We start from the raw sequence: 72089 nt of genomic DNA, 5'->3' as shown, positions 1-72089 counted from the left end.
ATGGAAACTAAAACTCAAAATGAGTATGAGTCAGTACAGGACATAAAATCACAGAAAATTCTAAATTAGATCAACAAAACTATTGAGAGCTCAAGTCTCTTTGGAAATCCACTAAGAAAGAGGCAATTGTCATTAAATTGCCAAAGCAGAGAAGCAAAGCTGTGTAATATATTTGTCTTACTTTGTAGAGACTAACGTTTCTAGAGAGGGGGCCAGCCCCACTGGAGTGGATGAGAAAGAAGTTGAAGATTTAAAATGGTCTGGAATAGTGTTTCTCAAAATTTGTTCCAGAATCAACCAAGGATATTTGTTCAAAATACAGTTTGGACCATAATATAAAATAAATTAAAATATCCTAGAACTAAAGGGATATTTTAATATTTTCAATGATTTTTTAATTGAGTTCCCAGGTATTCTTAGAGTTAGTATCAAGTAACTGGAGAAGGCTATGGCAACCCACTCCAGTACCCTTGCCTGGAAAATCTCATGGACAGAGGAGCCTGGTAGGCTGTAGTCCCTGGGATTGCTGCGAGTTGGACACGACTGAGCAGCTTCACTTTCACTTTTCACTTTCATAAATTGGAGAAGGAAATGGCAACCCACTCCAGTGTTCTTGCCTGGAGAATCCCAGGGATGGGGGAGCCTGGTGGGCTCCCATCTATGGGGTCGCACAGAGTCGGACAGGACTGAAGCGACTCAGCAGCAGCAGCAGCAACTGAGAAGAGGTTGACCAGAGAAGACTAATCTGCTCTGAGGTTCTAGGAGGTTGTTAATCTTTACAGGGCTCTTAATAAGCTCTAAGAGCTGCGCTAGGTATTAGAGATACAGTGATGAACATGAACATTACAGTGAAAAGACCAGAAAATAAGTGAAGAATTTCAGTACAATATGCTAAACATCTCTACAGTAAAGCAGGTAGACGATGCTATGGAGCCCTGCCTAGGGTTAGAGGATAGCTTCACAGAGCAGATAACATTTGAGCAGGGCATTAAAAGATGAACAAAGACAGAAAAAGGCAAATATTGTATGATATCACATATGGGGGGATCTAAAAAATAATACAAATGAATCTATTTATAAAACAGAAATAGACTCATGGACATAGAAAATAAACTTATGGCTACTAAAGAGGAAAGGGATGAGGGGGCAGGATTAGTAGTATGTGACTAACAGATATAGGACTCTATATAAAATAGACAAGCAACAAGGATTTACTGTATAACACAGGGAACTATATTCAATACTTTATAATATAAGCTGTAAGGAAAAATAATCTGAAAATATATATATATTTACTTTGCTGAATCACTGTCATATATCTGAAACTAACATAATATTGTAAATTAAATATATGTCAATTAAAAAAGATAAACAAGAATTTTCCAAATAAAGAAGAGCCTTTCATAGCATGTGCTAGGTGGAGGAGGAAAGGTCAAAGATGTTTGTTTGAAAGAGAGGCCCTGGTGCCATTGAACCCAGGGAAGCCAGGTCTTGGAAATGGTTTCAAGAGTGACATATAGAATAATGAATTCATTTTTATTGTCTTGGGGTAATCTAGATTAGTCTTTTGAAAGTTTGGGAGGGTATCTGGTCTCTGTGGCCATACCTGCTTCTTCCCTGGGAGAGGACACAGTAGTGGAAAAGGCAAATGGGCCCTGTCATTCAAGAGTTTTCAGTCTGGTGCAGAGGGACAGAAAATAAACAAATGTGCAGACTTTTGGTGAAGTAGTAAGGGCTGCTAAGTCACGTAAGTCATGTCCGACTCTGTGTGACCCCATAGACAGCAGCCCACCAGGCTCCCCCATCCCTGGGATTCTCCAGGTAAGAACACTGGAGTGGGCTGCCATTTCCATCTCCAATGAATGAAAGTGAAAAGTGTAAGTGAAGTTGCTCAGTGGTGTCTGACTCTTTGCAACCCCATGGACTGCAGCCTACCAGGCTCCTCCATCCATGGGATTTTCCAGGCAAGAGTACTGGAGTGGGTTGCCATTGCCTTCTCTGGTAGTAAGGGCTAGGAAAAAAATACAGCAGGGATTTCTCTTTCTGAGAATATGGGCAGCTAGATTATTTGGACAGACCTTCCCACTGAAAAGTCTTAATTGTATGGAAGAACTGACAAGATGCTAAATCCAAGAGAAAGGGAGACCTAAGAGAGGCAGGTAGAACAATGGAACTGCTGATTCTGACAAACTCAAACTTGGGCCAGTAAATGGATATGGAAGTTCATGCCTTCGCAGGTGGAGATTCTAAGAGGAGGCACCAAAGCGCCGTGGCCTCAGAATAGCATTGAACCAAACCTCCCAGTACTGTTTGGTGCCTGTCCTCTCTGTGGCTTAGTTTTTACTCAAGTCTTCCCCCTGTCTATCCAGTCTCCTACTAGCAAAAACATTTCGTTAATTTTCATATATGTCACCACCAATTTCCTTGCTTTCAACCAAAGATCCATAATCAGCACATTTTATTTCTTATTTTTTCTCTTTTTATTTTGAAGTCATTTTGAACTTTCCAAAATCATGTAAGACTAGAAGAACACTTTTTTCCCTTTGGATCATTTGTGAGTTGCATATCGGATACCACTACCCTAGAATACTTTGGCATGCATTTGTTATATCCTAGAACGTTCTCTAATATAGTGATAGTACAATCATTAAAGTCAGGAAATGAACATTTATTCATTACTACTCTGTGATTATCAGACCCAGGTTTCACAAAATTATTGCAAAAACATCCTTCATAGCAAAGAATCCAATCTGAGATCCTGTCTGGTATTCACTGTCATGACTTTAAAAGACGCTTGCTCTTTGGAAGAAAAGTTATGACAAACCTAGATAGCATATTAAAAAGCAGAGACATTACTTTGCCAACAAAGGTCCGTCTAGTCAAAGCTATGATTTTTCCAGTAATCATGTATGGATGTGAGAGTTGGACCTTAAAGAAAGCTGAGTGCAGAAAAATTGATGCTTTTGAACTGTGGTGTTGTAGGAGACTCTTGAGAGTCCCTTGGATTTCAAGGAGATCCAACCTGTCCATCCTAAAGGAAATCAGTCCTGAATATTCATTGGAAGGACTGATGCTGAAGCTGAAACTCCAATACTTTGGCCACCTGATGCAAAGAACTGACTCATTGGAAAAGACCCTGATGCTGGGAAAGATTGAAGGCAGGAGGAGAAGGGGACAACAGAGGATGAGATGGTTGGATGGCATCACTGACTCTATGGACATGAGCTTGAGTAAGCTCTGGGGGTTGGTGATGGACAGGGAAGCCTGGTGTGCTGCAGTCTGTGGGATTGCAAAGAGTCAGACATGACTGTGTGACTGAACTGAACTGAACTGAACTGACTCTTTAATCTCCTTCAACTTGGAATAGTTTACCCTTGACAAGTATGACTTGACACTTTGGAAGATTATAGGGCAATTATACTGCAGAATGGCCCTCAAATTAGCTTTATCTGATGTTTCCTCCTGACTGGATTCAGATTATGCATCTGGAAAGTGTTGTGTGAGCAGGGAACCCATAGAAGTGATGCTACGCTCTCAATGCATCCCGTCAGGTGCTACCTGATATTGATATAACCCACTGAGCATTTGATGATATCTGCCAGATTTCCCCCCATAAGGCTATTGGTTTTAGTCTTTGTAATTAATAAGACTTTTGTGAAGAGGAACTTTGAAAATTATGTATATATTCTGTTTCTCATTAAACTTTCATCCACTGGTTTAAACATCCACTCATGTTTCTTAGCTCAGCTAATTATTACTGTGATAATTGTCATATGGTGGTTTTCTAATTTTGTCATTATTTCTACATTTATCTATCAGTTGGCATTCCATCATAAGGAATAACAGTTTCTTCTTCTTTTGTGTTTGTTTATTGATATCATGGATTCTTACTGTATTCAACGGGCTATCATCAAAATAAATGTCATTGTTTATTTGATTCTGAAATCATCCCAGATTTGGCCAGTGAGATCCTATTCAAAAATGTCCCTTTGACACGTATTCCATTATTCTTTGAGCTCTTCCTTACTTTCTAATGTAATGTGATGCTCCAGACCAATCTTATATTTTCTCTGACCCAGGCCTGGAACCCAAAATTTCCAAGATCCACTGGTTGTTTTTAAGGAGAGTGGCATTTGAAAACCAAGATCTGGTCACCAGGTCTTCTCATTGGTGGACACATATACACACATTCCTATTATCTCTTTATACTGAAATCTATGAATTCATGCTAACACTTCCAATTTTAATCTAACTAACCCCACAACTGTAACTCCCTTATCCAAGAACAAGAAACTTGGTTTCAGTTATCCTTAACATATTTGGTAATTGGATCAACACTCCCTATGTGTAATAGGTCTATAGCCATTATTTTATCTGCCCCTGCCCCAAATGGATGGTGTCCTGATCTTTCTTAAACTTTCTACCCCAACTCTGGACTGCCCGCCAAATTCTCTCCTTAACCCACTCAGTTTCCAGTGCTCCACATCAATCCTCCAACCTGTGTAGGAACGCTTGTCATCCCACTGAGGCTCCAGTGCCTGCCTTTCGCCATGACAGAACCATACCCTCAACACTGATGTCTGCCTTGCTTTGTCCACATAATGGCTTTTGACTATATTATTTACAAAGGAGCCAGGGACTCCTACATTATTTAGAGGGGAGCCAAGGAGTGTAATATTTAGAAATGCAACCAGGGAATGCAGGAATGTAGAAAGGCATGCAGTAAATGGATACATTCTTGTTGGGGATACTTAGAAAATGAGCAAACTAGGGGAATGGTCATAGAAAAAGTCAGTAAAGGTACCTAGCAAGGAAGAAGTGGGTGTTTAATGAAATCTCGGAAAAGATGATGGAGGCAGAGCTCAGAACTGTAGTGGTGCTGTTGTTGAGTTGCTAAGTCTTGTCCGACTCTTTGGACCACATGAACTGTAGCCCGCCAGGCTGCTCTGTTCATAAGGTTTTCCAGGCAAGAATATTGGAGTGGGTTACTATTTCCTTCTCTAGGGGATCTTCCCCAACCCAGGGATCTAACTCGCATTGCCTCTGTCTTCTGCACTGCAGGAGGATTCTTTACCATTGTACCATCTGGGAAGCCCTCAGAACTGTGTAGGGGGTGCATCAGAGGAAAGGGAGCTGAGTGGTGTGTACAGAAATGGAAAGGAGGATAGCAGTAGATGCTTTGACATGAGGCTGTTACAGACAAAATTGAATCTACATTGTTGAGGTGGGAATTGAGAGAGATCCAATAAGTATGTTGAATATAGGTTATTCAAAACTTTAAAAAAGCAAAGCAGGCAGATTATTCTGGGTCCTTGGAAACTAGGCAGTTTCCCAGAAGCAGGATGTAGGAACTCTGAGTCATAAGGCCCATTATTGCGCAAATACCTACAACAATGAGAATTCATAAATGTATCATTGAAACTCCAAGAAAAGTAAGCAAAAATGTTTTTAGTAAGTGAGGAATAGTTCATGGAAATTAGTAATATATAATACCTGCTATTACTAATTGGGTACATAAAGGGTCACTCATTTTTTTTCGATTTAGTGTATTTAAAAAATATTTTTTAGATTACTTTGAGATTCACAGCAAAATTGAGCAGAAGGTATAGAGATTCCCCACTTACCTTCTTCCCTTACACATGCATAGCTTCTCCCATTCTAATGGCTCCCCCCTAACAGGTACATTTGTTACAATTGATGAATTTACATTAATATATCATTATCACCCAAAGTGTGTAGTTTACCTGAGGGTTCATGCCAGTGTTATACATTCTATGGGTTTGGACAAATGTATAGTATATGTTTTCATTATTAGAGTATCATACAGAGTAGTCTCTCTGCCCTAACATCTATGCCCTGTTTATCTTTCTACTTTATTTTATGAACAGAAAGACCATTCATAAAAATTTCCATTGTGTCATTTCCAATTTATTGTTCCATTTCTATTTTGTTACAAATTTCTCAAATGTGCATTATCTTGCTAAGATATTCCTGAGGAATTTAATCCCATTACTGGGAAGTAAATACTATGATAACCTAGAGACCCATTTTCATTTGTCATGAAGTCCACAACCCACAATCCAACAAACTTATAAAGGCCACACCACTTGATCTTTCCCTGGTTCATGTACAAATCTTTACTTTATCAAGCTTCTTGAAGTTGCCTTGATGCCTCAAGTGAACGTCCAAGTCTTGAGCTATTTCTTTAAGGAGTTAGTTCTTAATAGTTTTAAGAACTGTAAGCTATGCAAAGTATCTGCTTCTAGAAAGTTCTGTAATACAGTAAGAGCCTATAAGAACATGTAATAGAAATATGATTAGTGAATAATTATCTGTTTTTATAACAGTTAACATTTTAAAGAATTGAGTTTATCACTTACATTTTAATGTTTGTTTCCATTTAAATATTTGACATTAAACACAACAAAAATTCTAACAGTTTAATTTTATGCCATTTTTCTGCCTTTAAAAGGGAGCAATGCTCTTTTTTATAAAAGAAAAAGATGAAGAAGAACAGTTTAGCTGCTTAACCATGCCCAAGACTGGCTAGGAATCAAAATGATATATTCTTAATTAGTAGCTGCTTTATAACCTTAATTTTTCTAGTGGACAAAAATGTAGAAATATTTTAGCACTTACAAAATAACTCTTTTAGCCAAAATTATGAGTATTTTGTATGTTTTACATGAATATTAAAAAAAAAACTTTTACATGTTTCAAAATACTTCAGAACCTGTAAGTCTAAAACTGTTCTTAAAATCAGGTTTATTTTATAAAATACTTCAGAGGACTCCAAAAGAAATATGAAAATGTAATGGCCAAAGGAAAATGTCACATCAGCAGGGTTAGAAAGAAATTGAGGCAATGAATTAAAAAAAATCACCTTGGGTATTGTGATAAGGGAAAAAAGGGAGAAAACAAAGTTTAGAGATGTGATACTTCCTTGACTGTGGGCCAACCGTATAACAGACCCCACTCCCCATCTCACTAAGAAGAATGAAATTGAAGGAAAGGAATTGAAAACTCATATTGCTCAACTCAACGATATGAAACCCAAGGTAGCTGCAGTTCAACTTGACCGAGATGTGGAGCAGTGAGGGCTGAGCTGGTCCTCGTGAGCTGGGCCATGGCTCCCTGGGCAGCCGTCTTTCCTCATACCCCTTGCCTAATTAGTGAGTATCTGCTGTTGTCCTTGTCACCTCAAACTGCTCTTGTTGCCTTTCTTTACTCCAAACAGGTCCAGGTATAATCCCTAAACTAACCTTGCTTAACTATAAAGGAGTGGCAGAAATGACTAGAGAGAGGAGAGGGTGGTAGGCACAGGGCAGAGAGGGAGGGGGGATGGAGGAAGGGGTGTGTGCTTGCATTGTAGCTGGGAGAGAATGTTCCAGAACACAGGACCTGATATGTGATGGAGGATGTACTCACGCAGCCACTGCATACCCTTTCTCTTAATTAGTTGACTTTTACTTAATAAAATAGTCTGGCCTTGGTGCATTAAATAATGATGATTTTAATCATAATAGTCAGCAATAAGCTTTATGTGCATTGCATATCAATTAAAATGCTTGTGCAGTAACATCTTACTTCCTTTCTTAGACTGTCCTTTTTTTCCCCTTAAATATGTGAGGATGGAAAAAAGCAATTTTACTGACAAATGAAGCCAGGGAAGATTAAAAGCTAAGCAGGATGCAGTATCTCTGAATTCCCTTCCAGCCTTTATATGGCAGCCACCTCTGCGTACACGTTTTGGATTTTGCATTTTTCTCTTTCGCTTAACTTCGTATCAGGTTCCCACAGCTGGACCACAGTCCGTGTGCTTATCATATTCATGCTACCTTGATAGATGCCCATTACACTTACATACTCTATCAACTGGCACTTGGACTGTTTCTAGTTTTCATTATCTCTGAATAGTTCTGCTATGATGTTCTTTACACAACTTACCTTTGGTCATCTTTTAGCCTAATTCCTTAGGATGTACCCTTCAAAGTGAAATTGTAAAGTATCAAATATAAATATCTTCTGGTTCTTTTTCTCACATTGCCAGATTTCTCTCCAGACTGAAACAACTTATAATATCTACAGTAATAGTTGTATTTTCCCACAGAATTGTGAAAATATTGGGATGTGTTACTTTTATTTATTTTAATAGGCATATATTACCACAAAGCCTGAATTGTTACTGAGGCAGTGGAATTTTTGCAATTTGTACTTTTTAGCAGGTCTTTCCCTTTTTCAATTATAGAATAAGGTCATGTATTTGTATGGATTATTTATGTATGTTGAATGCTAAGCTTTAGTAATGTTCATCACTTTTCCCTCATCCTGTTGCATTCCTACCTATTTGATAGATTTTTACTGTATTTTGCTTTCATTTTTATATTTATGAAGTTATCCATCTTTCCTCTGATGAAAATTTCAATATTTTCAGTACTTAGTGTAGTTTCTTTTCTTCACAGAGATTCCATATGCTTCCAGTTTTATTTTAGTTTTTAATTGCTGAAGTCTTTCAACCTGGCTGGAGTTTACTTTAGTACATTGTAATATTGAATAGTGGATCCATATTACTTTTTTGTTCCAACAAAAGATTTGCTGTGTCCCTTCTCTGTGCCTGGATCTGTGCTAGGCATTGGAGATATTAAAGAAGGGTAACATCTTAAGGGCAGTTCCTATCCTCTAGGCTTGCAAGTCTCTGGGCCACACAGGTGAGTATGCCTAACTACAGAGCAATATGTATAGTATTAGGATGTTAATAGGTAGAGGCTATACTTGAACACCAAGCAGAGTTATGTAACCCAGTCTTGGGGAGCCAAGGAAAGACTGGAGGAAAAGGATGTCTAATGCGAGACTTGAATACCAAGTAGGAGTTGCCAGGTAACAGCAGGGAGGAGGACTGTTCCTGACAGGGAAACAGCAAATACAAAGCACCAAGCCATCAACACCTGGTGCTTCTACAGGGAAACAAGGAAAGAGATCAAGGGCGGAGTGTGTTTCCTAAGTACTTTGAAAAGGAAACAAAAGCAACTTTGTACTCATCCACAATTGCCCATATGACTTAGTTTCTAGCATTGCTACATCTTGCTATTCTAGATAAATAGAGCCCTGGGTTCCTGGTGCATGTAGCCAGCCTTGGGCAGACATAAGGCCCTGGGGAAGTAAGGTTCCACTTCTGAGGCAACAAACTCAAAGAACACAGGAAAAGAACAGTCATTTGGAGCCCTGTTTTGACTTTTTAGCCTCTTCCAAATAAGCTACTGAATTTAGAGGCCTAGGCCATTGTCCAAGAAGAGTCCCTAATCCTCTGTATGCAGTTTCCATCCCAGAGAGAAAACCTGGACCCAAGTGTGGGAGTATAGGATGGACAGATGATTGGTGCCAATTTTTCCTAAGATGCTCTGAGAAACAGACCTCTTTCATAAGAACCTGGTGCTAAAAGTACTTAATTCAGTTGGCTTAAGTGAAAGGATTGAGAAGGAATTGGAATATTTGGAATAGAGTTTTTGAAACTGCAAGTATCTGAGCATACACTGTAAAATGAGGGGAAAGGGTGCATGTACTAATTGGGAGCTTTCCTACCCCTTTTCTAATGTTCACAGAGCTGGGCACATTTTAATGATTAAGAAATTAAGTGTTATGGCACTCTGATGGGAGACTATGGCAGGCTAAAATGTTGACTTTTGGTTTTTCTTAAATACATACTATATGCCAGAATATTTAGGGGAGGAAACACTTTTCCATCTACCCTCACAGATGCTCTGCCTGGGACCCTACAGATTAGACTGACAGAGGACTACGGGAGTGCACGCTCAGTCACGTTCAGTTCTTTGTGACCCCATGGACTGTATCCCCAGGCTCCTCTGTCCTTGGAATTTTCCAAGCAAGAATACTGGAGCTGGTTGCCATCTCCTTCTCCAGGGGATCTTCCCAACCCAAATAGACTGAACTCGCATCTCTTGTGTCTCCTGCATTGGCAGGCAGGTTCTTTACCAGCTTCTTCCCTGAGCCATGGGGGAAGCCCCAAAAGACAGATTAACAAGAGAAAAAACAAAAACAAAATCCTAGAAGTTTATTAACATGTGCAGAGTGTATACGTGGGATAAGCACAGTGACAAGTAACTCAAAGAAGGTGGTTAGAACTTCAGGCTTCTTTATAAGGACAGTAAATTTGTAGAGAAACAACAAGATAAGTTTAAGCTTTTAGAGGCAGCTAACCATGAAAACCCAGAGAAGGCGATGGCACCCCACTCCAGTACCCTTGCCTGGAAAATCCCATGGATGGAGGAGCCTGGTAGGCTGCAGTCCATGGGGTTGCTGAGGGTCAGGCACAACTGAGTGACTTCACTTTCACTTTTCACTTTCATGCATTGGAGAAGGCAATGGCAACCCACTCCAGTGTTCTTGCCTGGAGAATCCCAGGGATGAGGGAGCCTGGTGGGCTGCTGTCTATGGGGTCGCACAGAGTTGGACACGACTGAAGTGAATTAGCAGCAACCATGAAAATCACTGCAGAAGGTGACTGCAGCCATAAAATTAAAAGATGCTTGCTCCTTAGAAGGAAAGCTCTGACAAACCTAGACAGCATATTAAAAAGTAGAGACATTAATTTGCTGACAAAGGTCCATATAGTCAAAACTATGGTTTTTCCAGTGGTCATGTATGGATGTGAGAGTTGGACCATAAAGAAGGCTGAGCACTGAAGAATTGATGCTTTTGAAATGTGGTGTTAGAGAAGGCTCTTGAGAGTCCCTTGGACTGCAAGGAGATCAACTGTAAGAGAAATATTCTTCGGAAAGACTGATGCTGAAGCTCCAATAACTTTGGCCACCTGATGTGAAGAACTGAATCATCAGAAAAGAACCTCATGCTGGGAAAAAAATGAAGGCAGAAGGAGAAGGGGAAGACAGAGGGTGAGATGGTTGGATGGCATCACTGACTCAATGGACATGAGTTTGAGCAAGCTCTGGGAGTTGGTGATGGACAGGGAAGCCTGGTGTGCAGCAGTCCATGGCACAAGGAGTCAGACACGATGGAGGGACTGAACAACCACAAACTGTGAAAAGGTAAATAAATGGGGGAAACTATAATCAACTCAATGGACATGAGTCTGAGCAAACTCCAGGAGACAGTGAAGGACAGGGAAGGCTAGCATCCTCAGTCCTTGGGGTTGCAAAGAGTTGGACACGTCTGAGTGACTGAACAACAACAATTGAAACTAAAGGTTGTTTTAGTAAAGTGTGTTATGTAGTTTTCTCTGGTGCTATCTTTGAGATAATAAATTTTAAGTTGTCTCCAACAATTACAATTGTCCTCCCTTCTTAGTGGAAAGGGGAAAGGCAGAGTGTTTCTTGTGTCTGCTTCTTAATTGCCTTCAGCACAAAATAATCCTTATGTCAAAGTAGAATATCTGGGGGGGGGGGAGCATATTCTAATCTCCCACAATATATTTTGTGGGGGGTAAATTTCCACAGATATGCTTGAAAATCTTTTACTTACCATTAAAGTCTTCCAACATGCCTCTTACAGCATTACTTATTATGTTTTTCAGCTTCATAACCTTTATGAATTTCTTGTCTTCTTGATCTGCTTCACGTCATTAACCTTGCGTATGGTCAGCCCTCTGTGTAGTATATTTCTCCTCTGCGTGGCTTTCTTCTACTTTTCATTTTCCACTGTTTCTTATAGGTATCCTTGAAGATCAAGAATTTGTGCCAAATTCAGTCACTAGGTCCTGGAATATTCCCTTCTTTCCAAAGGAAGAGTCAGCTGGGCTGGTGTGTGTTGTGATCACCCCTGAATTTTGATCTGTAGATTTTCTACTCAATTCTGCTCCTCATCTCACTTGAGACAAAGTTAGATATTGATTTTCCTCTCTCTTCTTTAAACATTATCCCTCCTATCTTCTTTGTGATTTGTATGACTATTAATTTTTCTTTAACATCTAAAACTCATAAGGTTTTTTTGTTTGGAGGGAGTTTTGTTTGAGGATTACTCTTGAGTGGAACTCAGTGCTTCTCCCTGCTTACTAGTTGGGTTTAGCCTTCTTTCAAGTCAGCAAAATCCCCTTCACTTCTCCCTCTGTTGTCTCCACTTCTGGTCTTTTCAAACTCATCAGGCCCTTCAGTTATTCATACATGGGATTGTGTCTCTTTTCCAGGTGCATGGGTTTGTCTTTATTGTGATGTCTCATATGAGTAGTTTACCTTTGGTTTGGGTTTGCATATAATGACATCTCCAGGATTGCTCCCCCTTGGCTGTCTCCAAATCGAGAGCTTTTCCAGGTGCTGTCTGCTGCTGCTGCTAAATCGCTTCAGTCGTGTCCAACTCTGTGCGACACCATAGATGGCAGCCCACCAGGCTCTGCCATCCCTGGGATTCTCCAGGCAAGAGCACTGGAGTGGGTTGCCATTGCCTTCTCCAATGCATGAAAGTGAAAAGTGAAAGTGAAGTCACTCAGTCATGTCCGACTCTTCGCGACCCCGTGGACTGCAGCCCACCAGGCTCCTCCATCCATGGGATTTTCCAGGCAAGGGTACTGGAGTGGGGTGCCATCGCCTTCTCTAAGTTGCTGCCTAGGAGGTTGCTAAAGTTGTGAAGTTCATGTGATATGTAAAGAAGGTATTAGAAAGAGTAGCACAGGTTAGTGAAGTGCACCTTAGCCTATGTCTCAGGGGAGGGATATGAGAAAGAAAAGACATTGAAAGGTCAGTTAGAGGGGAAAGAGGACCACCAGTGTTTCACATTAGGACTGGGGTGCCCTCTATACTTTGGTATTGAGACTGCTGTGCTTTGTTTTTCCTCAGAGGAAAAATATTTGAGACTTTCTCCACATCTGTATTTTTTGAAAATAGAGGTCTCCTAAATCCTAAATCCTCCTTGTAAGGATTTATCCTTATCCTGTACTTGGGGTCCCTTAATGCTGACTCAATCCTACCTCATTTTTCTAACTGTGAGTGAGTAGAAGCTTATCTTGGAAAGCTATGTCTAAATAGCAGAAGCTGGCTGACGACCCAATTCCCACAGTGGCTCTAGGGTGAAAGCACTCAGTTCTTGATATCTCAGCAGAGGTTTGAGCCAAGGTGGATGAGAGTCCCAACTGGTTTAGAAACACTGGGGAGAGGGGTGTTAGGTTTCTTCAGTGGTTGAGATTCCCGGGGTAGAGTGGGGTCCTTGGCTAGACAGATTGGGGGGCGCACCCATCTCTACACATAAAGCTGCCCTGTAACCAGGGCTCAGATCTCACTGGTAGAGGCTGGTTCTCTCCTCCCATGGCTGGGGAGGAGAGAACTGGGGCACATCCTCTCCCAACAGTTCCTTGAGAAGAAGTTAGCTTCCAGGATTACGCCTTTGTAGGCACTTGAGTCCTGGAAGCCTGGGTGCTCTGTGCTCTCCCACCGGTGACAAGATTCTGTATGTTGAAAACTTGATGAAGCCAGAGCAGAAAGCAGAAGTCCCAGGCAGGATATGGCCAAAGCTCTATACCCCTTCTTGCCTCTCTTGTGATTAATATCTCTCCCAAGGTGGAGGCTCCTTTCCTGTGCCCCTTTAAGGGAGATCCCCTTTAGGGGTACTCAGGTGATTTCTTTTTCTTGCCTGGAATGTAGCTGGCAACTTTGCTAGTAAATGCAGGTTGCATCCATACAAGGTTCCCCTCTGATAGGTTCTTCACTATATATTACTGAACCTTAAGAAAGAAACCATCTCAGCAAGGAAGGGCAAAAAAAAGGAGGGTAGTCAGCAAAATTAAATGCTGGACAGAAGTAAAAAAGATAATGGTAAATGAGAAATTCAGTCCACATCATGTCACTGGTGACCTGGGAGAACACTATCAGTAAGTTGGATCAACAGAAGCTATACTGCAAGGAGTTTTTAAAATAATGAGAAAATGGAGGCGGTGCCTATATCCTTAAATGCTAGGAATTTAGAAGCAAGAAGAAATATGTCAGTTTTGGACACTCAGTGGTTGCTTCTGTTTGATTGAGTTTACCTCTGGTTTTAGCCTGTCTACTGTAAATCCCATGGTATTGGATACTCTACTATTAGAATTGTCTGCTTCCTCTGGAAATATGCTAACTGGTCTAAGTTGTGCAAATGTTTCAGCAAGGGTCTCAGCATACAGCTCAGCAGATTGTATATTACACAGTGCCATGGATACCATTCACAGGATCCTAATGTTGTCCCTGAGAATTGTGCAGCTTACAATCCACACAGCCATACACAGCAGCCCTGACTCTAGTGCTGTTCTGAAGCAAAGAACTGCGTATTTGCTACATTGTTTGATTCTGAGTATACGCCTGTTTTTTTTTTTTTTCTGCTAGGGTTGGGAAAATGATGGATCTGTCATCTCTCATTTATGTCCAGAGTATAACTATGATTAAGAAATAAATAATGACAAAAAGTAAATCTTATAAGCATATCCCTGACAATAATAACTACCTAGAGGAGAACATATGGTGATTTGCTGAATATGGGATGATAAACACACAAAGAGAAATTCAATAGACATTCAAGGTCATAAATGTAATGATTATCCACTGGATGGTGGTACATAGGTTTTTTTTTCCCCAAGCAATATTCTTTGCTTCACAGGAGTAAACAAGGCTGAAAACATAAAGCATCTTGCAAAATCACAGTCTGGTGGAAGCATTAAGTAGTCTTGAATTTAGTAACATTAAAGCTATGGGGGGAAAATGTGAAAATTATTTGTAGAAAATTCATTTTGATGTATATTAACATCCTGACATATGTTAACTGCAGAGGTTAAACCAATATATATAGAAATTCAGTGAATGAAAAATAACTTAATTCAGTCTTCTCACTTTACAGAAGAAACCAAGTCACAACAATAATTTGCTTAGTTATATACCTAGTTGGACTTGACTTCCCTGGTGGTTCAAATGGTAAAGTGTCTGCCCGTAATGTGGGAGACCCAGGTTCGGTCCCTGGGTTGGGAAGAGCCTCTGGAGAAGGAAATGGCAACCCATTCCAGTATTCTTGACTGGAAAATCCTATGGACCGAGGAAACTGGTAGGCTACAGTCCATGGGTTTGCAAAGAGTCGGACACGACTGAACGACTTCACTTTCACTTTCATACCTAGTTCATAATAGAAATGGAAATAGAAAAGTACATTTAGATTCTATACTTGGTACAACCACTAGCAGTTATTTATAAAGTCATTTTTTAACATATAAAAGGCCTCTAAATGACTTTAATTGTTCTGCAAACTAAATCCATATGTATCCCATTTCAAGGAAATATGACATGTAAAATTACAGATTTACACAAGGTATAAATTAAAAGATACTTGGTTTTATAAGGTGATTATTCTCCAGTTATAAAATATATCTATTACATTCTTTTAAATGGTAAACCCACTCTCTCTTTCTCATATCCTTTCATATAAATGCCACCTAACTGATAAAAGTGCAGTCAGCACACACATTTTTTGAAAAGGAATCTATTGTACAAAGCAAGGTTTATCTGCAAGCTAGAATCTAGTTTATGTTTTAAAAATCACACTGTCATATACTGGAAAGAGCAGCATAGCACTAATAAGGATGCATTAGTTTTTCTGAATATTTGCACTGTCTTTAAGATTAGTACTGGAGTTTTAGCTTTAGCATCATTCCTTCCAAAAAAATCCCAGGGCTGATCTCCTTCAGAATGGACTGGTTGGATCTCCTTGCAGTCCAAGGGACTCTCAAGAGTCTTCTCCAACACCACAGTTCAAAAGCATCAATTCTTCGGCGCTCAGCCTTCTTCACAGCCCAACTCTCACATCCATACATGACCACAGGAAAAACCATAGCCTTGACTAGACGGACCTTAGTTGGCAAAGTAATGTCTCTGCTTTTGAATATGCTATCTAGGTTGGTCATAACTTTTCTTCCAAGGAGTAAGCGTCTAATTTCATGGCTGCAATCACCACCTGCAGTGATGCTGGGAGGGATTGGGGGCAGGAGGAGAAGGGGACGACGGAGGATGAGATGGCTGGATGGCATCACTGACTTGATGGACGTGAATCTGAGTGAACTCCGGGAGATGGTGATGGACAGGGAGGCCTGGCGTGCTGTGATTCATGGGGTCGCAAAGACTTGGACACGACTGAGCGACTCAACTGAACTGAACTGAAAGATTAATACTTAGGTGCTGGCAAGTACAAGTTTCCTAGTTATGGCTTTAGCTGTAGTGAGCTCTGAAGACATTTTTCCACCTCTACTTCCTGAATCTCTTGCATCTGAGTTTTTCATGAGTAATAAATGAATGTATAGAATATAGATGCTTTTTCACGTCAGGTCTTTATCTAGGTATTATGTACATGGTGGTGCTAGAATAAGTTCCATTGTCCAAAGTTTCATGTCAGGATTCAGCCCCTGTTGAAGGGAATTCTGTTTGGCTGTCTAGAGAGAAGCTTGAGAGGATTGATGGAAATAGCTTCAAAAGGATTTGAATCCCATTAGTATTCACTGTGTTCTGATAATGAAATTTTGCTGAGGTTTCCTTCGATATTGAAGGATTGATGAACAGAGAGGGATTTTTATCAGAAAATTAATTCCTGCTGACCTCACAGGATTGTTGGGAGAATCCAGTGAGGTGATGGGAGTGAAAGTGCTTTGTAAATGGTAAAATACCACATTAAAATGCCATGCAACCAGATTAAGCTTTAGCTATGTGGTGAGTAAGCAGAAGCTTTAGTAAGGAAATCTCACAGGGCTGGGGAGTCTTTGTAAGTAGTGGTGAAATAACTTTAACCTCTTTGTTTTGACTTTTTGAAAGGGCAGGAAAGTACTCTTTATGGTGTGCAATCCAGGGGCTGTGATAGTGAGATGGGTGAGGCAGGGGAATTTTGCAATTAGAGGATCAAGCCTGAATGAGGAACAAAAATGGTGTTACAAAAAATTCTTTGCTTTGTTTGAATTGCCTCTCAGTCTACACTGAGCCTTTCTTGCCTGTTTCTTCTCTTTCCTCTTCAATCTTATCATTCATATATATATATATATATATATATATGTGTGTGGGGGGGGGGTATGTATATATATGTATCCAATATTTTATTATGAAATCTAGTAGCCTTTAGGACTAGAATTCATAATGGTTGTTCCTGAGATTGGACTCCTAGACCTGAATCCCCCAGAGCAGTGGAGAAGCTGCTGTGCTCACTGTGCTTCCTCTATCTTTAGTCTTCACATGATTTCCCAGAATGGGGAGAAAAGGGTCATTTTAAATTTTGACTCTCTTTCCTCCTTCAGTACCATTTTAAAAGGAGGTGCCGTGTTTCTTAACCCCTCTCAGCTCTCTCTCCCAGTCCATCAGTCTTCCTGCTGCATTTGGTTTTCCTCTCCAGGGGTTTGGAGGTGGAGAGGCTGTGCATTCTTAAGGAGGAGGGATGAGGCATGTGGCCCTTTCTGGTCTGGCCTGGGGAATGGTAACAGAACAAAGTGTTACAGGGGTACCTAGGATTTATTTTAATCAGGTGTGGTAAGACATGCATACACAGAAGTGACTGTCATGAAGGAAAAGGTTTACCCACAGTTTCCTAGAAATAGGAGGTATGGCAGGACACACAGGGCCATGGGGAAGCACCAGGGTTAGTCAGGAGGTAGGAGTGAGTGGAAAACCTTTATCATGGTTTGCATGGGAAGGAATGGGCAAGGCAGATAAGCAGGTTTAGGACGGGCTAGTTTGAATAATTTTGGAGGGCTCTGGAGCATAGAGGGCATCCCCGGTAGCTCAGCCATAAAGAAACCACTTGCAATGCAGGAGACATGGCGGGAGCCGCAGGTTTGATTCCTGTGTTGGGAAGATTCCCTGGAGAAGGAAATGCCTGGAAAATCCCATGGACAGTCCAAGGGGTCACAAAAGAGTAGGACTCAATCTAGCAACGAAACAACCACAGCAACTGGGGCATAAGGCCTGTCCCTAGTTTTCTGATACTTGGCCTGGAATGATTAGGGTTTGAAAGCCAATAGAGGAGGTAGCTGGAGGTGTGAACTTTGAATTGGTTGGTTTGCATATGAAAGACATACTCAGAGATAAGCTATTTACTTTCTTTAGGAACTGGCTAGCTCTGGGAAAGGCAGTCTGTCCAGGGTCAGTAAAGCCTTAGACGACAAAGCAGCAGAATACAGAAAACAGAAAACAGAAGAAACTGCTTAATACAAGAGAACACTTTAAATGAATGTTTCTACTGCTTAGACTGGTGGCCTCAATGTAGTCTCCATGTATATACTAAAGAACCTATGTCCTTTTGAGAACTTTCTTCTTAATGATCCTATCTTGGGAGGGGTTGGAGGCCTGGAAAGGGTAGTGGGTAAGTGTACATGGGAGGCAAGGGGAGATAAAAACCAACTAGTGACTGAAGAAGCTGTGGAAAGTGTGAAAAAGACTTCTTTAGGATACTTGATTTGGTTATTAAGTAATGTAACATACTTTTTCCTACCAAATTCACAAATAACCAAGAAGCTACTTTCTCTACCTGGCCAGATTTTAAAAAGCATTTTGATATGGGTACTTGGGTGCAGTATTCAGCGGGCGCAGCAATTATTGTCTGTGTTTTCTTACTAGAAAGATCTTTCTCCTGCTTCCCTTAACGTCCCATTGAGGAAATGTGGGACTTTGTTATTTGCTCAGGATGACTTAAGTATGTAGGGACAATAGTTCACAGAGAAAGATGACTTAACCATGCCCCAGAGAAAAGCAGTATCCTTTATTTCTTCTAAGTGTTCTGGGAACAAACCTGCCTTCTTTTCACCGAGGGTGGTGGCATGGCCAAAGACACTTAACTTTGCCATTTGAAGATACTTAGTCTTTTTTTTTAAATAAAAAAATGTCTCCTTTGATTAAATGATCTATATCAGTTTTTAAAATTTCCCTCCCCTGCCTTTTTCCAGTGAAAATGGTATCTGGAGACAGAGAGAGGCTGGAGATTCAGGTGCTGGGATCTGTGTGGTCCTCTGGGTTTCTCTTCCTCTGTGGGGATGTCCTTTATCTCCAGAGTTATGGGACATCCTGTTATCTGCTGTCAAAGTCCACCCAGCGGTAAGCTCCTGGTCTTTTCTGTTGACATGATCAGGGACAAATGGTTTCTTAACTCATTTCCTTCTCATTCTCCTCTGAAATGCTTTCTTTTTCAACTGCTGGGCTTCTCCTACCCTTCTTGTCTTTCCCCACCCTCCCCCCCTGCACCCTGGGATAGCCTTTCTTTCTGTCCTTAGTCCCTGGACTTCTCTGATTTGGGCAGTCCCTGTCCCATCTTCCTGGTGCACTAAACCTTATCACTCAGTTTTGCCGGTTGCTGGGACCACAGAGAAAAACCAGCTTCCTGATGAGAAAACATATTTTAAAATATTGTTATTAATACCCAAACATTTAAACTGAAAAAAAGAAAGGCTACCTTAACTTGAACAGAAACAAGTAGGCACCAATGAAGCTTCTCATTTTCTGTGCAGCCATCTCATACTTTCTAATCTAAGTGGAATGTGCCAGAGTTAATTACCTTAAAGCTCTTCAGCAGCGGTTCTCATGCCTGTCTGCTAAAAGGATTCTAGAGTGTTGGTGCCTACACCCAACGCCCACTCAGTTCAGTCAGTTCAGTCACTCAGTCGTATCCGGCCCTTCGTGATCCGATGGACCACAGCACGCCAGGCCTCCCTGTCTGTCATGAATTTCCAGAGTCTACTCAAACTCATCTCCATTGAGTCAGTGATGCCATCCAACAATCTCATCCTCTGTCATCCCCTTCCTCTCCTGCCTTCAATCTTTCCCAGCATCAGGGTCTTTTCAGATGAGTCAGCTCTTAGCATCAGCTGGCCAAAGTATTGGAGTTTCAGTTTCAACATCAATCCTTCCAATGAACACCCAGGACTGATCTCCTTTAGGATGGACAGGTTGGAACTCCTTGCAGTTCAAGGGACTCTCAAGAGTCTTCTCCAACACCACAGTTCAAAAACATCAATTCTTTGGTACTCAGCTTTCTTTATAGTCCAACTCTCACATCCATATGTGACTACTGGAAAAACCATAGCCTTGACGAGACAGACCTTTGTTGGTGAAGTAATGTCTCTGCTTTTTAATATGCTGTCTAGATTGGTCATAACTTTTCTTCTAAGAAGTAAGCGTCTTTTAATTTCATGGCTGCAGTCACCATCTGCAGTGATTTTGGAGCCTCAAAAAATAAAGTTGGCCACTGTTTCCACTGTTTCCCCATCTATCTGCCATGAAGTGATGGGACCGTATGCCATGATCTTAGGTCTCTGAATGTTGAGCTTTAAGCCAAACTTTTCACCCTCCTCTTTCACTTTCATCAAGAGGCTCCTTAGTTCTTCTTCACATTCTGCCATAAGGGTGGTGTCATCTGCATATCTGAGGTTATTGATATTTCTCCCAGCAATCTTGATTCCAGCTTGTGCTTCATCCAGTCCAGGATTTCTCATGATGTACTCTGCATAGAAGTTAAATAAGCAGGGTGACAATATACAGCCTTGACATACTCCTTTTCCTATTTGGAACCAGTCTGTTGTTCCATGTCCAGTTCTAACTGTTGCTTCCTGACTTGCATACAGATTTCTCAAGAGGCAGGTCAGGTGGTCTGGTATTTCCATCTCTTTCAGAATTTTCCAAATTTATTATGATCCACACAGGTAATTAAATCAGACATGTGGGCCTGGGGCCTGGGCTTTAGCAGTGTTTAAAAGGCTTCCAGGTGATTCTGATATGTGGCCAGGGTTGTGAATGATGACCTGATGCCGTCAACCTGCAGCATTGGTTTCACCTGGGCACTTCATCAGACATGCAAGATCTCAGTCTCAGTGCAGACCTATAGACTCAGAATTAGGGCTTTAAAAATATTTCCAGTTGAGTTCGACGAGGACTTCTGATTGTCTTGGGGAACATCCCTGGAGGAGTCCAGGTTCAGCCATCGCTATAGGGTTCTGAGTTGAACAAATCAAACCTTGTCCCATATCCCTTTGTCTTTTATCTCAGTATTGTGTCATAAGTGAAATCAAGTTCAAATGCACATCATGTGTAGCCTTGATAATGCAAACAGACAGTCCAAGGCATTGAGAGTCCAGGCCTATGTACTTGGTATTGGTAAGAGAAAATGCATGACTTGGGGGCAGACAGAGCTGGGTCCAAATTCCAGCTTCCCTGTGTGACTCTGGACAATCACTAGTCCCACTGAACTTCCTATTAATCTTCAATACTTTGAGAGTAACACTGCCCCCCGTGACAGGTATAAAAGAAAAACTAAGCCTAAGACTAAGCCTGAAAGATGATGCTGTGAAAGTGCTGCACTCAATATGCCAGCAAATTTGGAAAACTCAGCAGTGGCCACAGGACTGGAAAAGGTCAGTTTTCATTCCAATCCCAAAGAAAGGCAATGCCAAAGAATGTTCAAATTACCGCACAATTGCACTCATCTCACGTGCTACTAAAGTAATGCTCAAAATTCTCCAAGCCAGGCTTCAGCAATACGTGAACCATGAACTTCCTGATGTTCAAGCTGGTTTTAGAAAAGGCAGAGGAACCAGAGATCAAATTGCCAACATCCGCTGGATCATCGAAAAAGCAAGAGAGTTCCAGAAAAGCATCTATTTCTGCTTTATTGACTATGCCAAAGCCTTTGACTGTGTGGATCACAATAAACTGTGGGAAATTCTGAAAGAGATGGGAATACCAGACCACCTGACCTGCCTCTTGAGAAATCTGTATGCAGGTCAGGAAGCAACAGATAGAACTGGACATGGAACAACAGACTGGTTCCAAATAGGAAAAGGAGTACGTCAAGGCTGTATATTGTCACCCTGCTTATTTAACTTCTATGCAGAGTACATCATGAGAAACGCTGGACTGGAAGAAACACAAGCTGGAATCAAGATTGCCAGGAGAAATCTCAATAACCTCAGATATGCAGATGACACCACCCTTATGGCAGAAAGTGAAGAGGAACTAAAAAGCCTCTTGATGAAAGTGAAAGAGGAGAGTGAAAATGTTGGCTTAAAGCTCAACATTCAGAAAATGAAGATCATGGCATCTGGTCCCATCACTTCATGGGAAATAGATGGGGAAACAGTGGAAACAGTGTCAGACTTCATTTTTTGAGGCTCCAAAATCACTGCAGATGGTGATTGCAGCCATGAAATTAAAAGACACTTACTCCTTGTTAGAAAAGTTATGACCAACCTAGATAGCATATTCAAAAGTAGAGACATTACTTTGCCAACTAAGGTCCGCCTAGTCAAGGATATGGTTTTCCCAGTGGTCATGTATGGATGTGAGAGTTGGACTGTGAAGAAGGCTGAGTGCCAAAGAATTGATGCTTTTGAACTGTGGTGTTGGAGAAGACTCTTGAGAGTCCCCTGGACTGCAAGGAGATCCAACCAGTCCATTCTGAAGGAGATCAACCCTGGGATTTCTTTGGAAGGAATGATGCTAAAGCTGAAACTCCAGTACTTTGGCCACCTCATGCAACGAGTTGACTCATTGGAAAAGACTCTGATGCTGGGAGGGATTGGGGGCAGGAGGAGAAGGGGACGACAGAGGATGAGATGGCTGGATGCCATCACTGACTCGATGGACGTGAATCTGAGTGAACTCCAGGAGTTGGTGATGGACAGGGAGGCCTAGCATGCTGCGATTCATGGGGTCACAAAGAGTTGGACATGACTGAGTGACTGAACTGAACTGAAGCCTGAGACAAAATCAAAAACAAAAAAATCAAAGGCTGTATTTTCATAAATTTTTGGCAAGAGCATCCGTCTCCTGTCCTTTTATTTCCACAGGGGTTCAAGGATATTAGAAAGAAAAGTGAGTCTTAATGAATAAAAAGAGGAGACATTGAGACAACATCTGATTGGAAATGAAAGTTGGGGAAACTTTCTGTTTGATCTTTAAGTATATCCGATAGTCTTGGTTGGCTGCAAGAGGGCAAGCAAAAGTTAGGGGACATTTCAAAAGGGGAAGATTGTTCAGTGTTGGGGTAGAGGGTTTTCTGTGGCCAGGTATTTCCTGGGGCCAAGGGGGTGCTAAGGGTAAGGATCTTCAAGAGAAACGGATAGCCATGGAAGTTTTCTTTCTTATAGAATTGCAAGGAGTAAATTATTTGCATCTCATGTCCAGAAATTGTCGGTAAGCAATAAAAAATTCATCTTTCCATGGCTTCATCTCCTAGGGACAGTTTGGATCCAATTCTTTGTTTCACAGTCACAAGTCTCCTTTGGTCTTCTTACTGGAAGCATAGAGGCTTAACTCTGGCCAGATGTTTGAACCTAGGGTTCTGCCCACCATTGAAAAAAAAGTTTTAAAATTATTTTTTAAACAGATTTTTCTTCAAATGAAAATAAAATGGTGTGAAGTGAAATTCACCTAATGGCAGCAAAGCCTCACTTTTTTTTTTTTTTTTTTTTACATCTGGAGTATTAAATCACCATCCTTTTGTATAGATCTGTGTTAAATTTCATGTCATCCAAGTCATATAAATTATCCCTGAAGATGGATGAGCCACTTCTGGCTTTCTAAGTACTAGTAGTTATCCCTGCTGTTATGAAAGCACTGAATTGCCTTTTGATGGAAATTGTGTGGTACTGCCTGTCTTCATTATCCGCTTAATTGACATTGCTGGTTAAGAATTGGAAGAGAGTTTAAGGACTTCACAGATAGAAAATGCTCTAAAATAGGTCTTTGGAGCATGTGGAACACCACATGCTTGTATGTTTCCCAAACCTCTTTTTTTACTGTGGCTTCCAGGAAAACTAGACTTTTACAGAGTAATGTTTCTCTTTGCTAATCATAACTTTAAGAGAAAATAATTTTCTGAGTCTATTCATTTACAGATAGTGATGTTAACCCTGAGGATATCTCCCCAAAGAACCTAATAACTTCCCTTCCCACTTGGTCTCCAGCATCTCATGCCCCACCATCCTTAGCTTATTTTCCTGGAGGTATTCCATGGTGGCTCAGATGGTAAAGCATCTGCTTGCAATGCAGGAAACCTGGTTTCAATCCCTGGGTTGGAAAGTTCCCCTGGAGAAGGAAATGATGACCCACTCTAGTACTCTTGCCTTGAAAATTCCAGGGATGGAGGAGCCTTGTAGGTTACAGTCCATAGAGTCGCAAAGAGTTGGACACCACTGAGCAACTTCACTTCATCACCATGTTGGTTGCAAGGGGGCGAATTTTGGGTCAGAAGGGAGAGAAGGAGGTTCTAAAGTGAGAGAAGCAACACCCATCCTCCCAAGTAATGAGGACTTAATAAAAAACCTCTAGTATGTCTGGGGCAAAAATAAGCGACTTAGGTTCGTCCATGAGATTTCCTGGGCAAGAATACTAAACTGGACTGCCATTTCCTTCTTCAGGGGATCTTCCTGATCCAGGGATCAAACACACATCCCCTACATTGGCAGGTGGATTCTTTACCACTAGTGCCATCTGGGATTTTGCTGTTTATATCTCAGGGGAGGATAAAATGGATCATACATAAATGCTTGTATAGGTGAAGGGCAGGGAAGAAACATGTAGGAACACGGTCTAGGGAAAAGGCTACCTTCATGTAAGTCACTGTCCCCAGTATATTGATACAAGCAGATGTGTCTGTGAGCAACTTGGTGCTGAAACATATTGAAAAACGTATTGTGTAGCCATCATAAGTCATGAACAGTACTTTAAACCATTACTCAAGTCTCTAGAAGAAGTATTTTCTTTTTTCTTGAAGATTTCTTTGATGCAGACCATTTTAAAGTCTTTGTTGAATCTGTTATACTATTGCTTCTGTTTTGTGTTTTCATTTTTTGGCTGCAAGGCATGTGGGATCTTAACTCCTGACCAGGGATCGAACTCACAACCCCTGCATTGGAAGGTGAAATCTTAACCACTGGACTGCCAGGGAAGTATTTTCTTAATGCAGCAAACCCTTTATAAATTTTCTGTTTCTTATTCTCTCTCTCTCTTCCTCTCCATTCCTCTCTCTCTCAGCCATTCTCAATGAATTCTATCAGACTACTGCTAAACCCTAAAACTCTCTTTCCATTCCCTCAACTCTTAAACAAAAACTTCATAAAATCTACATGATTCTTCTTTCCTTTGTCGATACTACCTATCATTTTAAAACCTGTTTTTATTTTTTCTTCCATTTTCCTTTTCAGTGTGAATTTTCTACACAGCTTCCTCTGCTCATGACCCCAGGGTGCACAATAAAGTGGGGATGGGAAACGGAGAGAGCTTGGAGAATGTCACGATGGCAACAAGACTTTCATGTATTTGACAGGGAGGAAAAGGCAATGGATTTTCAGACATTCATAATTTTGTCCCTGTTGTGTTTGGTTGAAAGGAGGATGATGGATTACTCAATCTCAGAGTAACTGTGGGGTCCAAAAGGATGCAGAGGGAGGAGCAAGGGTAGGGGGATGAGAGCTGAGACACACGGCCTCTTTCTGCTGGCTTTATCCCCAAAGGAAGAATGACCTACCTAGGCAAGGCATTTTTGAAGGCAGGAGAGAATGTCTGGCAGCTGGGTGATTGTGAAGAGGGCAATTCCTCCTAAACAAGGATGCACTTGAGCATTAGGAAGCAAGATCATCGCTTTCCTGGTGACCAAGAGCTCTTAGAGAAGGGAGCTCTGGCTATGACACAGAAGTAAGAGGGGGGTCAGGAAGAGCAGAGCAGCCTGAGTTTGGGGGCTATGGGAAAGACTGTATGACCTGGATAGAGCAGAAAAGACTTGGATGAGTCATTAAACCTCATCACACTAACAGGGAAAGGAGGGGCTGTGTGCCCATCATAAACCCTGTAACTGATCCAAGATGCCTCTTCCTTCCCAGCTCACAACTCATTGAGGAGTTACTGTTCCCAGAGTCCCCCACTTCTCATGGGGGTTAAATTAGTATTTTGGGGCTTTAGAAAGTGAGTAGGGTGAGGGGTCATGTATTATTGTAACTTGAGTCTGCAGCAGTGCTTGAGAAGCCTGCCTTCCTTCCTTCCCTCAACAATTACTACTTAGGTGTCTATGATGTGACAGGCACTGTGCTGTTCTAGTGCTTCGTACTGGATAGGAAAACTGAGCCTCAGAGATGCCCAGTGACTGACCAGTTAGACAGGAGCAGAGTGAGAACTTGATCCCAGTCCCCAAACTCCTAGGTCAGGACCCTGGCTCTCACACAGGACCCTGGCTGCCTTAATAAAGCCAAGTGGTAAGCTTTGCATCATTTGCATATTTTTTCTCCTTGGTGAGCACAAAGGATCCTGGCCTAGAGTGGAATGTCTTATCCTTTACAGCCCAGTAACTTTCTAGTCCTAAACCCAGTGGTCCTTCCCAAGATGGCAATTGTTGAAAATCTCTTTTTTAATTAAAATGTTTTCCCTAGAATGAGCATAGCTCTCTGACCATTCCTCATAACGTTAGTCATTGGTCAAGTTCAGGGAGCACGTCTGTGGTATCTCGTAAGTTTTTGTACACAACTTCTACATGGATATTCCCCACTTCCTCAGTCATGGCTGTGTTCTGGATCCTCCGTGCATGTTAGTAGCTTCAAATTCTGATGTGGGCAATATTCCATTTGTTGAAAACAAAGGTGCAGTACAGCTGGAATGTGTACTCCTTGATAGAGATTCCTTGATAGGCAGGAAATAGTTCAGCCAAATGGTAGGAAAAGTAAAGCAATAATTTCACATTTGAACATCTCAAGACCCTTTCTGTTGCAGTGTGTTGGGGAAGCTTCTGGGTATGCAATAATGCCTCTTAGTTCTTCAGAAAACATGTCCATGAAATCACTGAGCCTTTTTATAATACTTGTTATAAAGAATTTAGGGTGCCCTGATGAAAAGAATCTGCCTGCAATTCAGGAGACAAAGGAGACTCGGGTTCAATCCCTGGGTTGGGAAGAGAAAATGGCAACCCGCTCCAGTATTCTTGTCCGAAAAATCCCATGGATAAAGAAGCCAAGTGGGCTACAGTCTAAAAGGGTCACAAAGAGTCAGGCATGACTGACTCAGCACAACGTAACGGATTTATATTTTACTTCTTCTTCTGGAAGAAAAAATAAACAAGACCAAGACAGTTGAAAAAAAAAGAAAGAAAGCATTTTCTTTTTTATAGAAAAGGGGGAAAACATATTGTTTGGGGTTTAATTGTGACTCACGTGTAAAAAACAAATCCTCGGATAAGGGTCTCAGTTACATCATATCTTCCCTTACCGGATGAGGCACAGGCAGGATGAGCAGCTGGGAGTGTGTGCAATTACAGGGCCATGGATGAAGAACCTCATGCCTTGCTTCCTCCTGTGAAACATGTAGGAAACCTTGAGGTTCAACCACACACTAATCCTTTGATTTTTTGCCCCATACATGCAGGATGTAAGACACGGTGGGGACAAAATCAGGAGATAAAGTCTTGAGGAGCTGATGTCTCTAGCAGAGCAGCCTGAGCAGACCCAGGACCTGTAGGAAGGGGGTCTGTGGCCCAGGAGGAGCCCCTCTCTCCGGTGTGAGACACTAGCAGTGAGAATCCCCAGTAGTACCAAGTAGCAGAGTGAAGTCACAGCTGTTCATTCATTCATCCTTTCCTTCACCAGGAAATACTAATTATGACTTCAGTGTTTCCGGCGGGGTAAAATTTAGATTAAGTGGTCAATTTCATTGGCCAAGTTCATATTTTTATTTTCCCCAGCAGAGGGATGGCCATGCCAGTAGCAGCAGAAGCAGCACTTCTCAGGAGAGCACCTCTTTCCCCAGAGTCCATCACGGGACACTCTGCTTGCAAAGACATGGGCTGCCAGAGTCTGGACTGACCTGGAAACCTCTGTTTTAGCCTCAACATGAAGAATTCACACTAGTAATCTGACTGCTTTCATTTAAGGGACTATTACAAATATTCCTCTTCCTGGTTCTTGTGTAGACTTGGTGTTAGTAAGGCTTCTTTCTCTTCTGGGAGGAGAAAGCAAAAGCAGTGTCCAGAAGCCCAAACCAAGCAATATCTCAGACCTGCAAGACCTCACCACAGTCAGGAATGGGTTTCTCAAGATCTTAATAAGCCACACTCAGGGTTACCACCCTAGCACAACTCACAGTCCAAAAAAAAAAAAAAAAAGTGCACACAACGAGGACACCCACTGGCCAAGGCTCAGTGATCAAAAGGAGTGATCTTATGTACAGTAGAGCCTGTACTCCGAGCCAGGCTTCACTCTCACTCTGCCACTTATTAGTATGTATACTTGGGAAAGTTACTAAAGTAGTCTGTGCCTCAGTTTCCTCATTTGTAAAATGGGCTTTTTCACAGCACTCACCTCATACATAGAACAGTTCTGAGGATTAAATGTCACTATGTGAAAAGTAGAACAGTGCCTGTTGCATAGTAAATACTGCCTTTTGGTATTATTATCTATATCTGCAAGAGTGTTGTGAAATTTTTCTCTTTTTTCCTGGCTCATTTTATGAAGACACTGTGATGTGAATAGCAATGTGGTGAATGTTTAGAAATAGCATCCCCCAAGCGCGAAATCAGTATGTGCACACAAAGGTCAAACTTCCCCGTGCGGCTCAAATCCTCCTCACATATGGCCCTGCAGCCCTACAGCGAAACAAGTGGGTCCCCCAGGGTCATGCTACGTTATCCTGAGACTCAAAAAGCACCATCCCCAGGCCTTCTGGACCCCAAAGTAACTCAGTCTTCAGTTTTGTGGTTCCTTCCCTGGATTATTTCAAAATACATTCTTCACACCACCTGGGTTTCTAATGTGAAGGAAAGGGCTGATTAACCCAGAGACCTTATTGAAGCCTGGTGCCTTGCTTGGTGGATGGATGGCATCTTGACTTTCATCTCCACACCCTACTCTGAGTCTCTCCTCTGCACGTCCATGTCGGTGGCTGGCTAGCACACTGCTTCCAGTCTTCCCAGGGTCTCCTCTCAGAGAATCTGAGCATCTTTCATCCCAGACTGTGGTCAGCAACTCCACTACATTTTCACAAGGTGCATTTCCAGTATATAAATCATATACTGGATTTACAAGATATAAATTGATTGATCTTAGGGAGCTTCCAATCGTGTATGTTTGAGAAGATGGGAAAGGAGATGATAGTCAGTTGTTAAAATGTCAGTAGCTTGAAATCAGCCTGGTGAGAGTATTAACACCATTGAACTTGGCAAACACAGGGCTCTCCCCACCCCCATTGGCCAGGAGCAAGCCAGAGGTGTGCTCTCTCAGTTGTCTTCTTCAAAGGTTGTCTAACTTCCATAGAATCCAAGCTTGTCCACTTCCTAAAACAATGCAACAACAATACCTTGAGATGGTGGTTTAGTCACTAAGTTGTGTCTCACTCTTGCGACCTCATAGACTGTAGCCCACCAGGCTCCTCTGTCCATGGGATTTCCCAGGCAAGAATACTGGAGTGGGTTGCCATTTCCTTCTCCAAGGGATCTTCCCAACCCAGGGATTGAACCCAGGTCTCCTGCATTGCCGGTGGATTCTTCACCAGTTGAGCCATCAGGGAGGCCTGTACCTGGGTACAGATATAGGTAGCTCAGATGAGAGCCAGTATCCTTGCCTGGAGAATCCCCATGGACAGAGGAGCCTGGTGGGCTATAGTACAGTCCATGGGGTTGCAAAGAGTTGGACATGACTAAGCGACTTTCACTTATCTTTCTTTCAAATATAACAAACAATTTTTCTGAGACAAATAATTATCTTTGATGCCCTATTTCTTAGGAAACTCCAGCCAGATAAGTGAGAACAAGAGAGGAGACATTTACTGGCACACTGTTGGTGATAAGCCACCACCCCCCATTCCCCACCCCAGAAGGCCTTGGGCAACTAGAAGGATCCTGCTCCTAAGACTGAGATTCCTGTTTTTCTCTGAGCCAAGAAATGTATACACAGTTCGTTTCCCCTTTCAGGGTGTTTCCTAGAGACGATGAGCTGGTGAGGGGCTGCTTCATCTAGCAGTTAGCTTCTCACTGACCCATACGTTGCTGCACAGGCAGGGGTCAGGGTACAGAATAGCCAAGAGGCTATCAGGTCCAGCATTAGGAGCCTGGTGAATGGAGTGGACTGTTAGTTCTGGCTCAAAGCAGTTGCTTTGGCTCGCATTGTGTTAACCTGTGACAGATGCTGGCCAAATCTGTAACTGTAGAGAGTCCCAGACTTGTGGACTCAGCTGGAAAGGCTGACCTCAGCTACCCATTAGAATCAGCTGGGCTCTTTTTAAACTCCTGATGCCTAAGATGCAGTTTGGACCAATTAATCAGAATCTCTAGAGGTGGTACTCAGCCATCAGGGGTTTGAAATCTCTGCACAGTTGAGAACAACTGCACCAGAGAGTGAGGACAAATACCCAACACAGAGCCAGCTATGGTTCTCATTCTGGGATGATACAAACACTGTGGGGGATACTGCAAAACCTAACAGAGTGTTTTGATTATTACAGCAACTGGGGCTGCCACTGGCATTTGGGGCGGGGGTGTGGGGCAGGGACATTAAATACCTCCTGCACTTTGTAGAACAGTTCTTCACAATGATCAATGACAAGTCTCCAAGGTACATGCAAGTGTGTGTGTGTGTGTGTTGAATTTGAGAGACACTGAGTACACGTATCCTTTGTGTGGAGGGAGATAGCTGGGTCAGTTTTGGCTTGAGATATTGCTAATGCAGAAGCAAGATGTGGAGGTTCTCCCAGGAAAATCAATAACTTGCTTGCTGACACCTCTCCATAGTGATTTGTCTCAAGTGAGAACACTGGCTGTGCATGTGTGTTCAAAGCAAATGGCAAAAATTTTTACTATTTTCTCCCAGAATCTTCTTGAATATTAAAGCAAATTATGGCTGGGGGTTGGTGCTAAGGAGCTAAGTGGGTGTGTAGAGGAAGAAGTATTTGTGGAAATAGCATTGGCCAGGATTGACTGAGGGCAGAGATTTCTTAATTTGGCAGATTCCACATGGTCCACTTGGTGTCTAAAAACAGATGACACAAACTAGAAGTTATCATGATGACTATGGGACATATATGTGACCTGATATTATAGGTAGGGAATCAGCTGTGAACTATAAAGGTCCAAATTTCATCGACCACCTGCCCTGCGTGCATGGATCTGCTGCTGTTTCTGTGATATTTCCAGCATCTCCCTCTCCTCTTCTCTCTCTCTCTCAATTTAATTTTAGTTTCTCTCAAGCTTCCAAATAGTGCTCACTGCTCTAAGGAAACACTGAAGGAAGGAAAGGGTAGGGAGAGAGGAAGAGGAGGGCAGGCAGAGGAGAAACACTGGAGAACAAAGCAGCCTGACAGTCCAGCTGTTTGCAAACTCATTGCACATCCTCCAGTTACATGGCAGAAGAGGGAGGGAGGGAGGACAGAAAAGGGGAGGAAGAAAAAAATAAATGATACACACACGAACATAAAAGAGAAGGAAACAACTGTGAGTTGGTGATCCAGGAGGCAGGGAGGGAGGGGTAACCCTTTCACCTGTGCTGAACTCGGGAGTGGGAGCAGGAGCAGGAGAGAAGGAAAGGAGGGAAGAAACGAAAGAAACACTAAAGGCGGAGGGAGAGCGGACACAGACACAACTTAATACAAGGCAGACAAGGCAGCCCCTGATGGCCTCCAGAGTCCTCAGTGCAGGATGGCGATGTGGCGGTGGGAGGCCTTGGCATTTCCGGGGTGGGGGCCGAGGGCAGGGCACAGCCTCTTCGTTGTTCCCCTCGCCCAGAGCACTGAGACCCCAGAGGGATGGGCAACAGGAGTCTGTGGTGAGGCAGGGGTTGAGGACTGCGGGCAGAGAGAGGGCTGGTACACTGGTGTCCCCCCCCAGTGGCAGGCTTGAGCGGGGCGCCTGTCATCTTCCAGTACTCCCCACACTCCCACCCACCCCCACACCCCTGGCCCCTTGAAGATGCAAGATGGGCACAGAGGAGCCTACAGACCATGCCCCCACCCCTCCTTCCCTCCTCCCCCAATCCCATCCCTTTGAAAGAAAAAATAAATGTGTGAGTAGAAAAAGTCCTTGTCCAGAGCTCCTGGTGGGAAAACAAAGGCAGGGAAAGTGGTTCTTCCTGCAGCCCATGCCTCACAAATTAATTTACAACCTAAGTCCATGGTTTAAAAACAAAATCTGCCAAGGCGGTGCTGGAGGCTGCAGACCTTCGCCCCGCCCCCTCACCTGGCCCCGCCCCCGCCCAGGTCCATCCGCTGACGCTCAGAAGGCGCACAGGTGCTGGGGCTGAGGTGCTGAGGCGGCGGTGGACGCTGGCCAGGGATTCTAGGAAGGTCCGGCAGGTAGGAGACTGGCAGCTACAGAAACAAAAGAAGAATGCAGTGAGGCGCGGTGAACAGGGAAGGCCTCACAGGCAGAGAGTTGGTGCCGCCCATTCGGGCAGCCAAAAAGTTACCTCAGCACATTACCTGTTGCCCCGTCCCCACCCAACCCCCCCCCCCCCCCCCCCCCCCACCCCGACACACACCTCGGCCTTTTCACCTCAGGGCCTGGGGAGATTGTGGTGGCCTCAACCCCAGCTGTGCCCCTCTCACGCTTTCTTACCTGTGCGGGGATTGGGGGTGGGCACCTGGACAAGAGGAGATAAGAGAGAAGGAAACCCAGACTGGTACCTCTGCTGGCTGGGGTCTGAGCAGACCCTCAGAAGAGGGCCCACTGTGAGGGAGTAGGGCTGAAGCCAGGTGGAGGGAACATGTCAATAGGTGGGGACAGGCATGGCATGACAGGGCTACCAGATACTCTGGGGGACCCGCCTCTCTCTCCAGCCTCTCTTCTTATTGTAGAACCTCACCTTGCCCATCACAGCAGAGGCACCTTATCATTGCTTGCTTCAGGTTTTCACCACATCCAGCATCCCCGAGGAGAGTGTAGCAAAAAGGATGCAGTATTGAGCTAGAAGGTCCTCTCTGTGCATGGTTACAAGCTCTGCCTCATAGGCTGGGATCACTGAGGCCTAGAGTTTCAGGGTTCCCTCAGGAGAGGAACCTGCTCTTGCTGAAATCCCCATCAACTGTTTTTTCAGGAGTGATTATGAATCATTCTGCCTAAGGTCACAGAATGCAAACGTCACCAGGTGTGGGAGTCTGGTGACTTGGGAGTGTAGGGCCAGACTAAGGGTCTCATCCTGGCTGTGTTAGAATCAGCTGAGGGAGCTTAAAAAATGTTATCAGTGCTGATTACCCACCCTAGACCATTTGAATCACAATCAGCAGTCACAATTGCTGCCAGGGTTCAAGTATTTATAAACTCTTCAGGTATGGTGTATATACTCTAGGGTGTTCCTTAAAAATCAGTGAGATACTGGTCAACTCCATCAGCCCTTTGACTTCCACAGTAGACAGTTTAGATATTTGCAAGGTTATTACAATCAGATAGCATCATTATGCGGAGACTATCCACAGACCAGCTGTCCACTCTGATCCTCTGAGTGAAAGAAAAAATATTCTTTCTACTAAGAGAAAGGCATTGCACTAGTTTATAGGGGACAGTCTGAACTCACCCAAAGAAACAACTATAATTAAATCCCAAGTTTTTTTGTTTTGTTTTTGTTTTTAAGGACAACATGGAGTATTTAAATAATTGAAGAGCAAAAAATACCTAAGAAAAACATAACATCTATATCTCAAATTCCCCTAGTTTTTCTGTGTCATCCATACATTCATCTCATCTAGAACAAAGTGCTCTTTTCTGCCAGAGTCAGATCTATGCATTCCTCTCCTGTGGGTAATATCATACTTCCTTTGGCTGTCTGAAAAAGATCTCTCTGGGTCATCAAAGAACATCACTTGGTTCCGGATGATTGAACCACGGTTCCAGAAGGTTCCAGAAACAGTTTGGGGCTATTTGGCATCCGTTCATATAATTCATGATTTTATGGACTTTCAGCTTTCTGTCGCTAAACTGAAGATTTCTTACTCTTTATAGGCAAAAGAGCTGAAGCATACAGCTGTGCTGTGCACAAGGGATCCCAGCTGAGGGCACAAATGGGATCTAAAATCCAGACCCCTCTAAACTGGCTGGTGGACCCCAGCTTGGGTTTTGTTTGTTTGTATTGTTATTCACCCACAGGAGCTACATGCGCAAACAGAGTTTCTGCTATAGCCTGTCCTCACATATAGCCAAAATGGAAAATTGCTCTTTAAAAAAAAAAAAATTTTTTTTTTAATTTTACTTATTTTTGGCTGTGCTGGGTGTTTGTTGCTGCATGAACTTTTCTCTAGCTGTGGCCAGCAGGGGCTACTCTCTAGTTGCAATATGTGGATTTCGGGTGGCTTCTCTTGTTGCAGAGCACAGGTTCTAGGGCACGTGGGCCTCAGTAGTTGTGGTACATGGGCTCAGTAATTGTGGCTCTGGACTCTACAGCACAGGCTCAATAGTTGTGTGCTCATGCTTAATTGCTCTGTGGCATGTGGTATCTTCCCGGACCAGGGATTGAACCCATGTCTCCCATGCTGGCATGCAGATTCTTTACCACTGAGCCACCAGGGAAGCCTGGAATATCACTCTTTTAAAATGATCAAGTCACAAATCAAAGAATGTTTAAATACTTAGCTTTCCGAAATAACTTTCTAGGTCCAAGACGGAGCCACTCCTGCCCCAGGGGTGCCACATCAGCAAACTGAAACTTAGATAACTTTCATGTCCCTGTAAACAATACTACTTGACCAGAAATAGAAGAGAGTATATTATACTATAGGCCTCCCTGGTGGCTTAGCAGTAAAGAATCCACCTGCAATGCAAGAGACCTTGGTTCAGTCCCTGGGTTGGGAAGATCCCCTGGAGAAGGAAATGGCAACCCACTTCAGTATTCTTGCCTGGGAAATCCTGTGGACAGAGGAGCCTGCAGGCTACAGTCCCTAGAATCGCAAAGAGTCAGACACCTCTTAGCAACTGCTAAGTCACTTCAGTCGTGTCCGACTCTGTGCAACCCCATAGACAGCAGCCCACCAGGCTCCCCCGTCCCTGGGATTCTCCAGGCAAGAACACTGGAGTGGGTTGCCATTTCCTGCTCCATCTTAGCAACTAAACAACAACAATATTATACTATGAAATAGTATATCCAGTCAGCCAATCTCCAAATGCCAAGCCAACTTTGGGCTCTATGTTATTTCCTTGTTCCTTCTCACCCTAAATAAGGTTGACTGTGTGACTCCAGCCAATCAGACATTTTCACTTTTCCTCATCTTTATTCTTTACCCTATAAAAGCTTTCTGCTTTCTGCTTCATTTTGCAGTTCTCTGAATAGAGACTACTTTTGTTTCATGAAGCGTTAAGTAAGATTTGTATTGCCTAAATTCTTCTTTAATAAATTATTGACAACCTATTTAAATAATCATCTTTAAGGAAGTCCCTCCAAATCTCTTTTTGCCTATGTTAGGAATACAGCATAGGAAGTCATGTCAGTATGCTTAATTTTCCATGGAAACAAAATTTCCTAGTTGATGTTTTCAGGTTAAAAACCATCATTTTTTTAAAAAGTTATTTATTTTTTAATTGAAGGATAATTGCTTTACAGAATTTTGTTTTCTGCCAAATAACGTGAATCAACCACAGTAAAAAGAAAAAACTATCATTTTATTTTTGCTAACTCCTTTGTATACCTGAATGAATTTTACTTTTATCTCAGCCATATGATCTGGCTGAGAAAAACTGTGATATGGAGCAGTTAGTGATGAATTATATCTAAGAAGCTCTATAGTATCCAAAACAACAAACCAGTACTTAGAAAATGATTCAGTATTATAGTGATTAAAATATTGGCTTGCTTATTTCTAAAAGAATTACCCACCGCCAAAAAAAGTAATGTTAGGAAAGATAATGTTTAATGACTGTTGTGAAGATGTTGTTTTAAAAAACATGGCTCCCTGAATTGATTCCCTTTTTAAGAAAGTAAATAAATTTGTGAATTGACCCCAGTACTAAAAATTTCTGTCTTTTTATCTTGTTTCCTAACAGATGTAAAGCCCCAGGTGCTATTTTTCCATGTCTCAATCCATGGCTTTTTTTTTTTAAAGGACAGGTTTGTTGAGGTATTTCATACAGTAAAGTTAAATATTTTAAGAGTGTAGTTCAGTAAGTTTTGGCAAACTCAGATCTCCTCTTCCTAGATATTTACCCAAGAGAAATGACACTTATGTTCACATAAAAACTTGCACATGAATGCTTATAGAAGTTTTATTCATAATTACCAGAAACAGGAAATGTTCCAAATGTCCTTTAACTGGTGAGTGGATAAACAAACTGTTCTTTAAGGGTGGCTGTATAATCTTCCATTCCCATCAGCAATGAAAAAGAGTTCCAGTGGCCCTGTATGTTCACTAACACTTGACATTGTCATTAAAAATAGTTTTAGTTCTTCTAATAGGTGTGTAGTAGTTTATTGTGGTTTTAATTTGCTTTTCTTTAATGACTAATGATGTGAGCATCTTTTCATATGTGTATTTAGCATCTGTGTTTTTTCTTTGCTTTATAACTGTTGATCCTTTTGAAAATTGAGTTATTTTCTTATTGTTATGTTTTGAGAGTTCTTTACATATCTGGATACAAGTATTTTATTATATATGTGATTTTCAAATATTTTCTCCAAGCATATGGTTTGTGTTTTCATTCTCTTAGTAGTGTCTTCTACAGAGTTGGAGGTTTTAATTTTGGTAAATTTCAGGTCTTTCTATTTTATATAATCTTTTTGTCAATACTACACTATCTTGTTACTGTAGCTTTATAATAAGTCTTTATTATAAGTGTGTAATTAATTGAACTGTGTGAATACTTTTAACTTTTTTCTTCATTTTAAGAATTGTTTTTAGCTAGTTTTTTTTTCAACTTTTAAAAATATTTTATTTTAATTTATTTGACTGCACTGGGCCTTAGTTGTGGCATGCAGGATCTTTAGCTGTGGCATGTGGGATCTGGTTCCATGATTAGAGATCAAATGGCTAGTCCAGTTTTGTTTTGTTGTTTTTTTTTATTTTTTGCCTTTCCATAAATTTTAGAATTAATTTGTTAATTTGTGTAAGAAATCTTGATTGATATTTCCTTGAATCAACTAGAGAGAATTAACATCTTAACAGAATTGACTCTGTTAGTACATGAACATGGTAGATCTTTCCACATTTTAGGTGGCTGATTTCTTTCATCATTGTCTTTCGGCAGTGTTCTCAGGATATAGATCTTATATTCATTTTGTTAGATTTGTATCGAAGTGCTTCATTTCTCTGTGTGCTATTATAAATAGTGTTTGAAAACATATATCAAATTCCAAATGTTCACTGCTGATACATGAAATATGATTGTCTGTTATATGTTGATTTGTATCCCTACTGATCTTATTCATAAGTTCTAGCGCTTTAGGGTAGATTAGTTCCAGAAACTTTTTCTGTAGATTACTTGGGATTTTCTACAAAGACATACATGTTGTCTGAGAACTCTTTCTTCTTCTGTATGCTTTTTATTTCCTTTTCATTTCTACTGCATGGACTCGGTCTATTTGCAGTATTGAATAGTAGTTGTGAGAATGAACAGCTCTATTTTGTCCCAGCTAGAAGGAAAGCATACAGTCTTTCACCATTAAGTATAATGTTACCTGTAGATTTTGCTGAGAATCTCTGTCATTAATGGATATTAAATTTTGTCAAATGATTTAATAGCTACTGATTTGATCATTTGATTTTTATCTTTAGTCTGTTATTATTGTAAATTGTATTTGATTTTTGAATCTTGAACCAGTTTTACATTCCTAGGTCGATGCCACTTGTTCCTGATGTATTACCCTTTTTATATATTGCTGAATTTAATTTGCTATCTTTTTTTGAGAATTTCTGCATCATTAATTAATAATTAATGAAGATGAATGGAAGATTTTAGTCTAGTTTTGGTGTTAAGGTAATGCTGGCCTTATAAAATGAGTTGGGAAGTATTTCCTTCTTTTCTGTTTTCTAAAAGTGTTTATATAAAATTGGTATTATTTCTTCCATAAAAGTTTGGGATAATTCACCAATGTAACAATCTGATTTGGATTGTTTTCAATTTTCAGAAAGTTTTAAAATACAAATTTCATTTCTTTAAAGGATACAGGATTGTGTCCTTGGGTCTCACAGATAGGGCTCCTCAGTAATCCTTCTCTCAGTGGTAGGAGCTCTCTAATATTCTGGCCTATTATTATTATGATAATGCTGTTACCTGTCAAGCTTGAAAGGTCACAGGTTGTTTCGTCTGAAGTACTAGCTCCAGAAATGGTATGAACCTAACTGAAGCAGAAGATATTAAGAAGAGGTGGCAAGAATACATGAAGAACTATACAAAAAAGATCCTCAAGACCCAGGTAATCATGATGGTGTGATCACTCACCAAGATTCAGACATCCTGGAATGTGAAGTCAAGTGGTCCTTAGGAAGCATCACTACGAACAAAGCTAGTGGAGGTGATGGAATTCCAGTTGAACTACTTCAAATAATAAAAGATGATCCTGTAAAAGTGCTGCACTCAATATATCAGCAAATTTGGAAACTCAGCAGTGGCCACAGGACTGACTGGAAGAGGTCATTTTTCATTCTAGTCCCAAAGAAAGGCGATGCCAAAGAATGCTCAAACTACCACACAATTGCACTCATCGCACATGCTAGCAAAGTAATGCTCAAAATTTTCCAACCCAAGCTTCAACAGTATGCTAGCCATGAAATTCCAGATGTTCAAGCTGGATTTAGAAAAGGCAGAGGAACCAGAGATCAAATTGCCAACGTCTGTTGGATCATTGAAAAAGCAAGAGAGTTCCAGAAAAACATCTACTTCTGCTTTATTGACTATGCCAAAGCCTTTGACTGTGTGGATCACAACAAACTGTGGAAAATTCTGAAAGAGATGGGAATACCAGACCACCTGACCTGCCTCTTGAGAAATCTGTATGCAGGTCAGGAAGCAATAGTTAGAAACTGGACAAGGAACAACAGACTGGTTCCAAATAGGGAAAGGAGTACGTCAAGGAGTATGTCAATAGGGAAAGGCTGTATATTGTCACCCTTCTTAGTTAAATTATGCACAGAGTATATCATAAGAAAAGCTGGGCTAAATGAAGCACAAGCTGGAATCAAGATTGTTAGGAGAAATATCAATAACCTCAGGTATGCAGATGACCCTTATGGCAGAAAGTGAAGAACTAAAGAGCCTCTTGATGAAAGTGAAAGAGGAGAGTGAAAAAGTTGGCTTAAAACTCAACATTTAGAAACTAAGATCATGCATGGCATCTGGTCCCAGCACTTCATGGCACAAAGGGGAAGCAGTGGAAACAGTGGCAGACTTAATTTTGGGGGGCTCCAAAATCACTGCAGATGGTGACTGCAGCCGTGAAATTGAAAGATGCTTGCTCCTTGGAAGAAAAGTTATGACCAACCTACACAGCATATTAAAAAGCAGAGACATTACTTTGCCAACAAAGGTCAATCTAATCAAAGCTTTGCTTTTTCCAGTAGTCATGTATGGATGTGAGAGTTGTACTGTAAAGAAAGCTGAGCACCAAAGAATTGATGGTTTTGAACTGTGGTGTTGGAGAAGACTCTTGAGAGTCCCTTGGACTGCAAGAAGATCCAACCTGTCCATCCTAAAGGAAATCAGTCCTGAATATTCATTGGAAGAACTAATGCTGAAGCAGAAATTCCAATACTTTGGCCACCTGATGTAAAGAACTGACTCATTTGAAAAGACCCTGATGCTGGGAGAGATTGAAGGTGGGGGGAAAAGGGGATGACAGAGGATGAGATGGTTGGATGAGATGGAATTACTGGATCAATGGACATGAGTTTGAGTAAGCTCTGGGAGTTGGTGATGGACATAGAGGCCTGGCATGCTGCAGTCCATGGGGTTGCAGAGTTGGACACAATTGAGTGAGTGAACTGAACTGAACTAGCTCTGTAAGTTATGCTGAAATATGGGAGTGTTACACTCAACCCAAGTCAGAAGAAGAAAGAAGGAAGGAAAGGAAAGCAAGATCAGATCTAGTTTGGAGAGGGGCAAACAAGCACAGAGAGTTTGTGCTCTAGAGATGGTAGGACTGCACACAGGGTGGAATGATGTTGCCCATTCTTTCAGCCATTCATTCATTTATTCTAGAATTCTTTTTTTTTTAATTGAAGGATAATTGTATTACAGAATTTTGTTGTTTTCTGTCAAACATGAATCAGCCATAGGTATACATATATCCCCTCCCTTCTGAACCTCTCTTCCATCTCCTTCCCCATCCCACCCCTCTAGGTTGATACAGAGTCCTTGTTTGAGTTTCCTGAGCCATACAGCAAATTCCCATTGGCGATCTGTTTTACATATGGTAATGTAAGTTTCCATGTTACTCTTTCCATACATCTCACCCTCTCCTCCCTTCTCCCCATGTCCATAAGTCTATTCTATATGTCTGTTTCTCCATTGCTGCCCTGTAAATGAGTTCTTCAGTACCATTCTTCTAAATTCGGTACATATGTGTTAGAATATATTTATCTTTCTCTTTCTGACTTACTTCGCTCTGTATAATAGGTTATAGGTTCATCCACCTCATCAGAACTGACTCAAATGCTTTCCTTTTTATGGCTGAGTAATATTCCATTGTGTATATGAACCACAACTTCTTTATCCATTCATCTGTCAGTGGACATCTAGGTTGCTTCCATGTTCTAGCTATTGTAAATAGTGCTGCAGTGAACATTGGGGTACATGTGTCTTTTCAATTTTGGTTTCCTTGGGGTATATGCCACGGAGTGGGATTGCTAGGCCATATGGTGGTTTTATTCCTTGTTTTTTAAGGAATCTCCATACCATCTTCCATAATGGCTGTATCAATTTACATTCCCACCAACAGTGCAAGAGCATTCCTTTTTCTCCACACCCTATCCATCATTTATTCTTTGAGACTTTTTGATAATAGCCATTCTGACCAGTGTGAGGTGATACCTCATTGTGGTTTTGATTTGCATTTCTCTAATAATGAGCAATGATGAGCATCTTTTCATGTATTTGTTAGCCATCTGTATGTCTTCTTTGGAGAAATGTCTGTTTAGGTCTTTTATTTGTTTTTCTAGCATTGAGTTGTATGAGTTGCTTGTTTATTTTGGAAATTAAGCCTTTGTCAGTTGTTTCATTTGCTATTATTTTCTCCCATTATGAAAGTTGTCTTTTCACCTTGCTTATAGTTTTTACTGTGCAAAAACATTTAATCAGGTCCCACTTATTTACTTTTGTTTTTATTTCTGTTACTCTAGGAGGTGGGTCATAGAGGGTCTTGCTTTGACTTATGTCATTGAGTGTTCTGCCTATGTTTTCTTCTAAGAGTTTTATAGTTTCTCATCTTACTTTTAAGTCTTTAATCCATTTTGAGTTTATCTTTGTGTATGGTGTTAGGAAGTGTTCTAATTTCATTCTTTTCTGTGCTGTCCAGTTTTCCCAGAACCATTTATTGAAGAGGCTGTCTTTGCCCCATTGTATATTCTTGCCTCCTTTGTCAAAATAAGGTACCCATAGGTGTATGGGTTTATTTCTGGGCTTTCTATCTTGTTCCATTGGTCTATATTTCTCTTTTTGTGCCAGTACCATACTGTCTTGATGACTGAAGCTTTCTAGTATAATCTGAAGTCAGGAAGGTTGATTCCTCCAACTCCATTCTTTTTTTCTCAAGACTGCTTTGTCTATTTGGGGTCTTTTGTGTTTCCATATGAATTCTGAATGTTTTTGTTTTAGTTCTGTGAAAATGCCATTGGTAATTTGATAGGGATCACATTGCATCTGTAGATTGCATTTGGTTAGTGTAGTCATTTGCACAATATTGATTCTTCTTACCCAGGAACATGGAATATCTCTCCATCTGTTTATGTAATCTTTGATTTCTTTCATCAGTATCATAATGTTCTGTGTACAGTTCTTTTGTCTCCTTAGGTAAGTTTATTCCTAGATACTTAATTCTTTTTGTTGGAATGGTGACTGGGATTGATTCCTTAATTTCTCTTTCTGATTTTTCATTGTTAGTATATCGGAATGCAAGTGATTTCTGTGTATGGATATTGTATCCTGCAACTTTGCTAAATTCACTGATTAGCTCTAGTAATTTTCTAGTACTATCTTTAGGGTTTTCTATATACAGTATCATGTCATCTGCAAGCAGTGAGAGCTTTACTTCTTCTTTACTCATCTGGATTCCTTTTCTTTTCTTCTCTGATTGATATAACTGGGACTTCCAGTAGGGTGAAAGTGGACACCCTTGTCTTGTTCCTAATCTTAGAGGGAATGCTTTCAGTTTTTCACCATTGAGAATAATGTTTGCTATAGATTTATCATATATGGCCTTTACTATCTTGAAGTAGGTTCCTGCTATGCCCTTTTTTGAAGAGTTTTAATCATAAATGGGTACTGAATTTTGTCAAAGGCTTTTTCTGCATCTATTGAGATGATCATATGGTTTTTAATCTTTCAATTTGTTAATATGATGTATCACATTGATTGGTTTGCGTATATTGACCAATCCTTGCATACCTGGAATAAGCCCAACTTGATCATGGTATATGAGCTTTTTGATGTGTTGCTGAATTCTGTTTGCTAAAATTTTGTTGAGGATTTTTGCATCTGTGTTTGTCAGTGATATTGGCATGTAGTTTCTTTTTGTGTGTTGTCTTTGTCTGATTTTGGTATCAGGGTGACGGTGGCCTTGTAGAATGAGTTTGGAAATGTTCCTTCCTCTGCAATTTTTTGAAAGAGTTTAAGAAGGATAAGCATTAGCTCTTCTTTAAATGTTTGACAGAATTCTCCTGTGAAGCTATCTGGTCCTGGGCTTTTGTTTTTTGGGGAGATTTTAGATCACAGCTTCAATTTCAGTGTTTGTTTCGGTTGTTCATAATTTCTATTTCTCCCTGGTTCAGTCTTGGAAGATTGAACTTTTCTAAGAATCTGTCCAATTCTTCCAGGTTATCCATTTTATTGCCATATAGGTGTTCATAACAGTCTCTTATAATCCTTTGTATTTCTGCATTGTCTGTTGTAACCTCTATTTTTTCATTTCTAATTTTGTTGATTTAATTCTTCTCTCTTTTATTCTTGATGAGTCTGGTTAAAGGCGTGTCGATTTTGTTTATCTTCTCAAAGAACCAGATTTTAGTTTTATTAATCTTTACTGTTGTTTCTTTCATTTCTTTTTCATTTATTTATGCTTGGATCTTTATGATTTCTTTCCTTCTACTAATTTGTTTTTTTTTTTTTTTTGTCTTCTTTTTTGTCTTCTTTTTCCAGTTGTTTCAGGTGTAAAGTTAGGTTGTCTACTCACCGTTTTTCATATTTCTTGAGGTAGGATTGTATTGCTATAAACTTCTCTTTTAGAATGCTTTTGCTGCATCCTGTAGGTTTTGAGTTGTTGCGTTTTCATTGTCATTTGTTTCTAGAATTTTTTAAATTTCCCTTTCAATTTCTTCAGTAGCCTGTTGGTTATTTATAAATGTGTTCTTTAATCCTCATGTGTTTGTGTTTCTTACAGTTTCTTTCTTGTAATTGATATCTAGTCTCATAGTGTTGTGGTCAGAGAAGATACCTGATATGATTTCAATTTTCTTAAATTAACTGAGGTTTGATTTGTGACAAGATGTTGTCTATCCTGGAGAATGTTCCATGTCCACTTGGAAGGTGTATTCTTCTGCATTTAGATGGAATGTCCTGAAGATATCAATGAGATCCATCTCATCTAATGTATCATTTATGACTTGTGTCCTTATTAACTTTCTGTTTTGATGATCTGTCCATTGGTGTCAGTGGAGTGTTAAAGTCTCCTACTATTACTGTACTACTGTCAATTTCTCCTTTTATGTCTGTTAGTGTTTGTCTTATGTATTCAGGTGCTCCTATGTTGGGTGCATAGATATTTACAGTTGTTATGTCTTCCTCTTGGATTGATCCCATGGTCATTATGTGGTGTCCTTCCTTACCTCTTGTAATCTTCTTTATTTTAATGTCTATTTTGTCTGATATGAGGATTGCTACTTCAGCTTTCTTTTGCTTCCCATTTTCACAGAATCTGTGTTTCCATCCTCTCACTTCCAGTCTATATGTGTCTTTAGGTATGAAGTGGGTTTCTTGTAGACGTCATATATATGGGTCTTGTTTTTTCATCCATTCAGCCAGTCTGTGTCTTTTGGTTGGAGCATTTAATCCATTTACATTTAAATTAATTATTGATATATATGTTCCTATTGCCATGTTCTTAATTATTTGGAATTGATTTTGGAGAACTTTTTTCTTCTCTTGTATTTCTTGACTATATAAGTCCTTTTAACATTCATTCTAAAGCTGGTTTGGTGGTATTGAATTCTTGTAACTTTTGATTGTCCAGAAAGCTTTTTATTTCTCCAACAATTTTGAATGAGATTCTTGCCAGGTACAGTAATCTTGGTTGTAGATTTTTCCCTTTCAGTGCTTTAAATATATCCTGCCATTCCCTTCTGGCCCTCAGAGTTTCTGTTGAAAGATCAGCTGTTAGCATATGGGGGTTCCCTTGTACATTACTTTCTGCTGCTCCCTTGCTGCTTTTAATATTCTTTCTTTGTGGTTAGTCTTTGTTAGTTTGATTAGTATGTGTCTTGGCATATTTCTCCTTGGGTTTATTCTGTATGAGACTCTTAGTGCCTCTTGGACTTGATTGACTATTTCCTTTTCCATGTTTGGGAAATTTTCAACTATAATCCCTTCAAAAAATTTTCTCATACCCTTTCTTTTTTTCTTCTTCTAATGGGACCCGTATAATTCAAATGTTGGTGCATTTGATATGGTCCCAGAGGTCTCTGAGACCATCCTCAGTTCTTTTCATTCTTTTTACTTTATTCTGTTCTTCAGAAGTTATTCCCACCATGTTATCTTCCAGCTCACCAATTTGTTCTTCTGTGTCAGATATTCTACTATTGATTCCTTCTACAGTATTTTTAATTTTAGTAATTGTGTTGTTTGCCTCTATATGTTTATTCTTGAATTCTTTTAGGTCTTTGTTAATTGATTCTTGCATTTTCTCCATTTTGTTTTCAAGGTTTTTGATCACCTTTACTATCATTCTGAATTCTTTTTCATTGGGTCTCCCTATTTCCTCTTCATTTATTTGTACTTCTATGTTTCTGGTTTGTTCCTTCATTTGTATAATATTTCTCTGCCTTTTCATTATTTTTTTAACTTATTGTATTTGAAGTCTCCTTTTCTGAGGCTTCAAGGTTGAATTCTTTCTTCCTGTTGGTTTCTGCCCTCTTAAAATTTGTCCAGTGGTTTGTGTAAGCTTCCTATAGGGTGAGATTTGTGCTGAGTTTTCTTTTTTTTTCCCCCTCCTCTGATGGACAAGGCTGAATGAGGTGCTAATCCTGTCTGCTGATGATTGTGTTTGTAGTTTTGTTTTATTTTTTGTTGTTTAGATGAGGGATCCTGCACAGGTTGCTACTGGTGGTTGGGTGATGCTGGGTCTTGTATTCAAGTGGTTTCCTTTGTGTGAGTTCTCACTATTTATTCAAGAATTCTTGATGAGTGTGTTTTCTGGGCAGGGCATGAAGGAAGGGCTGCCAAGATATGTTCCCTTGTTCTTGTATGCTACAGTTTGGGGAGGCAAGTCATGTATTTAAAATACAAAGACAAAAACCTAACATCACCAAGGAGAATGTGTTTATATTCAGCAGACCCAAGCTCAGTTCAAGATGGGAGGCATGGCTTTGAGAGCTTCACAGAGGAGTCAGTGACTAATAACTTTCTTATTTCCATTGCAGCCTAATCTGAACCAATCTAGTCACATTTCAACCCTAAGATTCTTTTTAGAGTAATAATGGCAGTTGATACCAGAGTGACCTGAGATAGGTGAGGGCTTTCAATTTGCCTACAGCGTGACTTCTGTGAAATACTGAAGTGAGACTCAGACCACATTCTGCCATGTATAGTTATTTATTAAATAAACATATATTAGCTAGCACTCATCATACATTTAACCTCTTGTTCTGTAGGTAAATAAAGTCCTGGATCTTTTAGAAAAACCACAATCCTCTGGTCTTAGCCCATTCAAGCTGCTATACCAAATACCACAGGCTGAGTGGCTTATAAACAACGGAAATTTATTTTTCTCAGTTCTGGAGGCTGGAAGTCAAGATCAGAATGCCAGCATGGTTGAATTCTGGTGTGAGCACTCTTCTGGGTTGCAATCTGCTGACCTTTTGTTGTGTCCTCACATGGTGGAAGGGTTGTGAACTCTGCAGTGTCTTTTTTATAAGAACACTAATCCTAGTCATAGTCTAAGTACCTCTCAAAGGTCTCAACTCCTAATACCATCACATTAGGCATTAAGATTTCAACATATAAATTTTGGGGGGACATGAACATTCAGATCATAACATCTTCTAAAATGGCTGGACACGAGACCACTTAGGAACTTAGGCATCATTTGAATGGTGTAAGTGATAGTGAGCAGTATACCTGTTCAAGGGTGTCTGTGTCTAAATCTATATATCTTATTAAATTTTTGATATTTTTATTGAGGTACGATTGACATACATTATATTAGTTTCAGGTATACAATGTAATGATTCAATATTTGTATATATTGTGACACCACAATAAGTCTGGTTAACACTCATCACCACACATAATTGCACAATTTATTTTCTTGTGATGAGAACTTTTAAGATCTACTCTCTTGAAAGTGAAAATGTTAGTCTCTCGCTTGTGCCCAACTATTTTCAACCCCCTGGACTGTAGCTTTCCAGGCTCTTCTGTCCATGGAATTCTCCATGCAAGAATACTGGTATAGGTTGTCATTTCCTTCTCCAGGGGATCTTCATGACCCAGGGATCAAACCCAGGTCTCCTGCATTGCAGGCAGATTCTTTACTTCTCTTAGCAGCTCCCAAGTATGCAATACAGTCTTAACTATAGTTGCTTTATATACCTGAGGCTTATTTTTATTTTTTTAATATTAATTATTTATTTTAATTGGAGTCTAATTACTTTACAACATTGTAGTGGGTTTTGCCATACATTGACATGAATCAGCCATGGGTGTACATGTGTTCCCCATCCTGACCCTCCCTCCCACTTACATCCCTATCCCATCCCTCAGGGTCATCCCAGTACACCAGGCCTGAGCACCATGTCTCATGCATCGAACCTGGACTGGCGATCTATTTCACCTATGATAATATACATGTTTCAATGCTGTTCTCTCAAATCACCCCACCCTCACCTTCTCCCACAGAGTCGAAAAGTCTTTACATCTGTGTCTCTTTTGCCGCCTCTCATATATGGTCATCGTTACCATCTTTCTAATTTCCATATATACATTAATATATCTGTATTGGTGTTTTTCTTTCTGACTTACTTCACTCTGTATAATAGGCTCCTGTTTCATCGACCTCATTAGAACTGATTCAAATGCATCCCTTTTAGTAGCTGAGTAATATTCCATTGTGTATATGTACCACAGCTTTCTTACCCATTCATCTGCCAATAGACATCTAGGTTGCTTCCATGTCCTGGCTATTATAAACAGTGCTACGATGAACATTTGAGGGGGGGGGGTCTCTTTAAATTTTAATTCTGGTTTCCTTGGTGTGTATGCCCAGTAGTGGGATTGCTGGGTTGTATGGCAGTCCTATTTCCAGTTTTTAAAGGAATCTCCACACTGTTCTCCACAGTGGCTGTACTAGTTTGCATTCCCACCAGCAGTGTAAGAGGGTTCCTTTTTCTCCACACCTTCTCCAGCATTTATTGTTTGTAGACTTTTTGATAGCAGCCACTCTGACTGGCATGACATGGTACCTCATTGTGGTTTTGATTTGTGTTTCTCTGATAATGAGTGATGTTGAGCAACTTTTCACGTGTTTGTTAGCCGTTTGTATGTCTTCTTTAGAGAAATGTCTGTTTAGTTCTTTGGCCCATTTTTTTGACTGGGTCATTTATTTTTCTGGAATTGAGCTTCAGGAGCTGCTTGTAAATTTTTTAGATCAATTCTTTGTCAGTTGTTTCCTTTGCTATTATTTTCTCCCATTTTGAAGGCTGTCTTTTTACTTTGCTTATAGTTTCCTTTGTTGTGCAAAAGCATTTAAGTTTAATTAGGTCCCATTTGTTTATTTTTGCTTTTATTTCCATTACTCTGGGAGGTGGGCCATAGAGGATCTTGCTGTGATTTATGTCAGAGTGTTTTGCCTATGTTTTCCTCTAGGAGTTTTATACTTTCTGGTCTTACATTTAGATCTTTAGTCCATTTTGAGTTTATTTTTGTGTGTGGTGTTAGAAAGTATTCTAGTTTCATTCTTTTACAAGTGGTTGACCAGTTTTCCCAGCACCGCTTGTTAAAGAGATTGTCTTTTCTCCATTGTATATTCTTGCCTCCTTTGTCAAAGATAAGGTGTCCATAGGTGTGTGGATGTATCTCTGGGCTTTCTATTTTGTTCCATTGATGTATGTTTCTTTCTTTGTGCCAATACCATACTGTCTTAATGAGTGTAGCTTTGTAGTATAGTTTGAATTCAGGCCGGTTGATTCCTCCAGTTCCATTCTTCTTTCTCAAGATTGCTTTGGCTATTCGAGGTCTTTTTGGTATTTCCATACATATTGTGAAATTCTTTGTTCTAGTTCTCTGAAAAATATCATTTGTAGTTTGATAGGGATTGCATTGAATCTGTAGATTGCTTTGGGTAGTATACTCATTTTCACTATGTTGATTCTTCTGATCCATGAACATGGTACATTTCTCCATCTATTTGTGTCATCTTTGATTTCTTTGATCAGTTTTTATAGTTTTCTATGTATATGCCTTTTGTTACTTTAGGTAGATTTATTCCTAAGTATTTTATTCTTTTCGTTGCAATGGTGAATGGAATTGTTTCCTTAATTTTTCTTGCTGTTTTCTCATTGTTAGTATATAGGGATGCAAGGAATTTCTGTGTTAATTTTATATCCTGCAACTTTACTATATTCATTGATCAACTCTAGTAATTTTCTGGTGGAGTATTTTGGGTTTTCTATGTAGAGGATCATGTCATCTGCAAACAGTGAGAGTTTTACTTCTTTTCCAGTCTGAATTCCCTTTATTTCTTTTTCTTCTCTGATTGCTGTGGCCAAAACTTCCAAAACTATGTTGAATAGTAGTGATGAGAGTGGAAACCCTTGTCTTGTTCCTGACTTTAGGGGAAATGCTTTTAATTTTTCGCCATTGAGGATAATGTTTGTTGTGGGTTTATCATATATTACTTTTATTATGTTAAGATATGTTCCTTCTATGCCTGTTTTCTGGAGGATTTTTGTCATAAATGGATGTTGAATTTTGGCAAAGGCTTTCTCTGCATCTGTTGAGATAATGATATGGTTTCAATTTGTTAATGTGGTGTTTCACATTTATTGATTTGTGAATATTGAAGAATCCTTGCATGCCTTTGATTTTTATTTATTTTATAACTGTAAATTTGTACCTTTTGACTCCATTACCCATTTTGCTCACCTCAAACCTCTCAGCTCAGTCACTCAGTCATGTCCGACTCTTTATGACCCCATGGACTACAGCGTCCCTGTCTATCACCATCTCCCATAGTTTGCTCAATTCATGTCCATTGAGTCAGTGATGCCATCCAATCATTTCATCCTCTTCCTCCCCTTCTCCTCCTGCCTTCAATATCTCCCAGCATCAAGGTCTTTTCTAATCAGCTCTTCACATCAGGTGGCCAAAGTATTGTAGCTTCAGCTTCAGCCTCAGTCCTTCCAATCAATATTCAGGATTGATTTCCTTTAGGATGGACTGGTTGGATCTCCTTGTAATCTAAGGGACTCTCAAGAGTCTTCTCCAATACCACAGTTCAAAAGCATCAATTCTTTGGCACTCTGTTTCTTTATGGTCCAACCTTCACATCCATACATGACTACTGGAAAAACCAAAGCTCTGACTGTATGGACCTCTGTCGGCAAAGCAATGTCTCTGCTTTTCAATACAATGTCTAGGTTGATGATAGCTTTTCTTCCAAGAAGCAAGCATCTTTTAATTTCATGGCTGCAGTCACCATCTGCAGTGATTTTGGAGCCCAGGAAAATAAAGTCTGTCATTGTTTCCCTATCTATTTGCCATGAAATAATGGGACTGGATGCCATGATATTCAATTTTAAGACAGCTTTTTCACTCTCTTCTTTGACCTTCATCAAGAAGCTCTTTAGTTCCTCTTTGCTTTCTGCCATAAGGGTGGTGTCATCTGCTTATCTGAGGTTATTGATATCTGAGGTAATCTTGATTTCAGCTTGTGCTTCCTCCAGCCCAGCATTTCTCATGATGTACTCTGCATATAAGTTAAATAAGCACGGTGACAATATACAGCCTTGACGTATTCCTTTCCCAATTTTGAACCATTCCTTTGTTCCATATCCAGTTCTAACTGTTGCTTCTTGACCTGCGTACAGGTTTCTCAGGAGGCAGGTAAGGTGGTCTGGTATTCCCATCTTTAAGAATTTTCCACAGTTTGTTGTTATCCACACAGTTAAAGGCTTTGACATAGTCAATAAAGCAGAAGTAGATGTTTTTCTAGAAATTCTCTTGCTTTTTCTATGATCCAATGGATGCTGGCAATTTGATCTCTGACCTCTGGCAATTTCAATTTGACCTCCAACCTCTGGCAACCACAAATCTCTCCTCTGACTGAGCAACTAACACACACACACACACATGCACACACAATATACAACTTCTTTAACCATTTGTCTACCAGTAGACAAGTTGTTTCCCGGTCTTGATTATTTATTATAAATAGTACTGCAGTGAATATGCATTTGCATATATTTTTTCAGTTACTGTTTTTGTTTTCTTCAGATAAATACTCAAAAGTGGAATTGCTGGGTTATTTAGTACTCTCACCTGGAAAATCCCACGGACAGAGGAACCTGGTAGGCTACAGTCCATGGGGTTGCGAAGAGTTGGACACGACTGAGTGACTTCACTTTCACTTTTCACTTTCCTGCATTGGAGAAGGAAATGGCAACCCACTCCAATGTTTTTGCCTGGAGAATCCCAGGGATGGTGGAACCTGGTGGGCTGCCGTCTATGGGGTCACACAGAGTCGGACACGACTGAAGTGACTTAGAAGAAGAAGAAGAAGATAGTTCTATTTTTAATTTTTTGAGGAGCCTCCATATACTGTTTTCCATAGTAACTGCACCAATATATATTGCCACTAACAGTGTACAAGTGTTCCTTTCACATCACCATCAGGACTTGTTCTTGTGTTTTGATGATAGCCATTCTAACAGCTGTGAGGTCATATCTCATTGTGGTTTTAATTTGCATTTTCCTTATGATTAGTGTTTGTAGTATCTTGTCATGTACCTGTTATTCATATGTCTTTACAAAAAATATCTATTTAGATCTCCAGCCCATTTTTAAAATCAGATTTTATTTTTTTTGCTATTGAGTTGTATGAGTTCTTCATATACTTTGGATATTAACCCCTTATCAGTCCATGGCCTATGAGGAACTGGATCACAGAGCAGGACAAGAACAGTAGGCAAGCCAGTAAAGCCTCATCTACCACTCCCCATTACCACTTGAACCATCATCCTCCCACCTCAGTCCATGGAATAATTGTCTTCCATGAGTGTAATACTTAGGAGGACCACTGCCTTATCAGACATACCATTTGCAAACACTTTCTCCCACTCAGTACCTTACCTTTTCACTTTGTTGATAGTTTCCTTGTGAAGAAGGTAGTTTGATATAGTCCCTCCTGTTTAGTTTTGCTTTCTATTGCCTTTGTTAAGGTAGCATGTCCATTTCTCTTTCCTTCTCTTCTCCTTCTGCATGTTTGTGGGTGGGCTGTGTGCACATGTGCGGGCTCAGTCGTGTCCAGTTCTTTGTAACCCCATGGACTGTAGCTCACCAGGCTCCTGTGTCCATGAAACTTTCCAGACAAGAATACTGGAATGGATTGCCATGCCCTCCTCCAGGGCATCTTCCTGACTCAGGGATCAAACTCATGTCTTTTGTGTGCATCAGTGCATTTTAAGAATATTTAAGTTTTACCAATGAAAGCCCATTTCTAACACTTATCATGCTAATTAGTATGTCACTCTGTTCAGTTCTGATGTTCATTTTTCTTTTAACAGAGTCTCAAGTATTGATTATTTTCTGGATTGCTGAAGCATGTACAATAGTCTCATGAGAGTGTGGCGTTTCTGATATCTTGGTAGCTGGCCACTCTGAGAACCTGGGTCTTCAGTGAAGAGAGTTGACTGTTCTCAGAATTGGAACATAAGCTAATCAGCAATTGCATAATGTCACACTATTTATACTGAGAAGTATTTTAGAGTGACACCAGTATTTTAGAGGGATACCTGTACCCTTTGTTGAGTATTTTACGGAGTTGTTTGTTTAGTACTAGTCCACCCTATCCCCACTTTCCTGGAACTTACTCCTCCCTGTTTTGCTTCCAACCCACAATAATTAATAATAAATATGGCTTTGCCTTCTCAGGACATAGCTGATTATTTCAGGGATGGGAATGACTGAAGTGTGGGCAATTAACTTCACTTTACATGAAACTAGGAACTGAGACACAGAAGAAAGATGGCTTTTTTCCTGTCTGGGCCTATTCATGGAAGCCTGGGAGCTGAGCAGTGTTTCCTGGTTTGTGCATGGCATGGAAGAGCAGAAGAGGCCAGCTTGGAGAGAAAAAGAAGAACAAAATACAGATAAGGCAAAAAGAGCAGAAGAGAGAAGGAAGACTCTCAGGATTCCCAAAGACCTTTGAATCCTGAACATGGTGGCTGTAAAAACATGCTCCCCAAACCTCTTGATGTGGGGAGCAAAATTGCCTAATTTTGCTCCAACTGCTGCCCTCTGGATCCACCAACATGTTAGCTCCAAAGCCTCCTTCCCATGGACTTTTCCCTGACCATGACTCTGCACAGCAGTACTGAAATGCAGGCCTATTTCTGTAAGACAGAAGACTCCTCAACCAGGAGACTTTAACTGAAGACTCACCTGCCCAATATGTTCTCAGAGCTTCACTACAGTCCAAGCTTCTTCCTGCACAATTCTACTTCCTCCACCCTACCTTCGAAAGTGTCAGAGGTAGATCAAGACTTTTCCTGTCTTGTCTCGCTCCCTCCCCTACTCCTCTTATGGGCATTTCCTCCTTTAAACTGTTGGCATCTGTTTCTTGGAACCTGAAGTAACACACTGGTTCTAGTCTCTTACTAAGGACTAGTTATATTTTTCCTCTTGGGTGTTATGAGCCATCTCTGTAGTCTAATATTAATTTCTACTTTTAATCTTTAACCTATGTGATGGTAATTTTATGTGTTCACCTGACTGGCCATGGGGTACCAGGATTAAACATCATTTCTAGATAAGTCTGTGAGGATATTTCTAGATGGGGTTAGCATTTGAATCAGTGGACTCAATGAAATAGATTGCCCTCCCCAATAAAGGTTGCATTATCCGGTTCATTAATTGCCTAAATAGAACAAAAGGTGGGCAAAAGAGGAATTTGCCCCCTTTTTTGGTTGTCTCATTGCTTAAGCTGAAATATTTTATCTTCTCCTGCCCTTGGACTGGGACTTATACCATTGGCTTCTCTCGTTCTCAGGCCTTCAGACCTGGGCTGAATTACACCACCAGCTTTCCTGTCTTTGCAACCTGTAGACAACAGATTGTGGAATTTCTTGGCCTCCATGAGCCAACTCCTCATAATAGATTATATATCTCTGTCTATCTATCTATGCATATATTTCCCACTGCTTCTATTTTCCTGGAGAATCTTGGCTAATAAAACTCACATAAAGGATTTACTGTTGTTTTTTGCAACAAAAGGAGCAAATAGACTTAGCATTTTCCTAAGCTCCATAGATATATTGTCTCATTTAATTCTTGAATTAGTGCTGAGAGGTATGTATCATTATCACCATTTTCCAAATGAGGAATCCGTTTTAGAGATTAAGTAGTTTGCCTAGGATCACACAATGAAAAGGCTAGGAATGGATCCCATGACTTTCAGACTCCAAAGCCAATATTCTGAGCCACACTATTTTGTTGGATGCTATATGCTAAATTAGTTCAAAAGTCAAAACTATCCAACTTGATGTTTATACTTTGCTTCCAAAACCAAAATCCAAATAAGTCCCCTGATTTTTAATCAATATTGAAATATTCCCTACTCCCTTCATCTTCTTGAAGCCTGTGCCATATGGAAGCTAGAATATAATTGGCTTCATCCTGTTGCAAATCAGGAAAGGTAAAGCTTTAGATTTAATGGCTACCATCTCTCTGCCATTTCCACAAACAGATCTCATTTATGTTGGTGTCAAATTTAGAGAAGGCCAAACAAATTATGTCTTGGGAAGGGGTGAACATAATACAAAATGCAAAAAGAATTACAAAGATATTTTTATGTGTTCTCAATTCTTCAAGTCAGGACAGATTTGTTGGCTATGTACAGTTTTTTTTTTTTTTTTTAAATAGAGATTTAAAAAAAGTAACCCAAGTAAATAGTTTGACAGGTTACTGAGAAATGCTATGTGTCTGAGCCATTGAAGGAAATTTTTTCACTCCCTTTTAATAGTCCAAATTGGGTGATAGAAAATATGAAAGTATATCTGAATATAAAGAAGAGAATTGTTACAACCATGGAAACTACAAGCAGTCAGGCAAGAATGGTCCCTTTCTTGGAGAACTGCCCCAGGCCAAATATATAGCCTGCCTACCTGCGCCCAGCCTCTTAGCACACAGTCAAGAACTGATTGCCATGGGGGACAGAAGGTTTATCCCCTTACCCTGAATGGGGACTGGCTCTGTGGTAAATTCTGTGTTCCAGAGCTCTGCATGGGATCAGACTAAAGCCAGATTCCTACTGGAATCACACATGTGCTTAGCTACTTTTTCTGCCTCATGTTGCTCCTCTCATTGCCCATTGGAAAGCCCTCCCCCAGTAAATCACGTCTATAGGAATCATCTCAAGCTCTGCTTCTAGGAAGTCTACCATCAGACCGAGGCTTAAAGGAGTTTTATTTTTAAAGAGCTAGAATGCAGCCTAGCATTCTGAATACTTTCTTGGACCCTTGGGAATGTTGGAGAACAAGTTTGTGCCTGGTGAGAGATCTTAACAGAAAGGGGAAGAGAGAACAAGGGTGAATACTGAAACATGAAAGAAGGTGATGAAGAAAATAAATTCCTGACTGATTAAATTTTCATTGTAGGGGACTGGAAAGCAAAAGTAGGGAGTCAAGAAATACCTGGAGTAACAGGCAAATTTGGCTTGGAGTACAGAATGAAGTAGAGCAAAGGCTAATAGAGTTTTGCCAAGAGAACGCACTGGTCATAGCAAACACCCTCTTCAAACAACACAAGAGATGACTGTACACATGGACATCACCAGGTGATCAAACCAAAATCAGATTGATTTTATTCTTTGAAGTCAAAGATGGAGAAGCTCTATACAAGTCAGCAAAAACAAGACAGGGAGCTGACTGTGGCTCAGATCATGAACTCCTTATTGCCAAATTCAGACTTAAACTGAAGCAAGTAGGGAAAACAACTAGACAATTCAAGTATGACCTAAATCAAATCCCTTATGATTATACAGTAGAAGTGAGAAATAGATTTAAGGGACTAGATCTGATAGAGTGCCTGATGAACTATGGACAGAGTTTCATGACATTGTACAGGAGGCAGGGATCAAGACCATCCCCAAGAAAAAGAAATGCAAACAGGAAAATGGTTGTCTGAGGAGGCCTTAAAAATAACTGAATAGAAGAGAAGTGAAAAGCAAAGGAGGAAAGGAAAGATATACCCATTTGAATGCAGAGTTCCAAAGAATAGTGAGGAGAGATAAGAAAGCCTTCCTTGGTGATCAGTGCAAAGAAATAGAGGAAAACAACAGAATGAGAAAGACTAGAGATCTATTCAAGAAAATTAGAGATACCAAGGGAACATTTCAGGCAAAGATGGGCACAATAAAGGACAGAAATAGTAGGGACCTAACAGAAGCAGAAGATATTAAGAAGAGGTGGCAAGAATACACAGAACTGTATAAAAAAGATCTTCATAATGCAGATAATCATGATGGTGTGATCACCAACCTAGACCAGACATTCTGGAATGCAAAGTCAAGTGGGCCTTAAGAAGCATCACTATGAACAAAGTTAGTGGAGGTGATGGAATTCCAGCTGAGCTATTTCAAATCCTGAAAGATGATGCTGTGAAAGTGCTGCACTCAATATGCCAGCACATTTGGAAAACTCAGCCATGGCCACAGGACTGGAAAAGGTCAGTTTTCATTCCAATCCCAGAGAAAGGCAATGCCAAAGAATCCTCACACGATTGTACTCATTGCACATGCTAGTAAAGTAATGCTCAAAATTCTCCAAGCCAGGCTTCAACAATATGTGAAACATGAACTTCCAGATGTTCAAGCTGGATTTGGAAAAAGCAGAGGAACCAGAGATCAAATTGCCAACGTCTGTTGGGTCATTGAAAAGGCAAGAGACTTCCAGAAAAATATCTACTTCTGCTTTATTGACTATGCCAAAGCCTTTTATTGTATGGACCACAACAAACTCTGGAAAATTCTTAAAGAGATGGGAATACCAGAACACCTGACCTGCCTCTTGAGTAATCTGTATGCAAGTCAGGAAGCAACAGTTAGAACTGGACATGGAACAACAGACTGGTTCCAAATAGGAAAAGGAGTATATCAAGACTGTATATTGTCACCCTCCTTATTTAACTTATATGCAGAGTACATCATGAGAAACACTGGGCTGGATGAAGCACAAGCTGGAATCAAGATTGCCGGGACAAATATCAATAACCTCAGATATGCAGATTACACCACCCATATGGCAGAAAGTAGAGAACTAAAGAGCCTCTTGATGAAAGTGAAAGAGGAGAGTGAAAAAGTTGGCTTAAAACTCAACATTCAGAAAACTAAGATCATGGCATCTGGTCCCATCACTTCATGGCAAATAGAGAAACAATGAAAACAGTGGCAGATGTTATTTTTTTGGGCTCCAAAATCACTGCAGATGGCGACTGCAGCCATGTAATTAAAAGATGCTTACTCCTTGGAAGAAAAGTTATGACCAACCTAGACAGCATATTACAAACCAGAGATATTACTTTGCCAGCAAAGATCTGTCTAGTCAAAGCTTTGTCTTTTCCAGTAGTCATGTATGGATGTGAGTATTGTACTCTATAAAGAAAGCTGAGTGCCAAAGAATTGATGGTTTTCGAACTGTGGTGTTGAAAAAGACTCTTGAGAGCCCTTTGGACAGCAAGGAGATCCAACCAGTCCATCCTAACGAAAATCAGTCCTGAATATTCATTGGAAGGACTGACGTTGAAGCTAAACTCCAATACTTTGGCCACCTGACATGAAGAACTGACTCATTTGAAAAGACCCTGATGCTGGGAAGGATTGAAGGTGGGAGGAGAAGGGGATGACAGAGAATGAGATGGTTAGATAGTGTCACTGACTCAATGGACATGAGTTTGAGTAAATTCTGGGAGTTGGTGATGGACAGGGAGGCCTGGTGTGCTGCAGTCCATGGGGTTGCAGGGAGTTGGGCATGAATGAGCAACTGAACTGAACTGAACTGACTAATTAAAACTTGCAGTATAACTGATAAGATTCCTGAGAACATATGAACATGAATGTTACTTTTCCAATGTGTCCTCAAACTGGAAGGTGAGATTATTTTTAGGATATTGCAACAAATGCCCATCTTGGATCTTGAGTCCACCTTTCCCATGCTTCCTGATAAGGCTTTGTTTTAAACATGAAAAAGATTTGCTTGAACTTATTTCTAGTCAGATTCAGAAGGGGCTTTCTTACTCTTCAGAGATTTTGCATTTCTCTAGCTAGCAGCTGGCATTGATTATTTTTCCACAGGACAATTAGAATGCTGGCATCTGTAAAATTATTTGCCGTAACAGCTAAAGGAGGATCTAGGATTAGTCATTTCCTTTGTTCAGAACAGTCTGAGAACTACCATTTAAGAAGGACACATCCCAAACTTAGGGAGGCATGAAGTTCTTTAGGTAACAGTATAATGGTTCACAGTATAGGTTCTGTTGTCAGCTCCCCCCATGGGGTTTGTCATGATTAAATGAGATACTTTTAGTGTGCTTAACCCAAGACTGGCATGAAGTAAATGCACAGTAAGGGTCACCCATCATGACAGTTCCTGAACCTCTCTAGCCTTAACTCCATGAGCCCTCTCTTCTTGCCTCTTTGGTTTGCTCTGTTTAGTTGCTGGTGTTTTAGGGGTCTCAGAGTACCCCCTGCTTCTGACGGTGATCCAGATTCTTTCTTTGTTGATTCCCAAACTCTTCAATGTTGGTTCTTAGATAATTGACTGAATAGGACTCCATCTTACCTTCTGGCCCCAATTATTTGGTAACACCCCCAGTTCCCTTCAGTCTCAGCTTTGAGCAGCAAGCCCCTGGCCCCCTTATTCAGCAACTCTTGCCTCTTAGTTTGTGATCATTACCATGACCCTGGCTGAGAAAAGTTTCCTCCCCTTTAGTGTGCTAGGGACTTACATGGAACCCTCTTAGCTATACTTATCTTCCCACCCCTTGAGTTGAAGGGAATGTGGTTAGCTCCTTCTGTTCAGTCATGGAAAAGCATGGACTAGGGAAGAAAGTGATATCTCAGTCCTCCTTACCCACCTTCAGCCTTGAATACCAAGATAGGATCTTTATTATCAAGTGATCTATGCATTAGAAACTTGTGTTTGGTGTTAACTTATTGCTATTTTCGGTCCCACTTGATTGGAGAGTCATATGCTATACCAGAAATGCCTCAGTGTCTGGTCGTGGCTCAGTGCTGTCTGTTCCTTTGGAGGCCAAGTGAATCTCTGATGAAGATGTGAAGAGAATTTTATTGTACTTCACACTTTTCAGAAGTATGGCCTGCGCAACATGTCAGTGCTTTGTAATTTCAAGAGATCTGTGTTTGGGGAATGGGAAATAGTGGCACTGGTCTCTATTTGACCTTTATGCCTGGAACCCTGCATTTCACATTTCCAATTTCGAATTTCTCCAAATTTGCTACCTTGGGTTCCACCTAATCCAGTTCCCAATCAAAGTGCTTTGTGTGGGATATAGGGAGTCTCAGCCCAAAGCAGCTTTATCTTGGGCGCTCAACACTACCTGAAGGGAGTTAGCCTTGGAGCATAAGACAAATAGAAATAGAAAGAAGTCTAGTAGCACCCTTGTGTTCTTTTGAAAAATAATGCAGTAACATTAGGGATGATTTTTGTGGTTTTGCTCTCTCATTGTTCTGTTGGGAAAAAATAAATAAATAAAAAGGCTGGGTTCTAACCATGCATTAGCTGGACCATGCACATGGTAAAGCATGTAGTTAAGACTGGTTTTGCTCCCTTAGCATAGGGACTATAACTATTTGATGGAGTTGCTATGAGGATGAGCATGCCTGGCACAGAGAAATTGTCTGATAAATGATAAACATTATCATTACCAACTACAAAGATTAGTTATAATATCACAGCTGGAATGGGACCTTTATTATCTAAAAGGTTGAGATATCATGAAAGAAAACAAATGTACCAGATGCTGCTTTACTTTTCCCATAACTCCCCATAAGGAAAAGGTATTGAGTATGATATAAAATCAATATACTAGCAGAGGAGTAAAGATTTCATGTCTAAGCAGGCTTTATTCACGTTTATAGGTTACAACAGACATAAATATATTGCTCACCCTTGTTTCTTATGAATCCAGAATTTATCTCTAAGTATCCTTTTGAGACAGAGAATGAAAAAGGGGAAGAGACATTGGGATTGAGGCTTAATTTTATGTATATTTAATTCATGTTTGTGAGTTATTAGTACAATAAATGCTGATTTCATTCATAACCAAGTGGGGCTATTTATGTTTGAATGGAAAGCACATATATTTGCTCACACAAAGCTCTATTGTGAACTAAAAAAAAAAATCAGTTTTTATTGTTCAGGCAATTGTGCAGTAACCGAAGGCTCAAAAATGAGGGTTCTGGGAATTGTGAGCATAAACTAGGAATGTGCTGGATTTTTTATGTGGTATCATAGGATGGGTTAAGACCTAATAGAGGTGAACAGGCTGAAGAATGTTTTCCAGTGGCCTGGATGCTGTTTACTTACACTTTATTATTTTCCACTGGGGACTCTGTAGCTCTCAGAAGGATAAGTCCTTGATTTCATCCTGGCTTCACAGAGGATGAGAGCTGAGCAGTGCCCCAAACAGCAGCAGCTGTGTTTGTGGGCACACATTCACTTACAGGTTAGAGAAGCAAACACGTGAAGCATGTACAGAGTCAACAGGTGATTTGAGAACTAACCACAGATTGAAGCTCTAGGGGAATTCAAGAGGGACCACTGGCTTAGTGCCTTCTCCCCAAGGCCAGTTTTCAGAGAATGGCCAGGATCTGTATGCATTTTATACTTGTATATAAGACCTCCAGAGCAAAGTACAAGTTTAAATATCTATCTTCCCTGATTTCTAGGAAGAATATTTATGTATTGGGAATTTTTTTTTAAGTTGAAAGAATAAAATTTTCTCCTCAAATTTCCTCCAAAGATAACCACTGAAGATAACATCATGATATGAATAAATAGCGTACATAATGTACTTAGTACAGTGCCTAGAAAATAGTTCTGAATATATATAGCTGAATTTATGTGTGTGTAAATATATATATGCTATATGTGATTTTTCTTTCCCTTTTCTTTTTTTAAATTTATATGCATGCATTTGTTGAATAGGTAAATATTCAACCATGTTTACTGAGCAGAGTACTCTTGCCTGGAAAATCCCACGGGCAAAGGAGCCTGGTAGGCTGCAGTCCATAGGGTCACAAAGAGTTTGACACGACTGAGTGACTTCTCTTTCACTTTTCACTTTCATGTATTGAAGAAGGAAATGGCAACCCACTCCAGTGTTCTTGCCTGGATAATCCCAAGGAGTGGGGAGCCTGGTTGGCTGCCGTCTATGGGGTGGCATGGAGTCGGACACGACTGAAGCGACTTAGCAGCAGCAGCAGCAGCAGGAACTTCAAATATATTAGAGAGGGAACTCTACATTAGGGTTGACAAGACATCATCTTTGCTCTTAAGTTGGTCAAAATTCTAGATGAAGAAATGGATAGGCAATGGGTGTTTTGTGTGCTGAGGAGGTAACCTGGGTGTTATATGAAGATAAACCGGGGCTTCTTAACCTCACTGAGACTTTCTGGAGAAAATGATGTCCATCCTCAGATGTGAAGGATGGACAGGAGCTGTTTAGTCAGTTCAGTGGAAACAAGAAAATGTTTTCTAAAGAGAAAACAATACATGTTAAGTTCCTAAAGCAGGATGGAGCATGGCATCTTCATGAAGCTAAATGGAGTTCTGTGTGGCTGAAGAGTATGCAGTTGGGATTAGAAGAGATGGTAGGAGCATGGGAGGGTGGGGCAGAATGGAGGGTGAGGCTGGAAAAGAGGCAGAAAGAATAGTGAGCTATGACATTGGTAGGGTAAACAGGTGGATGTCATGAGACCTTCAGGAGCCCTGTGAGAGAGCTTAGATTTCATCTTGAGGATAGCGAGGAGCCACTGAAGCAAGAGACACAGATCCGTGCTTTAAGAAGAACACAAAGTCAGTAAAAAATAGATTGCCATTAATAAATAAGATAATTAAAAATAAAAGAAAATAATTGGGAAAGGATGAACAGAAAAGAGCCTACCTTGAAAAATTTTAAACATCTTTTATTTTTCAGATAAAGATTAAATTGTAAACTTACAAAATTTAAAATATGAATAACACTGAGATCTCTGCATATTAAGAGCTGGGATATGTTGCACTTTAAAGTGATATTCCATGCAAAATTTGTAGCTACAAAAGTATTTACTAGAAACAAATGAAAATGGAGGGTGAGTTCTATAGGGAAGAAAATTTAAAACTTTCTTAGTATTGAAATGAAGAGTTGTTTAATGGAAGTAAACATTTGAATACAAATTTATTGTTGGTAAATAATGCTTCTCATTTAGAGTTTAGCTGTAATAAATTTCTAGAAGTGTTCTTTTTTTATTTTCTACAAGTGTTCTTTACCAATCTTCATTTTCATCTCTGATGTTTATGGTGTGAGTAAAGAGGGAAGGGAGGGTGTGAGGTTTTGAAGGTGATCATTTTGTCTGGTGTGCTGCCGTCTATGGGGTCGCACAGAGTCGGACACGACTGAAGCGACTTAGCAGCAGCAGCAGCAGCAGCATTTTGAAGGAGGGAAAATAGCATTTGTGAGATACCTACCAATCATGTCCCAAGAGATACCGTTTATGCTATCTTGCTAAGTTGCTTCAGTCGTGTCTGACTCTCTGCAACCCCATGGACTGTAGCCCACCCAGCTTTTCTGTCCATGGAATTCTCCAGGCAAGAATACTGGAGTGGGTTGCCATCCCTAGGGCCTCCAAGGGATCTTCCCAACCCAGGGGTCAAACCCGTGTCTCCTGTGGCTCCTACAGCTCCTGCACTGCAGGCAGATTCTTTACCAGTGAGCCACCAGGGAAGCCCCTTATAGTATCTTACCTGTGAGGATATTACTCTCCTATTTCACAGGAGTTAAAGCTCAGAGTGTCAATCACCATTAAGATCACAGAGTTAGGATGTATTGGGTTGGCATGTGAATCCAGTACTGTCTTCCTTTCCATTGCTTCTCTTCTTGGCCTCTTATCCAGAACCCAAGTGACTTTTTTCCCAGACGCACTATTCTGAACCTAGAAAGTTGGGGATGAAGCAACTTGTCTGCAATCAATACTCCCCCTGATGGCTCAGCTGGTAAAGAATCCGCCTGCAATGTGGGGAGACCTGGGTTCGATCCCTGGGTTGGGAAGATCCCTTGGAGAAGGGAACAGCTATCTACCCCAGTATTCTGGCCTGGAGAATTCCATGGACTGTATAGCCCAAGGGGTAGCAAAGAGTCAGACACGACTGAGCGACTTTTACTTTCCACTATGGCTGATAATCTTGGTGCATCCAAAGGCCATTTTAGACCTAGAGTCCTTCTTCCCTACTGGACAGCACAAAGGGGCACCTTTCAAGGAAAAGTTGAGTCTAATGGGAAGATAATTGTAGAAATTTTAGAAAAATGCAGGCTTTTCCTTGGAGCTGCTTTTACTTTTGGATTGCTAATCTATTCAGATAATTGGCCCTGGGCCTGTAACCCTCTAACTCAGCCTGATGTTTGTTAACATGGAGGCAGCCTGGTGGAGCCTGCCACTAATAGCCGTGGGAACCAGTCGCTGTGTGGCAGGGCTTGGGGTACAGCAGAAGCATCTGTGTGGACTACATGGGGCTTCTTAGCTTGTAGGATTGTGGCAACTTGGAACCATTTGCTTTAAAGGTCTATTTGCATTATCAGCAAAGAATATGGAAAACGGCTCAATTTCAGCTGATTACCCACTAAAGTGCCTTGGAGCCGCTCTGTAATTTTCATTGCTGCTTGCAGGGCTCTTCAGCAAAGTTTGCAGGCGAATTTAATGGAAGGCATTCAGCCCTGCTGAATGGCAGACAGAGAAGGCACTAGCTTCCTGTTCTCTTTGTTTGAAAGCATCTGTTACCATAACATAGTAAACAGTTTTTAAGCCATTTTAGGAACAGCCATCTGTGAGACACCTCTCCAGTGTAGGCTTTGGTCCAGACTTTAGTTTTCCCACAGCTTAACCCAGAAAGAATTATCTCTGCTGTTCAAAGCCAATGAGATTGGCTTTAACAAGGATTTCTAGGAAATGGCTCCTGGCAATCTAGATGAATAAACTCTCCTAACACTAGTTAGAGTCAAATGAACTCTAACCCTGTGGCACAATCATACAATGGCATAATTGCTAACAACTAAAAAGATGTTGTAGATCCCACTTCTTACACTTTGAGGTGTTTGTGAATTGCTCTGGGTCTTGTTAAAATTTAGATCTGATTCAATAGGTCTGGAGTGAACCTCAGGTTCTGCATTTCCAACAAGTTCCCAGGTGATGACAGTGCTATTGATCCTTGGACCACACTGTGGGTAGCAAGGCTGTAGAAAATTTATAATTGCATAGAAGGTGTTCCTGGCTCCAGTAACTTAATCTTTGTCAGGTCCCTCGTTTTTCTGCTCACTTTAAATGATAGGTAGTCCCTCAATTAAGTTGCAAAACTAGTTTCAACCCAGTGAAAAACACAAAGCAATAATCCTTTGTGATCACTAAGGATTCTCACTGGCTTTAAATATTTTTACTTCCCCGAGGTGGGATTTGGTGTTGGGAAAGGTGGGTTGCCAAAATAGTCAGCTGTCCTCCCGTCTGGATTTCCTGTGGGAAGACAGACTCACTTTGGGTCTGCTCTCTGTTTTACTGGTACCTCGGATGAAATTGAGGCAGAAGAGCCCATCCTAATATTCTGACCATAAAAACTGATTTTCAGTGATTGCTTCTGGATAGTGGAGCTGATCATGGAAGGTTGGGGGAATGGACTTTCATTTCTTCATTTTATAACCTTTTATAAAGCATATATGTGATATTTGTATATATACACATATGCTAACGTAAATGTATATAGGTACATATGTATATATATTAACTTATGTGAAGTGAAAGTCACTCAGTCATGTCTGACTCTTTGCAACCCTATGGATTGTAGCCCACCAGGCTCCTCTGTCCATGGAAATCTTCAGGCAAGAATACTGGTGGGGGTTGCCATTTCCTTCTCCAGGGGATCTTCCCAGCCCAGGGACTGAACCCACATCTCTTATGTCTCCTGCATTGACAGGCAGGTTCTTTACCACTAGCACCACCTGGGAAGACATGGATTATACATATGCATATAAATGCATATACAGTAGGCATATAAAATTTGCCACAAACACATACCAATTATAGGTCAAAAAAAGTAACTATAAGAAAAATAGGGGAGGAATAATCTAAATTCACTAAGTAGCTCTCTAATTGTATTTAAGCTACATAAGAAATGGGAATTTCCAGGTGATGCTAGTGGTAAAGAACCCACCGGCCAATACAGGAGATGTAAGAGACACAGGTTTAATCCCTGGGTCAGGAAGATCCCCTGGAAGAGGGCATGGCAACCCACTCCAGTATTCTTGCCTGGAGACTCCCATGGGCAGAGGAGCCTAGTGGGCTACAGTTCACAGGGTCACAAAGAGTCAGACATCACAGAAGTGACTTAGCATGCATGCACTACATAACAAATAGCCATAAGTAAAGTGAAAACTGTTTTTCATTGTTGCAAAATGAGTAGTTAATAACTTCTTTCATTTTTCCTCAAAAAATGTATTCAAATTTAAACAAAATTGAAGGAAAAAATTTCATTCTGTAAACATATACTCCAGGTTCCATCTCCCTGAACTATTTAGTGGCGGCAAGAAGATTCTTTGAAGCCTGTGAACTCTTTCAGTTTCCAATTTGTGCTGGTGCTAGAATAGGTGGAGTACTGCAGCCATTGCCCTGATACACAGGATTGTGCAGATGTCTGCTATGTCCCTTTCCACAGACGTGTTTGATGAGCTGGCTCAGTTAATGGTCTTTGGAACTGAGCTGTCATGTGCGAGAGATGTGCTTCTTTCGAGCTATCTCATCATTGCCTTATAAACCATGAGTGAACAGATCATTGTGAAGACCCACACTTGAAACACTCACCGTCAACAGCAAAATTCTTTATACCTTTTACTTCAGCTTTCTGTTGTGTGAGAAATGTTGGAACCCAGCCTTCTTGTTGGCCCTGAGTAATTTCCAGGTAGATGGAGATCTGCTGAAACCAGTGAATTTGAATTAATGGCTAAAAATACTCCAAGTTCTGTGTTTAGTGTGTGGGGATGTCATGCCTGCAACCTCTGAGAATAACCCCAAGGAATGCCAGCCTTCATGGAGGTGAGGAAAGGGCAGAATGCTGTGGCTGGGACCTGTGGGCCTAGCACCTGCCAAGAGACCAACCAGTAAAATCTTACATCATCCAAATGCTTGTTTTGTGTCCCAGAATGGCACAAACTCCAAGAATCTAAACATGGAGAATTGAAAATACTATAGAAGGCTAGAAAGTTCTAAACTCAAACATGTATCCTATTCTATAGAAATGAAGAAAATCAAGAATTTCATAGAGATTAAGAAATTCAACTATGTAAGCATTATGAATGGGTGTGTGTATCTCCATGTGCTTTTATCTTAAAAATCCACACTTCTCACCAAGATGTAAGAGGCTAGACCCTGCTTCCCTTTCTGCATCACTGCTCACCTGCAGCTCCAGTTTATACTCCATGTTCCAGCCCTCTCAAACTTCAGTCTGTTCTTGAACTTCTGCCAAGTTTCTGGGCTCATCTTATGTGTTATGCCCCTCGCCTTCCCTGGGGGGACCTTCCACACATTCCTTTTGTCTCAGCATACTTATCACTTAGTCTTGGAAGTTGTGGGGATCCCCAGCTGCCCTCTCTGTGCTCCATGCAGCTGCCCTTGCCCAGCCAGCCCTCAGCACCCTGCATCCCTACAGGTACACTCAGGTGAGGGCAGTAAGCCTGCCAACCCTGCTCTGAGCTGTGCCCACAACATCTGGCACAGCCTCACCCTTGGCAGATGAGTGCTCAAAACTGTTTATCAAATCATTGAAGAGAAATGAACATGGAAAATGGACAGATTTTTCTGAACTAGTAAAGCAGAATGCTGGGTGATTTATTTTCTTGCTTTTTCCTATCATAAAAGAAATGTAAAACACTATTTTTAAAACTATAATCATACCATATTAAATGAATAATCATTTTTATTATTCTCTTTAAAATTTTATTGATAGTCTTGTTTTACATAATCGTTTTTGTTGTTTTTTAATTATTGTCATTATTATTTTCTATGAAAGTGAAAGTCACTCAGTCGTGTCCGACTCTTTGTGACCCCATGGAGTATACAGTCCATGGAATTCTCCAGGCCAGAATACTGGAGTGGGGAGCCTTTCCCTTCTTCTGGGGATCTTATCTTCCCAACCCAGGGATTGAACCCACTTGTATGTAGTTCTTCATACTCTTGTTGGTTGGATAATATATTGAGTTGATATACTATACTTTTTTAGTCCATTTAGTTTTGTGATTATATCAGGTATACTGAATTTTCTACATTCAGTGAGGTACAGCCATTAAAGCTTTCTCGTTCTCTTTCAATTTTCATTTTCCTTTCCTGTTCTTCAGTAACATGTTGGGATGGTCCCGCCACTTTGAAGTTATTTCTCATTATTAAAAAATTCTATCTGGTTCAGTTTGAAACCCAGTCTCATTTCTTTTTCCTTCCTTCTCTGGCTAGATTATGACCTTCAGGATCTGTGGTCTGGAGGAGATCCATTTTCTTTTTTCACTCCTTCCAGGGGTGTTGGATGAGGAAGAGAGTCTTAAAAAGGTGAGGTAAGCTGTACTACATACTCTTACCTGCCAGTAGTGGGCAGCAAGCAGTCCTGATCTTTTCACTGGTTACTTTGATTGGCTGCTGGGGCTCTGCTGACGTGGTTTCTTTGTGTTGTCTGATTTTTCTGAGTGTGTGTTCAGCAGCACTCTGGTCCCTCTATCACTCTCTTAGAAAGGAACAGTAGCATCCTTTTCAAGTCATGCCATTGGCTCACAACCTCCTGTCTCAGTATCACTTCCCCTCATTTGGCTATTGGGCACCATAGCTCCTGCCTCTCCCTCAGCTCCTTCACATGCAGTCATGTTATCTTCCATGTGCTCCAAGGGCCACAGGAAATTGCAGGGTAGAAGGCATCCTTTATGAGCACATTATAGCCTGATTCCTTCTCACTGTTGTATGAACTGCTCCAGCACGTTCCCACTCTCAGAAATCTCCAGCAAAGTTGCCAACATCAAAGTGGGTCTGAGGATAACACGACTTGGCAACTATCCAGTTGATGGGTAGATGGCAGTCTCCTCTTGCACACAGACACCTGAAGCCTCTATGAGTTATTCTTTAGAGTCCAGATTCTTGGCAAATAGGAGGAGCACTATTATGGAGAGAGGGGATGGTAAACCGTGACTAGTGACTCCCGGTGATCCCTTCTCATTCCTTGCCCTGGGTGGTCAGGTGAGGCCTGGGGTCATGGGGGTGATGGCTGGGGTAGTGTGTTTTAACACCTGGCCCTAATTGTCTTCTTTAAAAATGTTGGGAGGTGGACATATTCATTATCTTGATGATGACGATTGTTTCATGGATGTACACGTATGTCAAAGCTTATTAAATTGTGTATTTATGTGCATTTTATTATATGTCAATTATACCTCAATAAAGCTATCCAAAAATATTGGAGCAAGTCAATGCCTGTTTGTCCTCTTGAACATTTAATTATAATACTATAAATAATACATCATGACCATCATCATGCATATAGGTGTTTTTCTTTTAATGCTTCCATAAGATAAGTTCATAGCCAGTTGAATTACTGGCTAAAAGAAAATAACCATTTTTATAGCTCTCAGTATATTCAGTATATTGCTATAATGCTTTTCCAAAGAATTGTGCCTATTTCCAATGCAGCAGAAAGTGTGAAAATACTGATTTAATAGTAACATTAGACTTGAGAGTTGTTCAGTTGCTAAGTCATGTTCGACTCTTTCAACCCCAAAGACTGCAGCATACCTGGCTCCTCTGTCCTTCTCTATCTTGCAAAGTTTGTTTAATGTCCATTGAGTCAGTGATGCTATCTAACCATCTCATCCTCTGCCATCCCCTTTTCCACTCGCCTTCAATCTTTCCCAGCATCAAGATCTTTTCCAGTGAGTCGGCTCTTCACATCAGGTGGCCAAAGTATTAGAACTTCAGCTTCAGCACCAGTCCTTCCAATTTAGGAACATTTTAATAAAAATTAACCTGAGAGTTATTTCTTGTGGAAATGTTCCTAGATATAAAATAGTACATTATTTTTATTTCTTAGGTTAACATAAAGGAAAATACATGTATATATATATTTCAGTTAGGTTCAGTCACTCAGTCATGTCTAACTCTTTGTGACCCCGTGGACTGCATCACGCCAGGCCTCCCTGTCCATCACCAACTCCTGGAGCTTACTCAAACTCATGTCCATCGAGCTGGTGATGCCATCCAACCATCTCATCCTCTATTGTCCCCTTCTCCACCTTTCTTCAATCTTTCCCAGCATCAGGGTCTTTTCCAATGAGTCAGTTCTTCCCATCGAGTGGCCAAAGTATTGGATGTTGAATATTAGATATTGAATACAATGAATATTCAGGACTAATTCCTTTAGGATTGACTGATTGGATCTCCTTACTGTCCAAGGGACTCTCAAGAGTCTTCTCCAACACCACAGTTCAAAAGCAACAATTCTTCAGCACTCAGCTTTCTTTGTATTCCAAATCTCATGACCATATATGACTACTGGAAAAACCAAAATTTTGACTAGACGGATCTTTGTTGGCAAAAAAAAAAAAAAAAAAAAAGTGTCTGCTTTTTAATATGCCATCTAGGTTGGTCATAACTTTTCTTCCAAGGAGCAAGCGTCTTTTAATTTCATGGCTTAAGTCACCATCTGCAGTGATTTTGGAGCCCCCCAAAATAAAGTCTGTCACTGTTTCCATTTTTTTCCCCATTTATTTGCCATGAAGTGATGAGACCAGATGCCATGATCTTAGTTTTCTGAATGTTGAGTTTTAGGCCAACTTTTTCACTCTCCTCTTTCGCTTTTATCAAGAAGCTCTTTAATTCTTCTTTGCTTTCTGCCATAAGAGTGGTGTATAATTTTGCAAATTAGTATTTCCCCTATGAGAACAGCCTGTTCTTATTCTTTATCTATTTACCTACTGGGGTTTTGATATTCTTTTATTTTGATTTCTATGAATGTTGTCATGAAGCTGTTTGTGAAATAAAACATGTTTTTTTTTCCAGAAGCGATGTTTATTCCCACAGTTAGAGAATTTTAGAACAAAACTGACCAGGGTGAGTGAGACTTGGTTCAGATTGTGGTCTGTCCACTGCCTCCTCTGGTTTCTGGAACAAGGGTGCAAGTTAAGTTGATTTTTCCAGGCAACCCTGTCTGCCACAAGTCACAGAGTCTCCCTGCTTGTTAATATCTTGATCTCTAGTTTTCTGAAGCTGATCTTATTAGAGTTTCATATTTCCTTTCAGGGCATCAATTTTAAACTGGAAGAACAGTAGAAATAGGAAGTGGGATGAAGTAGTGGTGACAGCACGTGTGATTAAAAAAGGAATCTACGGGCAGAGTTCAGCCTCCCTGTCAAGGCAGTCATAAAGTTTTATTTATAGTATTTTAAAATATCAAATAGTGTAAAAAGATTTATGTAGACAGTATACAAATGGTTTTTTTTAATAAATATCAACACAGAGAGAGACTATAAAAGGGTGAAAAACACTGTTTATGCTTCTTTTTAAGTGGTGGTATGGGTTCATGTTTTCAACTGATTCACAGCAATAATAAATTTAAACATACACACCTCAGACATACTCCATGCTCAAAAACAAGCAAAATATCTCTGTAGACAAAAATCAAAATGGAAGCATCCAGCCATAAGTGAGGCTGAAGTAACAATCTGCTGGATTCTGACTCCAGAAATTCCCAGAGTGGGCCTGAACTTGGGTAGACAAGACCAACAGCATCCCATGTGCAAAGGGACAGCATTCACTCTCACATAGTAACACCAGGGGCAAGAGTAGGGCTTCTCAGCCATGACGGGACAGTGACTAGCTTCTATGTATTTAATTTAACATTGATAATTTATAGGAGATACTCTGTTCATAGGTCAGAGATTCAACATTGCTAATTATTAAGGTGTCAATTATCCCTAAACTGACCCCTTGATTCAGTGAAAATCCAGTAAAAATCCAGCATCTTTTTTAGATTTTACAGTCTTTTTGTGTTTTGACCTCTCTCTGTGGCATCTTAGTTCCCCAAGCAAGAATCTTAAGAGGGGATCTTAGTTCCCCAGCCAATGATCAAACCCATGTCCCCTGCATTGGGAGCATGTAGTCTTACTACTGGACCACCAAGAAAGTCCCTCCAGCATACTTTTAAAAACAATACATTTTTTATATAAATGAAGAAAATACAACCAAGCAAGAATCTTAAGAGGGGATCTTAGTTCCCCAGCTAACGATCAAACCTATGTCCCCTGCGTTGGGAGCATGTAGGAGCCTGGTAGGCTGCAGTCCATGGGGTCGCTAAGAGTCGGACACGACTGAGCGACTTCACTTTCACTTTCCACTTTCCTGCACTGGAAAAGGAAATGGCAACCCACTCCAGTGTTCTTGCCTGGAGAATCCCAGGGACGGCGGAGCCTGGTGGGCTGCTGTCTATGGGCTCACACAGAGTCGGGCACAACTGAAGCGACTTAGCAGCAGCAGCAGCAGCAGCAGCAGCAGCAGCAGCAGTAGCAGTCTTACTACTGGACCACTAGGAAAATCCCTCCAGCATACTTTTTTTTTTTTTTTTTTTTTTGCAGTTGCCCCTTTCCAGACCTTACGGCTCTGGTCCAGCATACTTTTAAAAACAATACATTTTTTATATAAATGAAGAAAATACAACAGCATAGCAAAGTTGACAGTTGATCAAATTTATAGTTATTTTATATCATTTATATCATTATTCATGGTTTTATATTTGTAAATTTGCTTACTTGTTAAAATTTGTAAGCCCCCAAATCAGTACTCACAGTACTTTCATGGTCATGCAAGAACAGACACAGACCAGCAAAAAATTCAAGTCACCTGAGGCACACATTCCCAACTGAAGTGCAACAAGATAACTCTTTGCCGCCTTGTTTCAATTATACTGCCGGTAGTATCCATTTGTATATGTTTAATGCCATGTGTTTTGTCTTTTTGTTCATGATTTCATTTTTAAAATGATTCTGAGCATAGTCTGAAGTGTTGTCTAGTGTTCCTAAGTGCAAGAAGGTTGTGATGGTCCTTATGATATCTCAGACATGAGATACAGTGTTGTTGGCTACCAATTCAATTTTAATGAATTGATGATATATTAAATAAGGTGTCTTTAAACAGAAACACACGATGTGTTTTATATTGATTGGTGATGAAAATGTTGTGACCAGGGGCACACAGGAACCTAACCCTGTATTTCCCTTGGTAAGAATGAATTGTTCAG

The sequence above is a fragment of the Ovis aries genome, chromosome 4 (assembly GCF_016772045.2).
Source record: "Ovis aries strain OAR_USU_Benz2616 breed Rambouillet chromosome 4, ARS-UI_Ramb_v3.0, whole genome shotgun sequence".
Classification (NCBI taxonomy): domain Eukaryota; kingdom Metazoa; phylum Chordata; class Mammalia; order Artiodactyla; family Bovidae; genus Ovis; species Ovis aries.
Note: the sequence above shows the minus strand (reverse complement) of the source record.